Source organism: Cupressus sempervirens, chromosome 5 (assembly GCF_028749045.1).
Source record: "Cupressus sempervirens isolate cs-2001-9-10 chromosome 5, ASM2874904v1, whole genome shotgun sequence".
NCBI classification, from domain to species: Eukaryota; Viridiplantae; Streptophyta; class Pinopsida; order Cupressales; family Cupressaceae; genus Cupressus; species Cupressus sempervirens.
Window position 1 is genome coordinate 599,479,233 of NC_143122.1, and position 72,089 is coordinate 599,551,321.

Consider the following 72,089-nt stretch of genomic DNA (forward strand, 5'->3'; position numbering starts at 1 on the left):
TACTTTGCATCTTGCTTTACATTTCATCTTCACACGCACACGCACATGCACACGCACACGCACACGCACACGCACACGCACACACACACACACACACACACACACACACACACACACACACACACACACACACACACACACACACACACACACACACAGAATATAGTATACCATTAATAGTTGTGGTTTCCCTCAAAAAGGGAAGCGATAGAGCTTTAAACTATCACATTTCAAAATCATACACTTTCGATAGTATGTTTTAAAAAATAAATCGATGATTCCTCGTGTAACACTTCTTTTATCCTTCAAAACATCCCAAAACCTTTTAAGTTCTATATTTTTTGTCCCACCACATCTGTAATTTGATCTTCAAAATTAGTAGGGTCAAGACCCATTTCAACAAACATTGCTCAAAGGTCTTCCTTTTCCATCTCCTTTTCGAGCTCTTTGATGGTGTCCCCAGGATTAGCAGAGAAAACTTGTGAAACAACAATAAGCCCAGTAGAAAGATCACTTTATTCCCCATCCTCCTCCATAGACAAATCTAGGTTGACAACAGGGCTTGGATTTTCATTCGACAATCCCTTTTCCATAGGAAGACCCAATTTTGGCAACCAACTACTTTTTTGATAATGGAAACCACTGAGCAGGTTGTCCACAATTTAAAGAATGTTCTTCCAAACAGATTCCACCATGTCAATAATGCAATAGGACATTCCACATGCATGTCATCCATCCATATTTGCTAATACATTATATATGTTCTTTCAATAGAAAGGGAAAATTGCCTAATCAAATAAATATATTTTTCCAAGAAATGAGAAAAATCGCCTAATGTAATATATTTTTTCCAACAAATGAGAAAAATTGCCTAATGTAATATATATTTTTTTCTAGAATGAATGGGAAAAATTTCCATCTACAATATATAACCTTTGTATCAAAAGGGACAAAATTGCCTCGATTTTATGAAATTTTATAATGGACAAAGAAATTCACATCTAACATCAAACTTTTCATGAAATTAAAAAAAAATAGCCAACAAAAATTATATTTTCCCTCGAAAGTAATGCTAGATTTGCCACAAATTTATATATTTTCAAGGGAGGGGGTATCTTAAAGTTATCCTTGAAATACATATATATCCAAAGGAAACAATAACAATTGTGAGGGCTCAGAATAAATCTAGATGAATTTCATTGCACATTGCTTTCTTGTCGAGATCAGTCTCTAGATCTATTTTCACTCTTCTAAACTTGGGCCTTGTATAGGATGATATCCACTCTCAATACTCCAATAGGACATATGCAGACTCAAATTTCACTTATCTTGATTAATGTGTTAACCAATGCCCCTTTAGTACTCCCTGTCCCACATAATGAACCATTTTATTTTTATTCAATGTTATCACTTTTTATGAACTCATACATAGAGCAATACAACTCAAGAACCTTGTCTCTACTACATAGGATCCTCGAAGGACCACTTCTGGGTCCTTGCACCTATGGTGAGCCACTCACTTTAGACACCTGAGCCTACTCAAAATGTCCATATCGAAGTGATTGCTGAGGAAACATTTTCAAGTCTTATGTCTTTAGGATAGCCCAAAAATCTAACCCTAACATCTAACATTACCAAAACATATTTTTTTTTAAAAATCAACATAGCAAAAATATAGTAAAAACATATATGGTTTAACATGATTAAATAGTTTAACCTAGGTGCCTTTGGTGACCCTATAGGATGACTTTGTTTTGTGGTCAAAACTTAAATGAAAAAGAAATGTAATAGTTCAAATCAAAGTATTCACTTTATTAAATATTGAACACCAACAATAATTGAATGAAATTGTTAAAAATCAACAAAGTCAATCAACTTTTCAATGTTTAATATTAACCATTTATCTATTTATTTCTTTATATGTATTTATTTAGACCATAATAATAATTATGATTATTATTAGTATTTATTTAATTTACTAGTAAATAATTCATTTAATAAAATATTTTTAGGAAGGTTGGTTTCAATAGTTGGTCCTGATTTTAGGTTTCTAGTTTTGGGACCCTAGTTTGTAATGTCTATGTTGTAAAGGGTATGAATAGAGGTTTTGACCTTAAGCTTTTTGGCCATCTATGTTACTAACTATGTAATTTAATCTTCTAAATGTTAATAAAATAGTCTATTATTATTGACCAAAACCATATATATATATATATATATATATATATATATATATATATAAAATTTATAAGTGAAGATATTAATTATTAAATATTATATTTAAAATTTTAAAATATATTAAAACTTCTTTATTTCATTTTTCAAGCATTTGTTGGTCCCAAAGGCAACCATGCTAGCTGTGAGCAACATTCTCACCACACAATGACAATTTTCTTATTGAAAACACTGTAACTAGTCAATGGCATGACTGACATCAACCTCCCTTAATAAGGGAACAAGGGTAGGAACCCCACCATTAATCATTTATATTAATTTTTTAATACTTTTTAAAATTAAGTTTTAATTATTGATTAGCATCTATTATTGATACACTTTATTATCAATCCTTCACAATATGATTATATATTACTATATATTTAACAAGATCTTCCAATCAATTATATGTTGTGGGAAAATAAATTAAAGGGGAACAAATAATCACTGATGTTCTCATTGATATAGGTTTTAAATTACAAGCTATGCAAACAAACTTTTCTCCCTTGTTTTGAATGAATTTATTTGCTAAAAAATGTGAAAATAGAATAATGAAAGAGAATATCATCTTCTATATAATGTAGATTTACTTTAAATCTATTGCATTTAGGTTGTACAAATTTGAGAATTTTACAAGAATTTAGATGATACATTCTTAAGAGATCAACATACACCACAAAGTCATGGTAAAATATAATGTTAAAATGAAAAATTGAAGTATTTTACATTAAATTTCGTACCTAGTTTAGGAACTTTCATAATGCTTTTATATAGCTAAAGTAAAACATTTTATGCATGATTGGGTCTTTGTACTTGAGATTGTGGACAACATGATCCATTTTTTGATGTTAATGAAAGTTTTTCTAATGGGTGTATCTAAATCTGATTCTTTTTTTTTCATTCAAAATTGTATCCTTGATCAAATTCAAATAGATGCAGAATCAACCTAGCTACGTGTTGTAGTTTTTTTCTAGAATTGTGAGGTCATCCTTGCATGTATTATTTTTATTCACTAAATTACAAAATTAAAATTAAACACTTATAGAACTATTGCATATTAAAATTTAGCTGTAAGCCAACTTCGTGCAATCTTCATATTTTCCCTTATATTAGTGTATAAGAAGACATGCATTGCATTCTATCTAATCATTGAATAATGAAGGATGTCATTTCATATCAACTAGAAATACTTTCATTTACCCTCAAATTAAATAAAGATTGTAACATATTTGATCTTACACATATCTGATCTCAATCATTTTAGAATTTGTGAACATATTGAAAGCTTATTCTTTGTCAAAATATTTATAAATACAACTAGAATCTAAAGATAATTAGAAATTATGATAAAACAATACAAGAATTTTTTTAACTAATCATAAATTATTTTCCTAACAACAACATTTATCTAATTTAGATATTTTCATGTATATTCTTGTACATGACCATCTATAATATTATCAATAATAAGAAATAAATGAATATTATTGTCTTTATTAAATAACTACTATTCTTCACTTGCAAATAATCTCCCTTCCATATATTTTTATTTATAAAAATAAATATGATTTCTATATAATAGTCTTTAATCTAGTTTATTCTATTATATCTAATCAACAACTCACTTTCAATCTATAGATTAATGTGTAGTCAAAGAATATTTGTTACCCTAATTACCCTGATCTTCGTTACCGTTCTCAACTTGAAAGCAAATAGACGGGCCCCACTAACTTCCCTTTCGAGTCATGGTCAGTAAAGAATTATGCGAAACTTGAACTTGTCTGTCACGCCCTCGAACTTCCAGAAGTTACACCAAATTGGCGCTGTCCCGTGTGTAATAAAAAGGATTTCTGGTTTTAATTTTCTGTCAGTTGTGGAAGAAGAGAATGGCCAGTGTTTGCTACGCACCGTGTCTTTGGATGGGAAATGAGAATGAGCTTCCTCGGGAGGAGATTCTGCGCCTCAGGGGAATGGCAGAAACATCGAGCGCAACGAGCTTTAAGGATTTGATCTCTTACATTGAGGATGGTCTCAATGGTATAGTTATTCGCAATGTAAGTATCGACTCAACTACCGCTCAATGAAAGTAATTGTCTCTCTAAATGAATAATCATGTAAGCATGTATTTGGCAGCCTCAGCACAATGTATCTGGAACAGCGCCAGTCGATAGTTTAAATATCGTGAAATCTTGTACAGAATTTGGTCGCGATTTAGTACAGTACGTGTTGTTGAATGGGCGTTCCTGCAAGGTAATTCAATTCTTCTATAACATAGTTGTGAGTGCCTTCTGCGAGGTCACATGTTTAGTCTTTTGTGAAGTTCCATTAACGAATGAAGAAGAAAGAGTCCCCGCTAACATATTGAAATCTCTATTTTTCAGGCGTGCCCTTCTGAAAAATTGGGCTACGATGCGAGTAAAGTGTTAAGCGCTGTACTGAACGAAGCGCCTAATACCATGTGGGTAGTGGTAGGGTTGTGCGTGGTAGCGTATATGACGGATGAAATGAAGAAAGGCGCTGCGGAGAAGAGTGTATATGTACAGCATCTGCTCTACATGCTGGAACTGTTCAAGTACATAAGGCAACACAAAGTAATGCAGCCGAAGATATTGAAAGATGTACTCAACTTCATCGTATTGGGATCGCTCCCGTGCGGGTAAGTAGCCATATAATCCTCGATGTTTTGCTACACTTATGTCAGATTTTCTAGAGTTTGTCTAATTTGTAATGAATTTTTGTCTCTGATATTTTAGATTAGCTGATTTGAATCAAAATGTTTGTAGTTCCATTGAATTTTCGATGGGCATTAATTTCACCACCAACAATCACTGTGGATCGTAAGCAAATGCATTTAAGCAAGAAATTCCCTGCACCGTACATCCAGATTTCTTTCCTGCCGATCTCCATATTCTTCAGGTGATTTGTGACTCAGCAATATATCTGTTGTATTCTAAGATTTTCATTTCCCATATGTACTTTGATTGAGCCATATGACTAATATATACTCCAGAATGTTCTTAGACCTCTATAAATAAGATGCATTGTAGTAATCAAATTAAGCAAGGAATAAAAATTGTTTCTCTGTATTTCTGTTGTTCTGTTTTTCGATTTGGTATCAGAGCTCGTGGTAAAAGATCTTGAAGAATCTGAAGGAGTATGTGACTCAGAAATTTCCAATTTCCCTCTTCAAGAGACTGCAGAAGAAGAGCACAAAGAGGATCTCTGTTACGAGATTCTAAAGAGGAAGAATTGAAAAAAAGAAGAATCCAGCACAAGAAACTGCAGATGGCCTCAGTATTGCAATTCTGCAGATCTTGAGCAGATCTCTCGAAAATCACCAAAGAAGATTTAAGATTGCTGGCGCAGAAGTAGATGAGGGCCATCTAGATTGGTGTATGTGGCCAACGCAAGGATCGTAGAGTTTCTAATAAGTAGTGCCTAACAAGGTTATGTCGACTATGCCAATTTGCAAAGATTTTTGTGATTTGTATCACTTTGTTTTTGGTATCAAAAGTCAGATCATATCAAATGAAACATGATATTGAGCATTTGTAAGAGATTGCATCTGTTAAGTTCTCTTGAGCTGCGTTTGTCAGTTTGAAAGGGTAAAACTGTACGAGAAATAAAATATAGAGGAGTTAGTTTTGTTTGGACTATAGACATAGGTGCAGGAGATAACTTTGATTGTTCAGAATTATAGACATTAGTTTCTGGAGTTAACTTCGAGTATTGTTTAGAATTATGGAAATTTGTTTCTTTTTGGGTCAAAAGAAAGAATTGTCTAACAAATTCCAATAGAAGTTATAATTTTTGAAGGTTTGTAGAAAGTAAGGGAGAGCGTAGGTGAGTATTAATTTGACCACTAACCATCAACACTGTACATCATCACTTAATTCATTTAAGATAAAAAGTTCTTGTATCGACCACCTAGATTTCTCCTTTTACCTTTCTCATATATTTTGACGGATATAAATACGATGGATGGTTATAATCAATTTAAACAAGAAACGAAAGAGCGCTTCTTTATAATCGCCTTGCTTCGTATTTTGTGAATTAAAAAAACATTTAATCTCTTGTTGATCAAGATCAGCTGATCTGAATCAAAATGTTACGTAAAATTTCCATTGAATGAGTAAAGGGTTTTATCTGCTGTTGAGAAATTTTTGTCTTTTCAAATTCTTCACTTTACTCCTACTCCTACATATACTTAATCACGTTATGGGTGCATGTTCTGCTGCAGGTTTTATAGTTTCACAAAGAAGGGGCATATCGATAATCTGGAGTTCCGACTTGCCTGCGCTTATCCAGAGCTCGCAATGGGGAGACTGTTTGAAGATTTACCCAGTACTTTAGCTGGAAATGTCCTAGAAGATTCACCCAGTCCTGTACTGGAAAATGTCCTACAAGTACCTCGGTTAGAAGAACCACAGTATGTGAATGCAGATGCAGGTATCTCTTTGCGCGCTATTCCTTTCAGTTTACTTTCTCACTATGTGAAGTAGGGCTTTGTTTTATTCACTCGCTGTCTTTTATTTTTCATTTTCTCATCTGACAGTCGGTATAGAGAGAGCACGGGATGAAGTAATTGGTCTTTTAGGGGGGACAGGGGTGATTATTCACGGCCGAGATGGTATTGGGAAAACCACCATAGCTAATGCAGTCTTCAACCACCTCCAACAGAGCCTGTCAAACTACGAATTTTACAAAGTAGAAATAAAATCCCCAAGTTCCGACCACGATATTAAGATACTCCAGCAGCAGCTTCTGCGGGACTTTTCCGGCGAAAATATTGTACTGCGTGGTTGTGTGGAGGGTGCTACACGACTTTCAAATGCCTTCCGAATGGCGAGTAGGCCTGTCTTTATTTTCATTGACAATGTTCAAAGGAATAGTGATCTAGATAACCTTTCAATGGGTAGCAAAATCCTCATAACAAGTACACAGCCACTTGAGTTGGGCAACCTGTCTGACTATTCAATGAGGGGTCTTGAAAGCGTAGAAGGGAAGAATCTTCTGTTCACAAGAGTCTTAGGCAGTCCCGAGGCCGCGAGCTTGAGCCTAAAGGTATATCTCGAAAGCGTGACGACGATGTGTGAAGGCATCCCATATGCTCTTAGGCTAGCTGCCTCTTACATTCGCCAAAATGATGACCACCTCTCAGCTTCTGTACGTTTGCTTGAATATTTGCAAAAGCTCCCACCGGAAGAATTTGATGTTTGTGAAAGTATAGTTGATTTGATATATAACAGATTGAATGAGGCTTGTCGAGAGGCCTTCTTAGACATCGCTGTCTTCTTCAACAATTGGGAGCGCCGCACGGCTGTTTATACTTTCTCCGACGTTCAAATCAAGTTGCTAGAGGAAGCAGGGCTCATAATGGTCTCCCCTGAGGGCAAATTACTGGTCCACAATGTGATTAGAGAACGGGCAATAAGGATTTCAGGAGAAGCTAGAATAACTGATGCGCAACAACTTGAACATGCTCTCAAGGATAAATCGGTAATAGTTTTTTTATTTTGTGGACATGAATAAAAGGGTTATTTATTGGTCGTCAACAAATGAAATATGCTCGTAATTAGATTAGTCAAGATTTTTTTTTCCAATTATTTATTAAAGATTATTTGTCGCACTCTAATTTCTAAGTAGTGTACTTGCTAGAAATAGTACTACTAGTTATTCTTCTGTTGTAATTAGTGATTAACCATTTTCATTTCTAGTAATAAAAATTAATTTTTAAAAATAATTTATTATATAATTAATAGTTTTCATAATATAGATTATATTTGTTATTTTTTAAATTTAGAAAATAAATTTATTTGCAATTTTGATCTTATAGGAATTATGTCTCTCCAATTTCTTAGGGAACTTTTAAAGACACATTAGGCATCTATAATAGTATATTATATATTTCACTCGTTTTCATTTTTTCCAAATATATAGAAATGAAATTATATGTTAGATTATTTATTAAGTTAAAAAAAGATAATCTTTGTACATTTAATTTTACTAAGCTATTATGTGATACTTGTTTTAAGTGTAATTATAATACATATTTTCTTTTACATTTATTTTACAATTATCTTAGACTAATTTCTTTTGTTTCTTTACTATTGCATCACTTGAAGCTTATATATATATGTTACCTTGATGTTTTACCATACCCATAAAGTTGAATGATGGTTAATTCAGAAATGAGTTTTTTTTAAAATGCTAAAAGCTTCTCTCTCCCCAAACTAAAACCTTCTCTCTCCATCAATTCAAACTTTTCTCTCTCTACGAACTCCAACTTTTTACTCTCCACCAACCTTAACCTTTAGAAAGAAGTTGGAGTTAATGAGTTCGCTTCGCTCACTCTCTCTCCACGAACTCCAACTTTTTTTTGTCCATTAACCTAAACTTTTAGAAAGAAGTTGGAGTTTGACTTTAAACTTGGTTCAAATACCTACCCTAAGGCCCCGTTTGGTTGGGGAAGATGAATCTGTCTCATAACTAGGTTTTCGAAAACTTGGTTATGTGTTTTAGGAAGATAGTTGAACCATTTGGTTGACATGGAAAATGAATATACAAATCCATATTTTGCGTTTGGTTGCCAATTTAGAAATTGGAATTAGAACGGAATATGACTAGGAATATCATTTTCTTGCATTTGGTTGTTCATTTTCGAATTGGAATTGGAATTTGAAGTAAAAAAATTTAATCTTATTTTATTAGTGAAACACAAAGTATTATAATAAGTATTATAATGAGTGAAGCATTAATATTTAATTTAATATTTATGATTACTAATTTTTTTATAATTATGCTACATTATTATTATTTTTAATTCTTGCATATTCACAATTTTATTTTAATTCTATTTATTAGCAAAGAAAAGTAAAAAATGATCATACTTGCAATCATTTGTACAAAATTATAAGTTGTCCCATAGTTGGGAATTGTGATCATATATATTTATATATTTTTTAAAAATTATATAAGATGAATTTATCTTCAAACTTTTTTTCAATCTTTTCGCCTTATCGAACTTCATTCGAACTTCATAGTTGTCAAACTCGAACTCAAACTTTGTAACTGAGCCGTTAAATATGAGAACACTAGGAAATCCATGCTCTATACCATTATGCCCCACATTGCCAAGAAACCCTCCCATGCGACTCATTCTTCCCATTATTGTCTGTATTGTTAGATGGTCAATCCTACATATATAAACTATGTATAGATCAAACAAATACCAACATTCAAATAAAAATGTCATCAAAATATGTTCAAATTATGAATGTGATCCAAATTTTTTTAAATTAGGTATGTGATTGATAATTCAATGTTACATATGTAGTATAAGATAGAAGATAGAAAAACAATATCCATGATGTGAATGGTGGTGTGAAATCACACCGTTAAATACAAAAACATTGGGAAATCCACACTCTATACCCTTATGCCCCACATTCGGCGAGCAACCCTCTCATGCTACTCAATCTTCCCATTAATGTCTGCATTGTTAGATGGTCAATCAATCATATACAAACTAAACATGCTTGAAAAATCAAAACTTGATTATTTTTTAATGGAATAGACCAAGGAGTAGCATCAAAAATATTGATTTTTTACAAACATGCACAGTAAAAGATCATCAGATAGCTTATTTTTATTAGCATGTGTGGTCTTGCAATATCAGCAAATCAGGAGCAATAAAAAAAATACAAAAGAAAGACACTTTGTCAATACCATTGACAATCTTGTCAGGAAGCATATACATAGGAAAAAAAATTGTAGAAAAAAGACAAGAAATTAAAAATATATACAAGCAAATTAGGAATATACATATAACATGGGACAAAATCTTGAACTGTACAATCATCTACCAGAAATCCTCAATAATTTTAATAATCTTGTCAGCGAGAACATACATAGTAAATCAAATAGGGACAAAAAGAAAAGAAATAAAAACATATGCATGAAAATTAGGGCTATAGATATAACATAGGAAAGAATCATGAACTGTACAATCATCTACCGAATCACATTTCTATTAGCATATGCTCTCAAGTTCTATAATTGAGCATTCATCATTTGCCACTCCTCGTGTATTCCATGTATGTATGGTTCAATTATAGCTCTAATTAACAATGTAATGAACAATGATACCAAACATTTATGAGATCACAAACTATGTAAGGATCAAGTATGTATACATCAAATATGCTTAGCAAAATAGTAAAAATGTGCTCAGTAACGAGTTCTAGTATAGTGTTGTGAGAGATCAATGCAATACCATTAAACAAAGACAACTAACCATCTAGAATTACTTCACATGCCAATCGTGTGAATTCCAATCAAATCAACAACTAAACTACGTATTGGCCAATGCCAATCATGCCAATGAAATGGAAAACTAAACTATGCATAGATCAAGTATGTATACATTTGTACATACATGTGTGTACATACATACGCACATACATACATACATACATACACACACACACATACATACTTTCATGTGTTTACATACATACACACATATAGATATACAAGTGTTTACATACATACACACATACATACATACATACGCATATAGGGTAGAAGCAAGGAGTTGGATCACAGTTCAGCGAAAATCTATGGATTGAGATCGTGCTCTTCTAGAAACAAGTACCCATTTTTATAAAATAGGTACTTGTTTTAGGCTTGGGCACCCGATCCAAAATTTTAAAAATGGGCACTCATTTTTTTAAAAATTGGGTACTCATTTTTTAAAACATAAAAGATTTGTATTTTTTAGAAATGGGTACCCATATTTTTAAGAAACAGGTACCCATTTTTTACTTTTTAAAAATGGGTACTGTTTCTAAAAATTTAAAATTTTGTTTTTTGGGGGATTTTACATGCCAATTTGACTTTTTCAAAATGGGTTCAAATTTTTTGAATTTCAAATAATGGGTGCTTTTTTCTTACAACATTAGGCAGGATTTTTTTCTCCTACCTCAAATTTTGGTTTGGGATAGGCTTGGTGAGACCAAGCCTACACCTTGGCCTCTCAAGATTTGGCTAAGGCATCGAACTGACAAATTCACGTCTTGCCATAATTTTTAGAGGGTCTTCCTGATTTTTTTCTTTTGAAACAAAAACCCATTAGAGATCTCACTATCCTAATTTTAGAAATATAAATTTTATAGAGCTATGATTTTATTTACTATTTTTGCATTATTTTTTAATGAAAGGTGGTACCTAAATGTAAAATAGGGAAGTTCACTAAAACTTTAATAGCTTTTTTATTTTATACTTTTTCTTAAATTAATTTATATGTTATTAATCTACATACAATTTTTTTGAGGTTAAAAAATAAGAATTTTTGAAAAAAGTGAAATTTTGATCAAATTATGGTGTCTGTACATGAGAGGTTTTAAAATGTACCTTTACAGCCAATTAATAATTAATAATTGAAAAATTATTCAATAAAAAATTAAAGAAAAATATTGTCATCAATCTTAGGTGTATTAGGTAACTCCCTTTAAAAGGATTTACTAAAATTCAATTATTTGTGTCAAATTATGGTGTCTATACACGAGTGTGGTATGGGCTTGAAATAGACATTTTGGAAAAGTGGTTTTTAAAGATCCATACCAAAAATAAAATCTATCATATGGGTACACAAATAAATTACATATTCAAAAACTAGATTCCAAACACTAATTTTTTTTTTTTTTGAAGTTTTTTTAATATTTAATATCTAAATGCCTCAAATTTTGACATCAATTGACAAGACATTTCAAAAATAGGAAAAACATTTCCACTTTTTGCCCAAGAGTGAGACCCAACTTCTTGCACTTACCTCATACATACATAGATACATGCATACATGTTTGTGTACATATATACATCAATGGAATACTAATAAATAGATCCAAGTCAAAAACTAGAATTACTTCAGATGAAAATCACGCCAATACCACTGAAATGAATAACTAAACTATTTATTGACCAATACCAATCATGCCAATGAAATGGACAACTAAACTATGTATTGACCAATGCCAATCTTGCCAATGAAATGAAAAACTAAACAATGCATAGATCAAGTAATTAGTTCTAGTTTAGTGTTGTGAGAGATCAATGTAATACCATTAAATAGAGCCAAGTCATAAACTATGTATGGATCAACTATGCATAGATCAATGGCAATCATGGCTTTTATCTGTACATAGTCAATATGTGCTCAATATGTGCTTAATAATGAGTTCTAGTATGTGCTCATGTGACTACCTCTAATTATCTATATATATCATAGTGTCAATCATAACATAAAATTACTTCAAATGCCAATCATACCAATCATACCAAAGCCAACTCATAAAATAGAATTACTTCATATGCCAATCATAACAATGCAAATGAAATAGTCAAAATGTACTCAATAATAAGTTCCAGTATAGTGTAATGAGAGATCAATGCAATACCACTAAATAAAGCGAAGTGGTAAACTATGTATGGATCAAACATGTATAGAGAAATGCTAATCATGGATTTTATCTATACATAGTTGACCTATACATAGTTTATCATGGTTCTATTTCTATCTACTATCTGCTCTGCAAAACAATCAATATGTTGTAACTATTTGTTTTGAATCTATTTCGCTAAACAATCAATATATGTTGTAATAGTTTGTTTAGAATTTGTTTAGCAAAATAGTCAATATGTGCTCACTAATGAGTTCCAGCATAGTGATGTGAGAGATCAATGCAATACCATTAATCAAAGAGAACCATGTCAATGAAATGAACAACCAAACTATGGATACATGAAGTATGTATAGATCCATGCAAAACCATTCAACATAGGAAACTCATAAACTCAAATTATTTTAGATGTCAATCATAACAATTCCAATGAAATGAACAACTAAACTATGTAACAGTTTCTTGCTAGTTTTCTTAGAAAAATAGTCAAAATGTGCTCAACAATGAGTTCCAGTATAGTGTTGTGAGAGATCCAATGGCAATAAAATGAACAACTAAACTATGTATTGATCATTGCCAATCATGCCAATGAAATGAACATAAAAAATATGCAGTGGTCAATGCCAATCATGCCAATGAAATGAGCAACTAAGCTATGTATTGATCAATGCTAAACATTAAGCAAAGGCAACTCCTAAACTAATCCATGCAAAACAATTAAATAGAGGTAACTCATAAACTAGAATTACTTCAGATGCCAATCATACCAATGCCAATGAAATAGTCAAAATGTATTCAGTAATGAGTTCCAATATAGTTCTAGTTTAGCGTTATTAGAGATCAATGCAAAATCATTGAACAGAGCAATCATGCAGCATATGTCATTGCAATCTAGTCAATAGCTGAAATAGCTAAATCGTACCAAATGTCATTGCAATCTAGTCCACTCTCTCTACCTCATCCATCATCAAGAACCCTTTGGCTCTTTCATGTTGAAGCACAAATGTATTATGTGCTTTTAGGAAAATTGCTCGACTCAGTTTAGGGATAGATTTGAGAGGGGTATATGCAGAACTTAAAAGATTATCCTCTTTAGATTTATCCACTTTTACAATCTGAGGCTTACCAAGGCCATCATTTAGTTCCTTCATAGTTTTGCAAATCACATCCAATGATGTAGCCCAAGTTGTCTTCTACCTCTTTCCCCTCCTTCACGATGATGGTGGAGGAGTCCTTGTACCATTTACTCTTGGCTGATTGCAATTATATAACTCTTCATCAAAATCCAGTTGGTTTTCAAGAGGTGTACCACAATTGGTATTGTCCTCATCAAGCATGTGGAATGCATTGTTCATAGGATGCCCTTCTTTAGCATCAAGGGGTGTTGTAACTACAAACCTTTCAACAATGTCATTGCCAAAAATTATAGCCAACTAATTGAAATATTCGAAGGTGACCTCTTATACATTTTTTGAATTTTTTAATTCTCTCCTCTACATGTAAGCATTAATAGATGGATTAGGTTATTAGTTTTTCATTAGTAAAATAAGAAGGGAAAATTTCTTCAATCAAAAGAGTACAAAGATCATCCTACCTTCAAAAGCTCATCCCACACTGAATCCCTAGCATCCACAGTTTGAGTTTCTTCATTCCAAGCTGACCCTCTTGTATTTTTCAAGTCCTTCATTACTCTATATCCTACTCTCTATCCTCTCTATGGTAGTCCAGTTTTCTTTTTTAAAACAACCTTCACCTTTTCATCCAAGATGAACTTGTTGGAGGAGCAAGTCTATAAACTTGTGTTCCATTGGTTTTGTCCATATTTTCTTCTTTGAAGAAGAAGATTTGTTGCTCGTAGTTAGGGATCCATCTATATTACTCAATATAATGGGAGAACACATCTAGTTCACATGATTAGATCCATCCATTCTCATCATGAGGTCAATATATTCCATTGTGTACTCCTTCCTATATTTTATTTAAATTTGAAGGTGATAAACTTTAATTATCAATTTGTAATACATTGTTATGGAATGAGGCTAACATATTGAATAGGTAAACGTATTACAATTTAAAGTAATCATATGATTGAAATTGAAAGTTATTGCTCCTTAAATTTAAATGGAATGCAACAAGGAGTAACATTAGAAAAATAGAATTTTTAGTGAATTTGTTGTTCTCTTGTTACTAGTGGTCTTATGATCTTCATCATTTGATACCCCTTGCTATATTTTATTTAAAATTGAATATGATAAACTTTAAATAGCAATTTTTAATACATCCTAATGCAATGAGGCTAACATATTCAATAGGTATAAAAAAATATTACAATTTAAACTAAAGTATCTTGAATGCAGATTTAATGAGAACCCTACTACACCATGGTCAGCAATAATCACTTCTAGAGCTTGTTAAGGTGACCTAATTTACTATCTTTAAATTTATAGTTCACAGAAAGGGGCATCTTTATGTATGTGTTCACCTAGTAGAAAAAGTAAAGGTTGTAATGGAAGCCAATGTTGAGGCATGCTCAAAGCATTTAATTGAAGATGATAAACATTATTCAACTACAACATGTGATAGTTTGTGTGGTTTTGAGGGAGTGGATACAAGGAATAGTTGGGAGACATTTAAGCTACTCCTATCAGATGATACACATCATTAGCCCATTTTACCAGTCAATTCAAACTCTTCCAAATCATCAGATACTATAAATTTAATTGTAATTGTGGAGGAAACAAGGGTTGGAATTGCATTACATGCTCAAGAATGTATCTTTACACCATTTATGGAGATATTTGGTGGAGCTCATGAATGGTGTGATTAGTTTACTTAGTAAGTTTAGTTTAGATAATTGATGATAACACATCAGCATCAACAAAACTACCAGAAAGATAGAATGTTGATACCAATGGAAAGTAAATAGTCACGAGATCCATTATGAAGCTTCTTATTGTACTTTCTCAATGCAATGATGAATAATAATTATGCTTTCTTACATTTAAAACAATGTAATCTACATTTCAAGTTTGATTGTGTATAGTAGATATGATCAAGAGTTTTTGTACATAAAGTAGGTGTGAAATTGAAAGTTAATGCTCTTTTTATTTAATTGGAATGTAGCAAGGACTGACATTAGAATAAAAAAATCACACACCATCATTGTATATGCATACATCACTTTAATCATATAAAGCACATTGCCTTCTAATAAATCATTTATTCACGAGATCTATAATCTTCCCACATTTTACTTGCTATATCTTTTTGAAATTTGGCCCACTCATTTCTATCCTCCTGAGACAACCCATATGTCTCAAGTAGTGGTACCTCTATCCCATCACAATCATCTTCCTCTTCAATAGCTACTTTTGATGGAAGGCCATCCTCTATTGTAATAAAATTGTGAAGCATGCAACATGCTAAAATAATATAGGATTGTGTCATCATACCATAAGACCTTGCATGTCTTAAGATTGGAAAATGCTGCTTCAAAATACCAAATGTACATTCTACTACATTTCTAATAGAAGAGTGTCAATGGTTGAACAACTCATGTGTAGAGTTTATTGGGTTATCTCTTGATCACTCTTTGAAGTGGTAGCATGTACATCGATAAGGAACAAGAAATCTAGGTGCATTTGAATATCCAAAATCCACTAGAAAATATTTTCCTACATAAAGAATGTATATTGTCAATACTTTAAACATTTAGCATACCCTTGATTATATCAAAATATGATTTGGCTTACCAGGGGGAACTACAAGTGGATCTAATCTAGATAGGGTTGAGGCTAGAACATGACTATCTATAGCAAAGCCTTCCCAAGTAGCAAGGCAGTACTGAAACTTACAATCAAAGGAACATACACCCATAACATTTTGTGATAGGTTCCCTTTTCTATTATGATATTTACCCTATATGTTGACATCAACTCGCACTAGAATATGGGTTTTGTCGATAGTTCCAATGCAATCCTATGGAATATGATACACTGATCAAATGTATGCTCAAGCAATAATAAGATAGGACAAAAATCTAGATAATAAACTTGTAATAATGCACAATTTACCTTGAAGAACGTTTCAAAATTATCCTTCCCACAAATTTCAGGAGGAGTTCCTGGACTAGGTATCATGAAGTAATCCCTGTGAAAGGATAAGACACTCCTCAACACCTTGTGGAAGTACCGACTAACTGTCTCTCTTGAGTGCCCAAAGTTATGGGTAATCTTGCAGTTCCTTAGATTGTGTCCAAGGGTGTGGAGGAACATCACTATTTGTTCCTCTAACTTCAAGTGGATCATATCTCTCAAGCTTCCTTTTAGCCTGAGAATATGAGCTAGAGAAAAGAAGGCGGCCCTATTCATCTGAATCTAATCATGGCAATCCATCTCATTGGAATGAATAATGTCTTTGCAAAAGGAATTTCCTTTTCTTATTCATTTACCCATCAGACTGCCTTCTCAGGCTACCAATACTTTGGCTATGCCAACAAAAGAAAAAATAATTATGAGAATGTGGGTGTATGTGGTCTTCCTAGCTATGCATCCTTGAACCTCTATATTGTCCACAGGATCCATCAGTGGCCTAAAATGTGGACAATTTAAACACTATCAATTATGAGATATCAACTATCACCTATCAAGATACAACATGATTATTTTCTAGCCTCATTGCATTAAGAAGTCAATTATTTATTAAAATACAACAAGGAGTACCAACCAGTGAGGATCATAAGCCTATAATGAACAAATTACAATAATGTGTCATTCTACTCCATGTAATCTATCTATACCAGTGAAAGCATAATATTGATTATGTTTGTCTATATGTATACACACATGTATGTGTATGTATGTATGTATGTGCACACACATGTATGTATGCATGTATGTACACACACATGTATGTATGTATGTACATACACATACACATGTATGTATGTATGTACATACACACATGTATAAATGTATAAACACATATGTATATATGTACACACATACATGTATAAATGCACAGATGCATATGTATGTATGTATACATACACATGTACAAATTATAACCTAAATTTGGGTGTTTATGAATGTGTTTTAATAAACTATCGGGTCTGCCAAAACTGAGGGTCATCTTTTAGAAGATGAAAAGGAGCATTGTTGGCATGTGGGAATAGGGTTTCTTTCTGCATTGATCTATACATAGTTTATAACCTCATAAAGTATGTATTGTTGATGTATACATAGTTTAGTTGCTCATTTCATTAGCATGATTTGCATTGATCTCATTACTAAGCACATATTTATTGTTTTCCTAAATAGATTCAAAACAAACTATTACAACATATATTGATTATTTTGCTAAGTAGATTGCAGATACAAATAGAACCATTACAAACTATGTATATATAAAAGCTAAGATTTTCATTTATCTGCCATGTATATAGTATACTACATTAATATAGGAAAAATTTAGTATCCACCCTTTCCCAATGCAAAAAAGAAACAGTTGAATAGGGTCATAGGCATAAACACTTATAGTTAGGTACATCCATACATAGTTTATGATTGGGCTATGTTTAATGGATTTTTAATGATCTATACATAGTTTATGATTTGGCTATGTTTAATGGAATTGCAATGATCTATACATAGTTTATGACCTCATAAACTATGTGTGCATGAACTATGTATAGATTGGAGCCAAGATTGGCATTGATATATACATAGTTTATGGCATCATAAACTATGTATAGATAAAATCTCTAATTGCCATTGATCTATACATAGTTGATCCATATAGAGTTTATGACTTGACTCTATTTAATGGCATTGCATTGATCTCTCACAATACTATACTAGAACTCATTAGTGGCAAGAAACTATTACATAGTTTAGTTGTTCATTTCATTGGCATTGGCATGATTGACATCTGAAGTAATTCTAGTTTATGAGTTTCCTATTTTTAATAGTTTTGCATAGATATATACATACTTGATATATCCATAGTTTAGTTGTTCATTTTATTGGCATGATTTTCTTTGATTAATGGTATTGCATTGATCTCTCACAACACTATGCTAGAACTCATTAGTGAGAATATATTGACTATTTTGCTAAACAAATTCAAAACAAATAGTTATAATGTATATTAACTAATTTTCTAAGAAAATAGTAGATAGAAATAGAGCCATGATAAACTATGTATAGGTCAACTATGTATAGATAAAAGCTATTGATATACTTTTACATTTCATTGCTATTGATATGGATAATTAGAGCTTTAACTATGATATATATAGGTAATCAGAGGTAATGGCATGGGCACATACTGGAACTCATTATTGAGCATATATTAACTACTTTTCTAAGTAGACCTACAACAAACTGTTATCATTTTGAGCTGATATATGTCTTCAATGTAAAGGAAAAACCCAAAATGCATAGTCAACCTTAGATTGAATGAACTAAAAAAACCCAAAATGAAAATGTGGGTGGGAGAAGAGAACCATGCATGAAAAGATTGGTGGGAGAAGAGAGTTGTGTTCAAAGCTACCACCGTTGTCCAAAGTGGAGAAACCCTAGCCACAACCACAGCCACAAAAAACTTGCCACAAAAATAGCCGCAACAAACTCACGACAACAATAGCCACAACAAACTCACTAGAAACCCTCGTCTTTCCAAAAACTCACCACAAAAACAATAGCAGTGCCAAAAACCCTCATCTTCCCAAATGCATTTTTGATCTTCCAAAAAGCTAAGGTGGATTTCATGGACCTGATGATTTAATTAAAACCCATCCATAAAAATCCAAATTTGGGTTTTCATTTCAACTTCCACCTATTTATTAGAAGATGTTTCTTCCATTTTAGGAGAAAAATTGGAGGAAAAAACTAGAAACTAGGTTCTGCATTTGATGATCCAAATGCCCCTTTTTTCCTCCATAACCAGGTTTTGGCCCTTGAAACCCTATTCCACCATTCATCTTCCTACAACCAAATGGGGCCTAAACTTAACGAGTAACTTCCGATAACCCAAATCCCAACTGTGAATAACTATCATACGAAAAGATGCAAGCATGCCATGTTTGACAACCTATTGATATTTGAGAGGTGAGTTCTATGAATAAAGATTAAATTTGAAAATGTCAATTGTTTGGTGATACATGATATTAGAGACGAATGGAAATTACACCTGCAATACTCTCCTAACCTATGCCAAAATGAGAATGTTTGGTTAGAGCATAGACATCCATCAAAGTAGTAATAGGAGGGAGAATTTTGTTAGATGTTCTAGTCATTTATAGAGAATGTGAAGTAAGGAAGGCATAATATAGGGTCTAATAAAGGCCTAACTTGAAACACAATCGATGCCCATAATGTCTATCTTGTTGGGGAAGATAAGTAGAACTAACTGTATTACCACCTCGGCTATGGAGTTGTGTCTCGGTACCAACTAGGCATGTGATGTGTTTGTCATAATATATGTGAAAGGTTATCTCAATAGCTTTTGTTAAAAACCATCTTTGCTACCATGCTTGGGTAACATATATGGAAGATCTGCATTATACAAGATGCTCGATAGGAGCTGATCTCTTTCACGTTATGCATGAAGTTTGTAATGACAAGGAAGACATGCTGACTATTTTATAAATAGTCTCAATGAGATAATTGTGCCATCAAAACATTTCATACATGAGTAAATTACAATTGGAAAACAACTTAACATGGTACACTAAGTTTCATTCCTAAATTAAAAGTATTAAATATTCAAAATTAACAATATCACTAAAGCATACATGCTCTCTCTTTGACATTGTAGTTAGGAATCATCTAGCAGATATAGTTGCAGATCATGAATGTACAGGGATTTCAAAGACAAGTTTCTCAATGAAAATCATGGCAGAAAACATTTAGTATGGGATCATATATAATGCATCAATTTATTTGATTGAATGCCTAAAAGCGCTAGCCATCTCATGGGCATCGAGTATGGAGAAAAAGAGGACAATCATTCAACCAAACTAAAGCTAGGAAGTGTTGGTAAAGCATAATGCAAGTAAACTAATTGAAAAAAATGTCTGGGTATCAATTCGAAATTTGGAATCATCAACAAAATTAAATCTAAGATATTTGATAGTATTTCATGATGAGCAACTCATCTCAAGTAGTGAGTTGAATTAGTCACAAGTTGCGAATATAATCCTTGATCCATGAAAAGTATGAGCATTTTGCAAGAAAAAAATATGATGAGACATTTGAGAAGTTGTGGTAGATAGATGACAAAGAAGGGAGAGATATATTTCATAAAATGCCCAAACCAAAGCTTTGAAAATGTGGTTGGCAAGAGTATGTATAAATTTAGAAAAAAAATCTTGCCAACCTCTCCCAACCATGTTGTGGAACTGAAATTCCACCAAGGGAATCACAATATACAAATCAATTCTGGGTGTGCGATCAAATACTTTGAGGCTCAGAAATGCTAAAGCAAGGGATCAAAACTTAGGAAATCCCAATAGAAACCCAAGGAAGATAGGTCATGTTAATAAATGTCTTTATTTAATCATTGTTTCTTGATCACCAATTAATGATGTGATGATGATGAAATAGAAGGCCCACTATGAGGGCCCATTTGGTTGTGGGAATAGGAATAGGAGAATAGGAATAGCTATTTTGGAATAGAAAATGGGGGTACATATTCCTATTCTCTGTTTGGTTTAGCCAGAATTTGATGTGGAATTTGCAGACCCAAAAACTAATATTTCTTAAAATAAATAAAATTGGAATAGGAATACATATTCCAATTCCACCTAATTGGGTGGAATTGCAAAACCTCATTTTTAGGCCAAAATTGGAATACATATTCCTATTTTATTTCATATTCCAATTCTAATTTGGTGCATCCAAACAAAGAATTCAAAATTTTAAGAATTTACATATGCCTATTCTGCTTGTATTCCCATTGCCAAATGGGCCCTGAAAGTGCCAGTATTGATTATTTTGTTATTTATCAAAGATGAGTCATGGACTTATAGACACAATAAGTACAAAGAGTGCTACATTTGGTGATCTCAAATTATGTGTAGATAGAAATTTGAGACCTTTCAAGGATGTTGAGCTATGAATATGTGATGATACTATTTTACTTGTGAAGAAAATTCAATATTATTGGTGACTGGAGATAAGGGCAAAAGAAAAAGATGAAGATGGAAGGTTGCTTCAAGGAAATAAGAGTTTTGGTATTTTTATTCTGGTGGAAAGTGACATGTGTCACTTGTTGCAACTCATAAGTTTGGATTTGAATTTTATATTGTTAGAAGTTAAGGTTTTAAGTTTCAAATTTCATAGGCTAGAGTTAGTTATGAAATGTATATCAAATTTCTAAACACTAACTTTCTAGGTAGTTAGGAACTAAGAGTTAGTTATAGAAGATAAGCCTATAAATACAAGGCTTTGTCAATATAATATAAAGGATTTTTCACATTTATAGATAGGGGTGTTGGAATTATAGATGGAGTAACTAAAGGGGGGGGGAGGGGTGGTTGTGGGTGAATCAGTTACCACAAAAACAAATCCACATATCCCTTAGATGTCTTAAATAACTAGTTATTGTTGTCACTCGGTAGCCACATAGAGAAATGTTGAAACTTGATAAATTATCTTGTTACTAATCTTCAAGCATTCACAATTATTAACATGCATGCAAAAGTAAATAACATAAATACAAGAGACACCATATTTAACATGGAAATCCAATATGGGAAAAACCACCAAGTAACTAGCTACCAATTTCTACTCTTCTGAAGTGAGCCATGTTAGGGGCCAACCCTGTTAAAAGTTACAAAACACATTGTTATGTGTGACCCTGTTAGAGGATTTAATCGCCCTACTAAGGGTGGCCTTGCTAGAGGACTTTTAGAATAATTCAATAGAATTGTCCACCTTGTTAGAAGATTTACAAAATGGATGTTAAACCAATTCTGTTAAGAGATTTAGGAATTACTGTTACAATGGTAATAAAGTAACAATAAGTGACTTGAAATGAGATGTAACACACAATCGCTCAGACTTCCTCTTCACACAATCAACTCATTGCATACTTGTTCCTTACAATTAGAATCCACAACTTGACCTTTTATTTATACACTACAAATTGTCAAGTCAGCTCATTTACAAGTTACATTTACCAATAAACCATCCATTAGTCAGCTACAAATATTACATTAAACAAATAAACTTTATTTCCCAAAACAATGAAATCCTTCATTAGCTGACCCTGCTTGATAAAAACTACTCCAAAAATGATTTCCAGTGTTAACTAAGTGAAGCTCGGTAAACATTACAAACTCTAAAAAATCCTTTGGAGACCAAGTGAACTCGGTAAGAACTAACTTTGCTTCATTGACCTTGCTAGCTCGATAGAAACTGACAGAAGCCTTCAGCGCCTGAGTGAGCTTGATAAAGATTGTCTTCATAGTGTAACCTCCAGAAATGCTCGATAGACTCTATAATTTTCTTTGCTAACCTTTTGAGCTTAGTAGAATCTAATTGATAACTGATATGACATTTGTGTAACATCAAATATAACACACAATTGAACAATTGTATCCAACAATCTCCCTCTTTGGCATTGATGGCAACACAATATGTCATAGAAGAATTAAATTTGAAAACAAGTCTTTTTTTGATAGAATGCTTCTCCCTCTTACATTTCAATCCATAAACTCCTTAAATATAGTAATCTCCCTCTGTGAAGGAATTACATAGCTTCTAAATAAACATCAAACTTTTTAAAAATAGATTCAAATTTTAGGAAGATATGATAGTATACTCTCCCTCTTTGACAACACATGCCAAAGACAACACAAACCAAATTAATAGCAATGTACCTTATGTACTGATTCATATGCAATATTTTCATGATTATTCTACATCAACTGAAAAGATCTTCAACTTGATACCTATTAATGCATCACTAAAACTTCATTTTAGTGAGCTTCAAATAGGGGAATGACCCCTAACTTACCTCTTAGATACAAAAATGAATCCTTAGGTAAAGGCTTTGTAACTATGTCAGTAATTTGTTCTATTGTATAGACATATTCCAATCTGGTCTCCTTATCCTATACCAATTCTTTGACAAAGTGATACTTTATTGCAATGTGCTTAGTTTTTGAATGCATCACTAAATTTTTGGATATGTTAATTGCACTTGTATTGTCACAAAACATAACAATAGGTTCTTTAATTTCTTCCTTCATACCTTCCAATAACTGTTTGAACCAAACAATATTAGAATAGTTTACTACTACTACAATATACTCTGTTTTTGCTATTGATTGGGATGTACAATTTTTCTTTTTACTTGTCCAAGAAACCAACCTCTTTCCAAGAAAGAAAGCTCCTCTACTTGTACTTTTTTTTGTCATCAACATTTCCTGGCCAATCTACATTAGTAAACACTTTCAAATCCAAATTACCTCCAAATTTGTACCATAATCCATAATCTTTAGTTTCTTTCAAATATCTCATGATTCTTTTGATTTCCATCATGTGATTTTCTTTTGGTTTTTCTGAAAATCTTGCTACAATACTAACTGCAAGGGCAACATTAGGTCTTGTATGGACAACATACTGCAATTTTCCAATCATAGATCTATACAATGTCTAATCTACCTCCTTTGATTCATCATCCTTGGTAAGTTTCAATCCAGTACACATAGGAGTCCCAACTGGTTTGCAATCTTCCATACCAAACTTTTTCAGTATCTCCTTGATGTATTTAGATTGAGTGATGTAGCTGCCATTCTTACTCTATTGAACTTAAAGACCAACAAAGAATTTGATCTCACCAAACATTGACATTTCAAATTTCTTATTCATTTGTTTTGAAAATTCTTTGCAAAGATCATCATTTCCAATGAGCAAAGTATCATCTGCAAATATTTCTGCGAAAACAATCTTATTATGTGGTCCTTCCTTGATATACAAGCTATTATTACCATTAGTTCTTTGAAAACCAATCTGAATAAGATAGTTATGCAATCTTTCATACCATGCCTTGGGGTCTTATTTCAGACCATACAATGCTTTATGTAATTTGCAGACCATGTCCTTCTTATCTTGATCAACAAAATATTTAGGTTGCTCAATGTAAACTTCTTCATCTAGTATACCATTGAGAATTCTGACTTGACATCCATCTGATAAACGTTAAATCCTTTGTATGCAGCATATGCAAGTAGGGTCCTGACACCTTCCAATCTTGCAATAGAAGCAAAAGTCTCTCCATAGTCTATACCTTCTTCTTGAGAATATCCTTTGCATACTAGTCTAGCTTTGTTCCTTGACACCTTTCCATCTTCATTCAACTTATTTCTGAATACCTAGTTAGTTCCAATCACATTTTTGTCTTTAGGCCTAGGTACAAGAGTCCATGTTTTATTTTTCTCTATCCACTCTATCTCTTCATTCATAGCCTCAATCCAACTTTCATTTTCTAATGCATCTTTCACACTTCTAGGTTCAAAATCAACAAGTAAACAAGTACATTTCAACTTACTTTTTGTCATAGTTCCTTTAGATTTATCCCCAATGATGTAATCTGGTGCATGATGTCTCCTAACATACTTAGCTAATACAGGTTTTGTACCTTTTGAATGCTTTGCATTCTCATTCCCTTGCACTTCAACTTCAGGTTTTGGCTATTCTATCTGCTACTCAAGTCCTTTAGACTCGATAGGCATTGGCTTGGTAGCATCAAAATGTGACTCAGGTTCCTATAGCTCGGTTTGAACTTCCTATAGCTCAATTACTGAAGACTCGGGAGTAGAAGATTCCTGATTGACAGGTGTATCTGGCACTATATCAGGTTCAACAAAAACAAATCTCTTGTAGCCTTCTAGTCCCCTTTTTCTTTCTTCTTCAGTTCTTTCTGCAAACTCATTAACTTTCACATGTGCACTTTCTATGACTCTGTGAGTAGACAAATTCAAACGTCTATATACTTTACTAGATTGCAAGAATATCCCAAAAAAATTCCTTCATCACCCTTCACATCAACTTTACCTTTTCTAGATTCTTTCAAAATGTAACATTTTCTTCCAAATGCTTTTAGGTAACTTACATTAGGTTTATAGCCATACCATAACACATAGGGGGTTTTGAATGAGTCCTTCTCTAGCTGTACTCAGTTCAAGGTATGAACTGTAGTGCTAATAGCTTCCTTCCAGTATTTGATAGCAATGTTCTTTTCAATCATTAGGGTTCTTGCACAATCCATGATAGATTTGTACCTTCTTTTAGCTATTCCATTTTTCTCGGGAGTTCCAGGGGCTAATACTCGTCTTTTGATTCCTCTTTCAATGTAGAAGTTATTGAATTCATGGGAGATGAATTTACCATCTCTGTCTAATCTTAGACATTTCAATCTTTTGCCTGTTTCTTTCTCAACTCTGGCCAAATACCATTTCAACTTCTCAAATACTTCTAATTTTTCTCTCAAGTACATGACAGTCATCATTCTTAAATAATCATCAACAAAAAGAATGAAAAACTTTTCACCAGTATAGCTTTCAATTCTAATAGGTCTACACAAATTAGTGTGCACAATTTCTAAAACTTCTTCAGACTGATAGTTCTTACTTTTAAAGCTAGTCTTTCCCATCTTGCCAATTTGACAATTCTTGCATAGGCCAACCTCAGGTTTGTTTATGTTAGGAATGCCTCTTACATTTCTGAATTTACTTATTTTCACTAAGTTATCAAAGCTCACATGACACAACCTTCTATGCCATAACCATCTTTCTTCAACTTGAGCAATAAAGCATGAACATTCACCAAGTTCAAGATAAAACAAATTACCTTTCATTTGAGTGCCTGATCCAATCAGCTTTCCTTTGTCATCTAGTAGTCTTGCTTTTCCATGCATGAATTTCACTTTGAATCCATTATTGAGTAGTTGTGCCAAACTCAATAGTTTGTGTTTTAGTCCTTCTACCCAATATGCATTATCACAGACAAGCTCTTTGGTTAGTGATATTCTTCCTCTTCCTTTTATGCAACAAGGTTCATTATTGCCAAACCTCACATTGCCACCATCACAGTCTTCAAAATGTTCAAACTTAGTTTTATCACCAGTCATATGATGAGAACAACCACTACCTATGATCCATGTATCATTTTTTCTCACATGAGAAATAAGTGTCATTTCCTCATCATTATTAGACTCATCTTTCACAGCAATGTAAACAATTTCATCATCTTCTTCATCATCAGAATCATTAGAACTCTTAGCCATAAAACATGTTTTCTTACCTTTGTCCTTGAATAATTTGAAGTCTTTCTTGCCATTGCACTTGTGACCTTTCTTCTCATCCTTGTTTTTCTTATTTGGGCACCTAGCAACAATATGTCCAATTTCTTCACAAGAAAAATAGATTAGAGGAACCTTACCTTTGTATTTCTCTTTGACTCTTGAATATTTCCTTGCTAGCAGAGCTTCAACCACCTCAAGATCATTGTCTGAACTCTATTCAAATTCTTCTTCACTTTCTAACTAAGAATCCTTTATCTTCTTGCCTTTCTCCTCGAGTGAAATCTTGGCTTCAAATGCTGATTCAATGTTCTTAGTAGCTAGAACATAGTTATCATAGTTATCTCGCTCAAATGCAGTCAATCTTCCAACTATGGCCTCTATGTTTATCTTATGATTTGCTTCACATCTTCTTTCTTGAATTACACAAACTTGGATTGCATAAATGGGAAGTAATGTTCTAAGAACTTTACTTATAATTTTTTCTTCCTTGATATCTCCTCTAGAAGCTTTGATTGCACTTACACTTGCTTTGATTCTTTCAACATATTTTGCTATGTTTTCATCCTCTCTCATCCTCATCTAATCAAATTGACCTCTCAAACTTTCTTCTTTGGCTCTTCTCACATTATCATCACCTCCATAGATATCTTTAAGCTTACTCCACATTTCAAAAGTAGTTTTGTAATCCTTGATATCATCAAATTCTTCATAGCTTAGGGCAGATGCAATATCTATCATGATGATGTTGTGAGTCTTCTTTTGAGCAATGTCATTTGCAGATAAAATACCAGAAGGAGTTACATATGCTTCATCCAGATATTTCAATCCTGTATCTCCAATTGAAGCCAAATGGAGTCTCATGAGACCTTGCCATGCTGAAAAGTTATCCCTATTGAGCCTTGGAATTTCCCTCTTGTAAGACATCCTGATCTTTAGCATAGATCCTTGAAATCTTTCCTAAAAGAACCAAAATCTTTGATACTAATAGTTGAAATTATAGATGGAGTAACTGAGAGGGGGGGTGAATTAGTTACCACAAAAACAAATCCATAGATCCCTTAGATGTCTTAAATAACTAGTTACTGCTGTCACTCAGTAGCCACATAGAGAAATGTTGAAAGTTGGTAAATTATCTTGTTACTAATCTTTAAGCATTCACAATTATTAACATGCATGTAAAAGTAAATAACGTGAACACAAGAGACACCGGATTTAACATGGAAACCCAATATGGAAAAAACCACCAAGTAACTAGCTACCAATTTTCACTCTTCTGAAGTGAGCCCTGTTAGAAGCAAACCCTATTAAAGGTTACAAAACACACTGTTAGGTGTGACTCTATTAGAGGATTTAATCACCTTGCTAGGAGTGGCCTTGCTAGAGGAATTTTAGAATAATTCAATAGAATTGTCCACCTTGTTAAAGGATTTACAGAATGGCTATTAAACCAACTCTATTAAGAGATTTAGGAATTACTGTTACAATGGTGAGAAAGTAACAATAAGTGACCTGAAATGAGATGCAACTGAACTTTGTTGATACAGATCTCTACTCTACTTCAATAGATCCTCATTGATCAAATAAAACTCTATTTCTCCTCAAGGATATCTGACCCTTCTTCAAAATTAACTCACGCTTCCTCTTCACACAATCAACTCATTCCATACTCGTTCCTTACAATTAGAATCCACAACTTGACCTTTTATTTATACACTACGAATTGTCAAGTCGACTCATTTACAAGTTACATTTACCAATAAACCATACATCAGTCAGCTACAAATATTACATTAAATAAATAAACTTTATTTTTCAAAACAATGAAATCCTTCATTGGCCAACCCTGCTTGGTAAACACTACTCCAAAAATGATTTCCAATGTTAACCAAGTGAAGCTCAATAAACACTGCAAACTCTGTAAAATCCTTTGGAGACTGAGTGAACTCAATAAGAACTAAATTTCCTTTGCTGACCTTGCTAGCTTTGTAGAAACTAATCTCTACCACAGAAGCGTTCAGCACTCGAGTGAGCTCGGTAGAGACTGTCTTCATAGTGTAACCTCTAGAAATGCTCTCTAGACTTTGTAATTTTCTTTGCTAACCTTCTTAGCTCGGTAGACTCTAATTGATAACTGATATGACATTTGTGTAACATCAAAGACAACACACAATTGAATAACTATATCCAACAAGGGGACACTTATGTTTTAATAGAAAGGCATTTTTTGGAAAGTGCCTACATCTATTGCTTTTATAATCAACAATTTTCTTATGTTCTTGGTGTTAATAAATAAAAGGAAGTACATTTTACATTCTCTTTTGTACAAAATTTCAATTGTTTGGATGTTGATCTTTTTTGTAATAAAATTTTCATGGTATTGTGTAAATGTTAGTGAATCGGCAAATCACCATTGAGCTAATGTTAGCCATCAAGCGTAATTCTTGATCATTCTTGTTAGCAATTGAAGTTGGTTTTATGAGGTTTGAAAGTCATTTGGTGCATTTTTTTTCATAACTTTCTTCATTTCAAAGTTTGAATACATCTTTATTCTAAAATCCAAATTATATCTTACAAGAGAGCTACCCCTCAAAATGTAGAGGAAGGTCATATATCAAAGGCCTATCCAACTATTGGAGAAGTTGATTGTCTGCACACATTTCTATTGGGATAAATCATACTTTTCATAGTGACATATCTATTTGCCAACAAATTTTTGGTGACTTTGTTGGGGAACCAAACAAGAAAGATTAACAATCGCCTATGATGAAGCAAGATAGTGCTACCACATGAGAACATGTTTCTAGTTGTCCAACCAAATCTTCAATTTCAAGACACCTACGAAGACATTATTTTAGATATGAACACTTTAGTGTGAAGGTGTAGATGAAGTACTCTGGAATATCATTAGGTGAATTGTGTTCTAGAAGAAGAAGAAGAATTTGGGGAAATCTTGTGAAGAGCTCCTAATGGTAAAAATGTTGTGGTCATTGAGAGAATAGTTTTTATTCCAAGAAGGAACAGGAAAAATCTTGGTCACATTCAAGATCAAGAAAATAATAATTAGTAAGATGGTTGATAAAAGGTACCTTCCTTGGAATGAAGGTTGGTGACTCTATTTTAAAGATTGAATATTGGCAACTCTAGCTGAAAGAGTGAATTTAAAGTCATGGTTTGGTACAAAGGAAAACTTGAAAATGATAGCGATACTAATAGTGATGATGACTATTTTGCTAATCCAAAGAGGTAGACTCTTGATGAACCCATACATATTTACTTCAAACTCTACAAAAGATAGATGAAGAAGGTAAAGATAATCAATTTTTCTCTCACAAACCAATGTCATTTTCAAAAAGAAGCTCTACATATGAGCATATTGAAGACTTCATTGAAATGTATGATTCATGTGAATCATAGTTGAATGTTGTTGATCATGAAAGTAGTTCAATGCTTCCACTAGTTTCTTAATAAAATCATACTTCTAGTGATTCTGATCAAATTTAGCTTTTGAAAAGATTCTATAGTAATCAAAGTTTTGATGGTACCAAACTACACCCTTCATTTCTTTAAAAATTATAGGAAATTGAACAAGAAGATGAAGGGAAAATTTATTTTCTTGCTAATGGAATACCTTGTGAGAAGAATATTGAAAGAGATTTATCAGAAGATGCATGCCTAGAAGAGGATCAAGAAAAGGTAAGTGAAAATGGAAAATAAATGTGTATCGAGCCTTGTGATAGACATTAAAAATATCTTGAGGAGGTAATAGAAGTCATTCATGAATCTAAAAATAGGGATCCCCATGAAGAGGCATCAAAATCTTTACATACATGCTTGCATCTAGAGTTTGAAAAGAATGATAAAGAAAGAGTGTCAAAAGATGAATCATATGTGATCACTATTACAAAAAGGTGTCTTGATGCTTCAGATGATGACTTCCTTTGTGAAGAAGATCTTCCCAATCCTCTATCACTAGTTGTCAATGAGGAGACAAATGTTGAAAAAATTCAAGGTATGAACTCATGTATTTATTCTTCTAACATGTTGCTAAGCAATTGAACTCATGATAATCTTGTCAAAGTCAAGAAAAATAATCTTCCATTACTGCTGCTTCAAATTATAGATCTTGGCATTGAGCATTAATCTCTAGATATGAGCAATACCAATATCAAGAATAAGCCAATCTTGGAAAGGATCCATTCTATGTCTATGAGTACAGATATTGAAGATCATCTCAAGAAATGTGATCAGGAAAGTGTAAGTGTTGATGAACTTGAGGAGGTTTAGGATAATGCCAAAGCTATTTGAGATTCTATCTTGATCAAGGTCCTAATGCTTTGGGAAGTGACTCCCTTTTGTAAGCCCTCTCAAGTTGTTGATCATGATTATGATTCATCATTTATAGAGGTACATACATCCAAAGAGGCATTCATTCCTCAGGGTACTATACAAATTGAAAAGGATCATGTTGTAGATAATGGCACAAAGACCTTAGATCAATTGGCAAAGGGATTAAAAGTTCATGTGTTATGTTCAAATCAAGAAATCCTACTCAACCAACAATCAAAGTGCAAAGAGGGGGATCTCATCCTAGGTTCACATTATCATGAATTGTGAATAACACAAGTTAAATAAAAGAAAGACGTAACTTCAAATCTAGAGCATTGCTCAAGATTTTCAATAAGGACCATGGTAATTGTAGAAGAAAACCTTTATATATTAGAGAAGAGCCAAGGGCTTCATGATGGTCGATCATGAGACATCAAAGCTGAGGGCTTTCTAGATGGAGAAAAATACTAGAATTGCATTGAAAAGCTTCATAATCTAATACTCTTTCAAATGAAATCACTAATGACATGTGACAAGAAGAAAATTTGATTCTAAAGTTAGAGATTTTTGATGAGGAATAGTTATTTGGATATACTATACCACATCCAAGGAAATGGAGCATGTTAGGAATCTAAAATTTGGAAACCAATGGAGAAAGCCTACATTTGACTTTACTAAAACTTGAGAGTTGTCACCTATTAGCTCACCATTCCATTTACTTTTCTCACATAGTCAACGGTATTGCATGAATCATTTGGAGCTAGAGCTATTAGAGGTAGGGGTTTCGTACCATGTACATATGTTAGTTAGAAGTATTTGTTGTGAGTTCTATTTTTGGTTTGTCTCCAATTTCTATTGCCATTTCCTTTGGTGTCCTCTAATCGACTATATAGCCCTTGTGATAAATCATTGCTCCTTCTTAATTCTGCATTCATTCAACTTCCTACACAATCATTCTCCCCATATAGAGCCAATTGTTACTTTGATGTTTTACCATACCCATAAAGTTAAATGAAGGTTAATTCGAAAACAAGTCTTGTTCTAAAATGCTAAAACCATTTCTCTCCCTAAACTAAAACTTTCTCTCTCAATCAACTCAAACTTTTCTCTCTCTACGAACTCAAACTTTTCTCTCTCCACCAATCTGAACCTTTAGAATGAAGTTGAAATAAACAAGTTCACTTTTCTCACACTCTCTCCATGAACTCTGACTTTCTCTCTCCATTAACCTTAACTTTTAGAAAGAATTTGGAGTTTGAATTTTAACTTGGTTCAAATGCTTAGCCTAACCTTAATTGTTTTCTCTAATCTTAACCCATACCTTCCAAGAATCCAAATCCCAACTTTGAATAACTATCATGTGAAAAGTGTAGGCATGGCATGTTTGACAACCTGTTCATATCTGAGAGGTGAATGCCATGAATAAATATTAAATTTGAAAATACTGATTTTTTGGTGATGATGCATGATATTGTAGAAGAATGGAAAGTACACCCACAATAATCTCCTCACCTACTTCAAAATGAAATGTTTTGATTAGAGCATAGAAATCCATCAAAGTAGTAATAGGAGGGAGAATTTTTTATATGTTCTAGTCATATACAAAGAATAAGAAAGTAAGGAAGGAATATAAGAGGGTCCGATAAAGGCCTGACTTGAACTACAATCGATGCGCATAATGTATATCTTGTTGGGAGAGATGAATAGAACTATCTATATTACCACCTGGGCTATGGAGTTGTGTCTTTCTACTAAGTATGTGATGTTTTTGTCATAGTATTTGTGAAAGGTTGTCTCAATAGTATTTCTTAAAACCATCCTTTCTACCGTGCTTGATAATATACACAAAATATCTACATCATATAAGTTGCTCAATAGGAGATGATCTCTTTCAAAATATGCATGGATTGTGTAACTACAATGAAGACATGCTAATTATATCAAAAATTACCTCAATGAGACAATTGGGCCAAAAAAATCATCATACATGCATAGATTACAATTGGATGTTTTGAACATTCAAATTTCAAGGATGATAGTACGAAAGCATACATGCTCTCTCTCTGGCATTGTGGTTAGGAATCATCTATAAGATATAGTTGTAGATCATTAATGTATAAGGTCTACAAAGAAAAATACCTCGATGAAAATCATGGCACAAAACATTTAGTATGGGATCCTATATGATGCATCATTTTGTTTGATCAAATGCCTCAAAGAACTGGCCATCTCATGGGCATTAAGTATGGAGAACATGAGGACAATCATTTGACCAAAGTGAAGATAGAAAGTGTTGGTAAAGCATAATGCAAGTAAACTAATTAAAAAGGTGTCTGTGGGTTTCAATTTGAAATTTGGAATCATCAACAAAAACAATCTAAGCTATTCGATAGTATTCCATGATGAGCAACTCATCTCAAGAAGTGAGTTGAATTAATTACTAGTTGCACATATAATCCTTTATCCATGAAGAATAAGGGCATTTCAAGAAAAATTTATGATGGGACATTTTAGAAGCTACAGTATATAGACAATATAGAAGGAATTGATATGTTTAATAAATCGCCCAAACCAAAGTTTTGAAAATGTGGATAGTGAGAGTATGTATAAATTTCAAAAAAAATCTTACTAACCTCTCCTAACCATGCTGTGGAATTGAAATACCGCTAAGGGCCCATTTGGTTGCTAGAATATTTAGGAATTGGGATCTAAAATCCCTTATTTGGGATTCTAGAACTTGAAATCCATATTATGGTTTCTAGGATTTATTTAGGGACTATTGGATTGAAACCCAAAAATTATTTGATATTCATAATATATAAAAGTTACAGTGAGAAAGGGGATTTACATCTCCAATTTGTTCAAGGTCATGTTCATGATGATTCCAACTCCACACATGATGAAAATGTCAATGCTAAGTTCAAAACAAAAATTCAAGAAAAAGTTAAAAGAAATATGAAACAAATTAGATATGTGTGATACTAGTTGTTCTATTAATCCAAACATATGAGTAGGTGTATCAATAGCCAAAAATTTCATTTAATCTAATGTTCAGTCAGAAGCTCTAGGGGAGAATGAAGAGAGATAAAATGTTCACCATTCCCATTCAAAGAAGAATGATAGTAAGGAGAGACTGGAGAAGGACACTGGTAAGGAAAATGAGGGTAAAGATCTTGTTGCTAAGGACAATAGCCTGAGTAAAGAGGAAAAAGAGGAGGATGGAGAAGCGGGATATTAACACTAATATCTAGATCAATACAATTAACATTGCTATTGATCCTGATATTAGTGCTAATGATGAAGGTAGGAAAGTGTCTCACGAAGGGAAATTATCCTTCCTTCATACTGTTAAGCTTAAAGTTGAGGCTTCCCTTCAAGGCGATTCTTAGCTTTACAATGAGATCATTGTACTCAAGAAAAAAGTGGGGATTATGCAGAAAGAGCTGGACTATGAACATTCCATGAGAGCTCAGTTGGAAATACAAATTGGAAACATCCTTGAAAAGCTCAAGTAATATGAGAAGGAGCCCCATTACTTAATAAAGGAAAGTGGGCAAAGAATGGAACAAGTTACATCCAATTTATGTGTAGCGGTGACCAATCTAGGCAAGAAGAGAGACGAGGAGATAATGTATCTAGATAATGTTGGGATGGGGATTCTAGGAGGACCTAAGTAAGAAATCTAGGTAGACCATGAGAAAAAAGGTCACTTAGGCTCTTGAGGCTCCTACATTATCTTCGGCTGAAATTATCCAGAGTACGATAGAAGCAGGCAAAGTGGTGGGGAATATCATCAAAGAATTGTTGTAGGTGCTGGTTGTGGGTGTTGGTTTCTATTCTATGTGGTTTATCAAATTTTTCTTTTTGTTTTCCAACTTGTTTAACACTCTAGGTTCCAGGTCCTTGTAAAAACTGGTTGCTTTTATTTGGTTTAAACTTGTGGTTTCAGGTCCCTGTAAAACTTGATTTTTTGTGTTGGTTTTATCTTTTCTTTAGGTTTCAGATCCTTGTAAAACCTAGTGGTGGTTAATGTTTATCTCTAGTTTCTTTAAAGGCTTTCAGGTCCCTTCAAAACTTGTTTTTATCGTAATCCAAAGCAATAACCAATTTTTTAGTTATAATCGTTGGAGGACTCTAAATCAATGGCCTAAATTCTTTTTCAGGCCAAACTTTTAAAAGGATGCCAAGTTTTAAAGAAAATTCAAAAAGTAAACACACATGTTCCCAATCAAATGTATTGTGGGCCTAAGCGAGAAAGGATAAGAAGTTTTGTGGAAAGTCGCTGGAATAGAGATGCATTTCGAATATACATACTTTACGTGTAACCTAACTTAATTTTTTACCAAATATTGGCTATTATGACATTGATCAATATAAGAATTAGAAATTATAAGTGAATATATATGATTTACTGCATGGAAAAATATATTGCACTAATGAAATCATCACTAATTTATGCTTCTCTATTATTATTGGGGATTGGCCTAAGCATGAGACCCAATTTTTGTAAAGTGTAGGTGACATGGCCACCCAAAAGTGAAAAATAATTATCTAGTTGGAAAATATTAGTCATTAAGGTTATCCTTGCAGACGATATAACTAAATCATACATGCTGACTCTTTGGCATTGTGGTTAGGAATCATCTAGTAGATATAGTTGCAGATCATGAATGTACAGGGCCTCCAAAGGCAAATTTCTCTATGAAAATCATGGCATAAAACATTTAGTATGGGATTGTATATAATGCATCAATTTTTTTGACCTAATGCCTCAAGGCATTCACCATCTCATCGGCATCAAGTATCAAGAACATGAGGACAATCATTCAACCAAACTAAAGCTAGGAAGTGTTCATAAAGCATAATGGAAGTAAATTAATTTACAAAATGTCTATGGGTTTCAATTTGAAATTTGGAATCATGGAAAAAAAAATTTAAGCTATTTGATAGTATTACATGATGAGTGACTCATCTCAAGTAGTGAGTTGAATTAATCACAAGTTGTGGATATAATCCTTGATCTGTGAAGAGTATGGGCATTTTCAAAGAAAAATATATGATGAGACATTTTAGAAGCTACGGTATATAGATAGCAGACAAGGCATCAATATGTTTGATAAAATGCCCAAATCCAAGCTTTGAAAATGTGGCTAGCAAGTGTATGTACAAATTCAAAAAAAATAGGCTTGCTAACCTCTTCCAACCATGTTGTGGAACTCAAATGTCACTAAGGGAATCACAATATACAAATCAATTTTGGGTGTGTAGTCAAATAAGTTTGAAGTGCACTAAGTCTAAAGCAATGGATCAAAACTTATGAAATCCTAACAACGACCCAAGGAAGGTAGGTAATGTTAATAAATGTCTTTATTTAATCATTGATGCTCGATCATCAATTAATGATGTGATGATGATGAAATAGAAGGCCCATTACAAATGTGCGAACATTGATTATTTTAGCATTCCTTGTGACAGAAGGACACCACTAAATATTTCCTTATCAAAGATAAGTCATGCACTTATAGACACAATCCATCAAGTACAAAGGATGCTACATATGGTGATCTCAAATTGTGTGTGGATGGAAATTTGAGACCTTTCAAGGATGTTGAGCTATGAATATGTTATGATGCCATTCCACTTGTGAAGACACTTCAATATTATTGGTGAATGAAGACAAGGGCAATAGAAAAATAATAAGATGGAAAGCTGCTTCAAGGAAATCATTATTTTCGTCTTTTCATTGTGGTGGAAATTGACATGTGTCACTTATTGTAACTCATAAGTTAGGATTTGACTTTTATCTTGCTATAAGTTAAGGTTTTAACTTTCAATTTTTATAGGTTAGAGTTAGTGTGAAATGTATATCGAATTTCCAAACACAAACTTTTTGGGTAGTTAGGAACCGAGAGTTAGTTACAAAAGATAAGCCTATAAATATAAGACTTTGTCAATGTAATAAAGGACTTTTTAGATTTGGACATAGGGGACACTTATGTTTTGACAAAAAGGCATTTTTTGCAAAGTGCGTAGATCTATTGTTTTTGTAATCAGCAATTTTCTTATGTTCTTGGTGCTAAGAAATAAAATGAAGTACATTTTGGGTTCTCTTTTCTATAAAATTTGAACATTTTTAGTGTTGATTCTTGTTGTAATTAATGTTTTCATGCTATTGTACAAATGTTTTAGATTACGGTAAAAGTAGGTTTTGTAGGGACCCCGAAACGCTTTAACAAAAAGCAGAAAGATAAAGCATTACAACCCAAATAGGAAAAAGAAACCTACAACAAACTATAGAACAGTTTCAAAATCAAGTTTTACAGGGACCTAAAACCACTAGAAAAGTCCAAAAAAAAACTAACCCAGGTTTTACAGGGACCTAGAACCACAAATAGTCAAAACGATAAAAACCAAAAACCAAGACCAGATACCCCAACCAGAAACCAAACCAGACAGGAACTAAACTAGGGAACCCGACCCAGAGCCACTGTTGCAGCTCCAAGATCATTTTAGCAGCTTCCTTACCAATTGTTGTAGTCTCTTGAATGGTATTAGCAGCCGAAGTAGCAGCAACTTTCATTGCACTCTTCCTCAAGCTCTGCCTTGTTCTTTTGCTAGGACCCTCAGCCACAACTCCAAGATCATTTTAGCAGCTTCCTTACCAATTGTTGCAGTCTCTTGAATGGTATCAGCAGCCAAAGCAGCAGCAACTTTCATTGCACTCTTCCTCGAGCTCTGCCGTGTTCTTTTGCTATTGTACAAATGTTAGTGAACCATCAAATCACCATTGAGCTAATGCTAGCCTTCAACCATAGTTCTTGATGGTTCTTGTTAGCAATAGAAGTTGGTTTCAGGAGGCTTGAAAGTCATTTGATCCATTCAATTTCATAACTTTCTTCATATCTCTCAAAGTTTAAATACATCTTTATTTTAAAATCCAAACTATATCTTACGAGAGAGATGCCCCTCAAAAGGCAAAAAGATGTCATATATCAAAGGCCTATCCAACTATTGCAAAAGCCGATTTGCCGGACACAATTCCATTGGGAGAAATCATACTTTTGATAATGACAACGTTATTTACTAACTACATAATAATATAATGAATTAGCATTCTTATATTTATCCTTGTTTTTTTTAATGAATATATAATTTATCCCTCTAATTTAATTCTTTAAAATTGATTCTAGAATTAATTTTGAAAAATATATTATAATTTAAAAATGTTAAAAATATCTAAATTTATAAAATATTTCACTTATTCAATCATTGATAAATTAAAATTGTTTTTAGTCAATTGAATATTGATCTAATGTCTAAGTTCAAATATTCTATGTCCGAAGAAATCAAATCTTGATAAGTTTAAGGCTCCCACATTAAAATAAAAAAATTTAAAAAATGAAATGATCGTACTCTACCTGAATTTAACAAAATGGATACCAAAAAAATAGATTATATGAGTTTTTCTAACTACCAAATCATATATCAAAAATAGGGTTGCCGATAGTTTTGTAGGCACTTCAAATTTTCACCGCTTTCTTGTCGTCCGTTTTAAATTTTTTTTCCCTGCCTAATGAAAATTTCATATTTGCTAATATGTAACATCATAACATAATCATTGTTTGCTAAGAATTTGCGAGGACAACGGATTTAACAATTACGTTGACCTTTTACTCTTGTGAAATAATAAATACACGACTTGGCTCCAAGCTGCTGGTGTTTCAGTTGTACTGAAAATTCAAACACTAAGGCCTTGTATCGAGACGTCATAGTGAAATACAATGGAATTTTCATTGTAGGATTGTATGAAAAGCACAGAGTTTTTAAAATTACGACAAACCTCATTATAGGATTATATATATGAAAAGGAGAATTTTTTTAAAATTACAATCCGTTTTTTGGTAATTCGATATATCTTAGGTATTGCTAATTGAATTTCTGAATACATTTTATATGTGGACACAGAATATATCTAAAATCAAAGGGATTTGGCTCTCAGAAGGCGAATCTGAAATTCAACTGGAAGCAGACGATTTGGACTTAATGGACAAATCGTTAAGAGTTTTATATCTAGGAAGATCGGTCACAGTCAATGGAAAATGCATCTCATCGTTTGAAGAAGTAAGATTCTTCCACATGCACGGTTTTCCAGTAAATCTCTCCAATTTCATGCGAATAGCCTTTCTCCACGTCAGCTTAGATAAAAGAACTGATTTTTACAACGTAAGTCTATTATTATATCTCTTTGAATTTCTTTGTGAAAAGGACAAACTATATATTTCTACTTATCAAAATTGCTCTACAATGCCTCTTTTATTTACATGTAATTGATTAAAAAATCGAATGGTGCGCGCAGTTGTTAGAGTATTTTGACTTTCTGCAGCTCATCCCTCCAGTGAGACTAGAGCCAACAGAGTCTTTGCGTGTTCTAGAGCTGTGTGACTGTCCGAGTCTTAAAAGGTTGCCTGAAGAATTTGCCTTCCTGTCTTTCTTGGAAGAACTAGACGTAAGCAACTGTGTCAACTTGAGGGACCTCCCTGACGAGTTAGGCCATTGTAAGTACTTGTGCAAGCTGAAATTGACAGCCTGCTCAAGCATCAAAACACTACCGGAAACAATGGGTTATCTATCTTCTCTGGAAGAGGTGGATTGTTCAGATTGTTCTGATTTAGTGGGCCTTCCAGCCAGCTTCGGCCAACTCCGGTCTCTCTATTATCTGCAGTTAAGAGGATGCTCTCAGTTGGCTTCATTGCCTGAAAGCTTCGGGGACCTGTCTTGCTTGGAGGAGTTGGATCTAAGGTCTTGTAAAAAGCTGGAAAGCCTTCCAGATAGCTTCTACAAACTTCCTTCTCTATCTCACCTGCAATTGCGAAATTGTTCAGAGCTGAAAGCAAACATTTCATTGGTAGGAAACATTGGCAATGTATCTTCCATGGAAGAACTCGATCTGAGTGGGTGTGAGAATTTGAGCATTCTCCCAGATACCTTTAGCCAGCTGAAGTCCTTACGTATTCTGAAGCTGTGCTGCTCAAACCTCACGGAACTACCCGTAAGTATGGGCAACATGTCTTCACTGCAGCAGCTCTCTCTAATAAATTGTGAAAGATTAGCCAGCCTTCCCAACTCATTAAGTCAACTGAAGTCCTTGTACCGAATGCACTTGGAAGGTTGTTCCGAGATCACTGAAATTCCCCTGCCTTCATTAGAAGAGCTGGAAATGACGGGCTGTAGTAAATTGATAAAGCTTCCAGAGAACATTGAACAGCATCAGGGTTCCTTGCGTGTGCTCAAATTACACGGTTGCTCAACGCTGTATGAATTACCCCCAATGTTTGGCAAACTGCCTTCTCTGGAAGTTGTGGTTTTGAACGATTGTGAAAGTTTAAAAGCACTGCCACCCAGTTTTAGCCAACTTAAGTCTCTCCGTCATCTACGTTTGAGGGGTGCTTCGAAACTCACTTCCGAGAGCGTGGCAGCATTTCCCACATCACTGGAAACTCTAGATTTAAGTCAATGTTCAAGCTTAGAGAGACTTCCGGAAGGTTTTGCAAATTGTAAAAACATGACATTGCTGCTCCTGGACGGTTGTTCCAAACTGTCTGCTCTGCCTGATGACTTTCATAAGCTGAATTCGCTGAGATATCTGAGTATAGCAGGTTGCACACAACTTCAGGAACTTCCTCATCATTTCGATGAGTCGACATCCCTAGAAGCAATCAACGCATCGGGTTGCAGCGCATTGCGTGGTGAGGAAATGATTGCGCTTGCTCGAATGAAGCGGTTGATGTTCGCGGATATCAGGGAAAACCCAAAGCTGACTAAGCAGTGGAGATCAATTTACCTAGACGACTTGCTTGTAATGTGGTCGAAAACTGAACCAGAATCAACCATGTACGCAAATATGCTGTGGAGATTTCTAGGATATTATAGTGGAGTTGTATGGCTGACAATGTGTGATCCTGGTCCAGATGAGCACACTCCGGAGATACGGAGGAAAATATCTGAACTTCGCCAAGAAATGGAGAACATGGATTCCATTCGGATAGAATTAAGGCAGCCAGATGCCATCGCGGTGGACATGGATAACGAGGAAACTCTGCATAATCCAAATTTCACCTTAGCAGCTGCTCGTGCAATATTGGGGTTGTGGAAGTTGAGGGATCCTGAATTATTCAACACATTTGAAACGTTGCGGACTTTACTTGTACGGATTAACACTCCTGAAGAGGGCAAAATCGAGATGGAGGCCATACTACCTGCATTTATAACAAATGACCGGCGGTACGAAGATGATGACGACGTAGAGAGTTGGATAGATCCCAAGGGCGGCTTCACAAGAGTAGTCTCCCCTGTCCTCCATTTCGTGTCGGAAAGCCTTCGAAAAGGCACAGAAGGGAGCCACCAGTCCGCCAATTGACTTTCTTCTTCAAGAAAGGTATAAGATTTCCCCTCGGTAGAATTACAAGAAAATCCATTAGCTTTTAAACCTCTAATGCCCTCGTAAATTTAACCTTTTACATTTCTATTCTATAACTATAATCGTTTGTTTTTAGTGGACATAGATATAAGCATCTTAGATTCCAATATATTCATTAAACGTACAATAGATATAAGCATCTTAGATTCCAATATATTCATTGAACGTACATAGATATACTCGAATTCCTTCCACTTAAATAGTGATAAATTCATTTCTAGTTTGGGACAACTAAAGGCTCGCATTTTGGAATGCCTACTACCCAAACATTTTAAGTGGACTATTAAAAGCTTTTCCTTTCTAAAAATAAAATACAAGTTATTACAAGTGTCATGTAATAGCTTAGTATTTGTCTTGAATTAGCTTATTTTTATATAAATTTAATGATAATTTTATTGTATATTACTATAAGTATTAAATATATTATTTGTATATAATTAAAAATTAATAATCATACTCTAATTATAATCTGAAATATGAATTATTAATTATATTCTAATTTTAAATAAATATATTTCAATTGATAATAAATCTACTTAAATATTCATATGATATTTTTAAATAATTATAATTGTAATAATGATAGATATTTATCAAAAGTTATAAACAATTTAAATATAATAAAATAAAGGTTTTTTTTGTTCATAGTTAATTTAATATTTTTAATGTAATAAGTTAGAAATAGAAATAGGATGGGAAAATGAGAATAATAAAATTAAAATATGAAAAAATGACAAATTATTTTTATTTTAATAAGTAAATGTATTTCACATAGGAGCATGAAAAATGCAATTTGATTATTATATAATAATAATAACAAAGTAGATAAAATATTATGGCACTATGCATAAATGTCAGTCATATCCTTTAAAAATATCTTACATTCTAAAGAGGTGTGGGGAATCTATGTATAGGACCCCAGTGTTGTTAACCAATGAAATCACTCTAAATTATATTTCTTATTTTATAAATGTAGGAAATGTGCATGTATACTTTAAGAAATATTAATTGTATAACCATCTTTAAAAAATTGATTGTTATTGGTAGAAATAAGAAATAATAATCATTAGTTACAAAAAATTGATTAGCCTCATGGTAAGTACTAATAAAGATAGTCTTTTCATAGATTTTGAAGAAGAGATATAATTCTATTTCTTTGTTTTTTGAGGAGTTAATATTTTAATTTAATTGAAATTAAAATAATAAAAATTTATAGATGTAAAATATAATGTTTTCAATTTACCTTATTATTTTATATTATTAGTGTTTTGAGTGTATCATTATAGTTATGATTTTTTTTTAATTTGACAGAAGAATCAAGCTATGCAATCAGAAAGAAGAAGCTTACAAAAGATTTTTTTCATCACCTATATGGAAAATAACTTGCAATTATTTATTTTTCACTACAACTATTGCACATGCATTATATGTATATCATAATTGTGTTGTACTAATGTACATGCATTATATGTATATCATAATTGTGTTGTACTAATGTATTTGATAATTTTGATTAATATCCAAACTCCTACTTTCTTTTAAATTTGGATTGATATGTTGCATTTTGTAACTTATCATCAGTATGGAAGAAACAAACTGGATATATAGTTAATTGCACATACTTTATTATCTACTTTTGTAATGATGTTAATGTATAAGAAGATTTAAAGGTATCATTATTATTTAATAATGTTTTTATATATCTAAAAGTGATATAATTTTAAGTTGAAATAATCATTATTTATAGTTTAGTAAGCTCTGTCAAATGGTTTTTTACTTATTTGAATTTTAAATTTGAAATCTTATGATTTATATGCATGGATAATATGATATATATAATGAGATGTTATAAAATAATTTAGTTGAATAATCGATGGATGAATGAAAATTTATTTGTTTAAGTAAATTTTTAATCTAATATTTTTATCTTACATTATTCTAATTTATTTTTGATTTTATTTGATAGATCAAGATGATACAAAATCTTAGGGAAGAATAATTTATAATCTAATTTTCATGTTTCATTAATAATAATAATTAATAGATGAAATAATTTAAATCAAATTTATCCTTTTTTTAAGGTTAACAAACTGATTCCATAACTATTGTGTTGAACCATTTTAAGGGTATATATAGGCTGATCTCCATGATCAACCATGTCTTTGAACCTCCTCTAAGGTCTAGCTAGTCATTAAGTGTCTTCTGGAGGTCAATATACAAATACTTTGAAGATGATGATGTAAAACTTTTCTATAGAAATACTATGATTGCTACCCCATTGTCTCTTCATATACCATTTTTTTTTCTCCCTTTTGTCTTGGTTGTTCTATATTTTGGTACTTCAAATTTTGAAATTGTATCTTTTCCTATATTAAACTAGCTTTCAGAGCCTTATATAGAATGTTTCTATGTTGTAAACTCAAAATATTGGGACATGATCTCTTTTCAATTTTAGCTTCAGATAGTTTGTGAAAGGCTGGCTCTTTTTTAGTTTGTCACTATTTTTAGCTTCTTTATATGATTTCTTAAATTTTAATATGATTTTATGGTGTAATTAAATATTCTTAATTACACTTTACTTACAATTAGTTAAGATAATGCATTGCATTGTCGTTTTCATATGAGGCAACTATATTTGCACATGGTGTAGGCAAAAATTCTACTTTAGGTTGTGATAGTTATTATCACATTCCACTATACATATGATATCCAACTTCACTACACTTATCACATTATCATCCTCCACATGTTTTGCATACTTCATTTCATGATTAAGGATGATCTACCTTTGGTTGACATGTAATTCCACCTTCTATCTAGGTGATAATTTATCTACTCCTTGTCATATTCTCTTATTATCTTTCTTATATACATTTTCTTTATGTCTATTATCAATAATATTATTATAGCTTAAGTAAGTTGGGTTTTCATTATCTTGTTGAAGTTACTTTTGGTTATTTTTTCCCTAATTTAGCCCATCATTGATAAAGGATTTGAGACATCTTGAATGAGATGGATTATTTTGTGGGTTAATAGGTTAGTTGGGGGTTAAATTTTCATGTATTTTATGGAGTTTTCTTTGGTTGATTGCCTTGATCTATTCTTCTATCAAGTAGCTTGGCTACTTGTTTAGTCTCTTCTTTGGCTAAGTGACCTAGTGTATTCTTTTACAAACTTTCACATTATCCCATCATTGTGTTTTGTAAAGTTGACTTTTAGCAACCAGAAAAATAATGAAATCATTTGTTGTTTCTTCCATGATGCATTGGGAAATGTTCCATACATTAGATTAAAAGGTTTCTTCATCAACAATTGTCTGTTAATCATTCATTAAGAGATTTTTGTAGCATAATTATCTTCCATTTCAATTGGAAATATGTACATCAATGGTCCACCACTTTTTGGTGTAGAAATGATATTTTTCATGTGGGTCAACTCTACAGGTGTATGGAGGTGGGTTAATTGTACGTGTTATCCCTTCCCATATTTTTTTGACAATGACACGATTTGATTTCTTGTGTCCAATACACATCTCCAAGGCTAGTTCTTTAATGATGAGCACATTTTTGGCCTTGTTTTATGGTTCTAAATTATTCCCATTCCTCTTTATTGTTTGTATGGATATGACATTTTAGATTTGATCTTTTCTTGGTTGGGTGCATTTCTTTTGGGCTTTTCCTATCACTTCAAAGGAGCAATTCCATTCATGATTAGATTTCTTTCTAATTTTTATTTATTGCTCCTCCATAATCTAACTCCATTGTGGTTGGAGTTTAAAATTCATGTATAAACAAGAGGTATGCCTAATCTATAAAGGCCAAATTGTAAATATTTTTAACAACTCTTTTCTATTTACACTTTGCAATAGTAGTATGCTCTGCAAGTTTAATCCTTTTTCCTTCCATTAATGAAATTTATCATTTTCTTACCTATTCACGCCATTCTTCTCTCTAGGGAGTTCTTTTGTGCCTTGTAGTGAATGCTTCTTTTCTATTTTTCCTAATTTGTGTTTTATGCTTGAGCTATTAGTAGGTGTTGTATAGTGAAAATCTATTTTCTTTCAACATCTGACTAGTTCCTAACTTGCATATATGTTCTTGGTGTTGGAAATAATCAAGACTAGCTAGGTTTCTGAGAGGAGAGGGGTGAATCAATAACCTCAAAAAATTATAAATCAGTTCAGTACATAACCATATAAATCATTCACCATTCATTTATCTAGTCTACTACGTGCATGAGAAAAGACAAACATTCATAACACATGAACATAGTATTTTGGTGACCCAAAAACCTTCCAAATAGAAAGTAAAACTGGGGTGGGGATGATACCCACAAAACTTCACTACTATAGTATAAAGTTAGCCTATTAGGGCTTACATTGACCACTTCTAATGATCTACCCTGTTAAGAGCAATTTGGACTACTAGATCCACCTTGTTAAAGGTTTTACAAACATACAATGAAGTATGCACTCTGTTGGGAGATTTATACAAAGACTATTAAGTCTACCCTATTAAAGGATTATAAAACTAATTCACTTGTCAGGATGAAACAATAAATCTAACTTACAACTTGATTATTGAATAGATCTTGAAGTACAGATCACCTCTTGTGTCTAACATGTCTTTGCTGCTCCTTAATGACCCTGTTTAAAACTCAGCTTTGCTATTGATTTGCATTCACTCTTCTTAAAACATTACATGTCCATTCCTTAACATACTCATGATAATACTTATTTGAAAATGATACAATACATTACATATATACCATTCCAATAATTACAATGGCAAGGTCAGCTAAAACACAATTAAATAAAACATTACTAAGTCGGCCAAATAGTAGAAAACTCAGGCTCTCAAGCTAACTTGGTGACCTTCTGATACAAAACATCACTGCATTACTTGGCATTATCATGCACTCAATAGAAGTAGAAGCTCAGTCCATACTAATCACACAACGTAGCTTGGAACTTGCTAACCATTGGAGACTTGGTAGATATAGTGTCACTTAGTAAATACTAAATACTTCGTTTACCTTGTTGTCACTCAATGAACACTACACATCTATCACTCGGTAGAAACTGGTTTCATATCACACAAACTAATGACTTGGTAGATACTGTGAAGCTCGGTGACCATTATCTGTTTGATGAACGTTGTAAGCTTGATAAATATTGTTGAACTGCACATACATTCACTAGCTTTAGGAATACTCAGTGTGAATTGCTTAACTATTAAACTTACAAGGTAACCATTGAATGCTCGGTATAAACTATGGACTGAGTGATGAGCTTGATAGCCATTCAAAATCAAATAAGTGTTGTTACTAATAACAAATACAACATAATGCCAAGAATCTCCCCCTTTGGCATTAGTGACAAAAACACTTATGAGCCAAAACTTATGTACACTGACATTCTGATTTTTCATTTTTCAAAATTGATCTTTGTAAAGCTATTGTATATACATATGTTACATATTTCTTGCATACATATGGCATAATATATACAAAGCTTTTATTTTTACATATATCAATCTATTTTCAGGTAAAAGCATAGATCTGTGTCACCATTTGTGATGCAAAAACCTGTTTTGGTCAAATCTCATTTCTCTATCAAAACTCAATTTTAAGAAAAAACTAAAAACACCCTTTTATAGATTTCAGATTCAAACAATGTGTCAAAAGTATGGCTGATCCAGATGAGATGGCAAAGAAATTCTTCCAAGACATCCAAAATACTCAAAAGCAAACAATGGATAGTTTGGTAGAAACTAGAGAGGCTTTGTGAATATTGATAGAAAAATTGCAAGGAGTTGCATCTATTAATGAGAAAGGGAGCACTTTAGAGGAGCCAAGAAATCTGAAACCCACACCCTCTAAATCAATAAAAACTATTTTTCTGCATGCAAATGAGCCACCAGTGCCAAATCCAGCCCTTAATCCCATGGAAGAGGTTATAGGTAACTTGATTGCATTAAGAGCTACTTACAATAGTTTAGATGATGACTTTCACAGTTCGGTTCCTTTTAGAGAATATGTGGATATGATGAACACTTTGATGCCCAAGAAAGAGTACAGGAGGGAGCATGACATAAGTGGAAGAGAGCTCAAAAATAAAATAAGAAAGTTTATAGCACCTACCTTTCATGGAACAAATAAAATTTCAGCTAGAGCATGGCTATAAAAATTACAGACCTTCTTCACACTTAACCCCATGAAGGAGAGTGATGCTGTTCAATTTTCAAGTCTACAGTTGGAAGATGCAGCCTATGATTGGTGGTATCATGGAATGACTACTCAACGTCATGATCAGGTAACTACATTTGATGATTTCAGTCAAAGAGTGATAGATAGATTTGACCTCAAGGATGATGATTATGAGGATGTTGTTGTGCATGATGATGAGATACCTGGTAGAGATGAGCAGACATTGAGCATTCATGACTTTGTTGAGAGAGAGTACCAGGCACAATTAGATGCTTCGTCACATGAGGTTGAGGCTAGTAGTACTTCACATGATTTATCTAGCCAGCTGAAGGTGAGTGAATACAATATTTTCACTACATTATCTCATCATGACAGGTATGTGGAATTAGTTGGCATTGGTAATATTACTCAGGTGAGGAGTTTGCTTAAGTTACTAGCTGATTCTAGTTTACGGATATGGACTCAGGTTTGTTATATTGGCATTTGGGATTCAGTTGACTGGAAATCTTTAACACTTTTTGGTAGCAGTAATTGTTTGGGTGCTATGATGGATTTGATCAGCAGATTGCATGATGTTTGTTTTTTCTTGTTCCAGGAGCTTATCCAATGTTGGTATTAGTTTTTATACACTGGTGTTGGGCTTTGTTCATATATCCAGTCGACCATTTTTGCTAGAATGTGTTGATGATATTTCATATTTGGTAGTGTGTATAGATGAGTCCCAAGATCATATTGGCATTGATGACATCCAGGAGGATGCAGTGGGCAGTTTTGAAGACCTAGTTTCCTTGGCAATTTCTTTTGGTACAGAGGAGTTGGATAGTAGTGCTACAATTTTTGATACTCTGTATGTTGATATGAGCTTTGGAGTTGATTCGCAAGATATGGATGGTAATACTCTAGAGACTAGTAACCTTGAGGATACTCCTTTAGAAAGTGCGTCAGAGGAGTTTTGTAGGATACAATCTAGCCAGTGCCATCATGTGTCTAGTCAGTTGAGAGTTAGTGAGTGAGACATTGCTATTGCTTGCCAGCATTTCAATGTTGCTCATCAATTGTTAGCAGTTTATGGATGGGGTTCTCCTACTAGTGATGAGCAGGGAGGAAATTATCTTTCCTTGACAGAGTTTCACTCTTTATGGGAGGTTATTCGGATTCTAAGATAGGATTATATGCAGTTGGTAGATGATAAAGATTATCTTATGGAGTGGGGGAGTACAGCATATGTTGCATTATTGGCCAAGGAAGATGAGGTGAGTGAGATTACTCAGTAGCTTGAGGTGACTTCTGAGATTCTTAAGATTACACAATTGGCTTTCAAGGAGTCACAATTTCATTTGGCTAAGGTGACCATGGAGTTAGAGCAACTACACTCTTTACTAGATTTTGTACAATCACAAGCTATGGTGTTTGGTGATCCGAGGATGTCCATGGTCAAGATTGTCAAAGACAGTGGAGATGGGGATGCATCCATCCTTGATACTAACATTGGCATATTGAGTTTGTCCCCACTAGAGTCAGGTTCAGTTGAGTTGGGTGCTATAGTAGATTGTTGTGGTATGCCTGACATGATGGTGGCCTTTAGTACTGGTGGCACGAAGACTAGATATGTTGTATCAAAGATCATGTGTGATGTTGGCGAGCTGATAGTTGGCATGGTTCTTGCTAGTAATACTACTCCCTTGGCGATTTCTTCAGAGGTAGTAGTCAGTTCCAACTTGGTTAGTGATCGATTGCAGTTAGTTACATCTAGATTGCAGTCTAAGCCACTAACTAAGATTGGCGCATTCTATCAGCATTACACTATGACGTATGCTCATCAATTTACCTTTGATGGCCATGTTGATGAGATGATGATACAGGGATGTACTTTGGTTGCTAGTGCTTGTCATCAGTTATGGGATAGTTTGACACCTCGGGATGAGAGTTGTGATGGGCATGACATGGTGATAGGTTCTGCAGTTGACAACTTGATAATACATGACTTAGATTAGGAGTTTGGGAGTGATGCTTTAGCGGTTGTTGTTATTGATTCTACTCCTTTGGCTATGACATCTCTTGACTTAGTTGGTGATCAGTCACAATGGGTTGTATCACTTGTTCATGGTGAGCTGTTCACTAAGGTTGGTTTTTTTTATCAACATTATACTGCAGGGTATGTACATCAGTAAGCATTTGATCCTTGTTTTGAGGAGTTGATGGTAGGTAAATTTGGTTTGGGTTCCATTTCTTGTTGTTTATCTTATGATGGCTTTTCACCATTAGTGGTGCATGGGAGTTATGGTTATGAGATAGTGGCTAATGATCTGCAGAGTTGTGTTGACTATAGGAGTTGTACAGTGTGTGGATTCTCCATACTTGGTATAGTTTCATTCAAGAGCATTCACCATTGTTACAGAGTTGGATTGTACATTCCGTATAGGCCAGGGGGATACGTTGATGGTATTTACTGTGTTTACAGTTTGATTTGTCCACTTTACTTGCGTTTTGATGTTCTAAGAGTTTGTGTCTCATGCATTCCTGACTGTGGTAGTTGCGATTTTGGAATTTGGTTGAGCTCTAATTGTCAGTTTGATTATGGATTCCTCTTGGTTATATTGCAGAGGATATTGCAGGAGCCTGTGTTAATTGATAGTAGTATAGTTCATGACTACATTTGGGATCCAGGTAGATTGATTGGTTTATTGTTCAGCCATTGCTTGAGGACAAGCAATATTTGGAAGGGGAGGACTTTTCATGTCCCCTTTTCAAATAATTAAAAATAATAATCTTTGCTAAGGCAGGCAGGCCCAAAAAGGTGAAGTTTCAGCAAAAGGGGATAATATTTGGAAGCAAATGGACTAATAAATAAAAATTATTATTAAAATATGTTTTATTAACCCCTCTTGGACGTGAATTAGGGTTATGCCCTCTTTTAAGGGGGTTTGGAGGCATTTTGGGCTCATTTTAAAACTTGATTTTTGCGCATTGCTTTATTTTTCTTTAGAGGCTGCCAAACCTGTGGAGAAGGAGACCCAAGAATGGAAGTTTGCAGGTTTTTAGGAAGGCTAAGTATGGGAGATTAAAGCCATTCCATGTGCATGCTCATGCAGAGTTTTCCTTTGTGCTGAACAGTGTAGATTTGTGGGTTTTCGGGAGTGTTTTTGTAAGAGTTTGGTGTTTCCAGTTGAGTATTTCATATCAGTTTGGGTTGCTGCTGTATATCAGACATTTAGATGTTAAAATAGATCTAAATATATGTATTTGGTCATGATTATACTTCTGAGATAGTTTATCAATGCTTTTGTGGTGTTTCCGACTATTTTGTGTTGTTTTGGGGAGCCCGATGAGCATTGTTTGTTGTGCTCTGTTTGGGAGCTATTGTTTAAATGTTATACAGATCTATAAATGTCATTTTGGATGCTTTTATACTGCTGAAATTTTTATAAAAAATTTCCACTTTCAGATTTATTAATAATATGTGAAGTTGTGAAGTTTTTGGCACTATTTTCGGCATACCCGATTTGGGGTTTATTGAGAAATTGGTGGATCTTTGAAATATTGGTTGTTTGATCTTAAATATCTGATTAGAGGCTTTAAATATCATATAAAACCAGAGAAAGGGACATTTCACTTTCCTTCTCTGCTTACTTCCTTGGACTTAGAAATGGAAACAATAGTTGAAGTAGTTAGACTAGCAGTGAAAACTTGAATTGGTGCAACTAGAGGAAAACCAAGAGAAGTACCAACTGTATCCAAAATTGATGTGGTTCCCAAAAATGATGTACCAATAGGTAATGTACAAATTGGAATATTTACAATTGAAGAGCTAATTGGAATAAAAACTGGTGCAGTTAAAGCTATAGTAGATGAAATTGTAGAATACATTGGCAAACTTACTGAACATGCTGCAGTAGAAGTTGACATAATTGGAGAACTATTAGTTGTGCACACTACTAAGGTAGATTGCTCGAGTGCTGATGAAGAGGGTTGTAGGTCAATAGATGAAGTGACTGACACTTCCATTGAAGATACCTAGAGCTATGAGGTAGCAGGTGTAGATGATATTTCTGATGTAGTTGCAATTATTCCTACTAAAGCTAACTCCAACCCTAATGAAGTTACTGGTTTAGGTGGAGAATGAGGAAGGGAAGCAATGAATTTTGTTGCAATTTTCATTGGATCATCTTCTTCATCTTCCTCCTTGTCTTCCTCTTTAGCTTCTTCCACTTTCTCTTCATCATCAACCCTTAGTGCCTAATAGTCTTTGACATCAACAGTAGCACATGGAGTGTTATCATCTTCTTCAGCATCACTGTCACCATCATCATTCTGGATCTCAACTAGATCATCACTAGGCTTATGCAGATGATAGATATTCTTTCACATGTTTGTTGCATCTCTCACAACATGCTCAATATCCTTAATTAAAATCAAATATGTGTGGAATCTGATCATCATCTTACCTTCATTATTTTTCATGGCTACCTTTACTTCTACATTAGTAAGATTTGGCAATAATTTCCTCTAAGAATGTTCATGAATATCCTTAGCTATCTATGTAGCTGATTCTCACCTTGGCTACAATGTCATTAACAATTCTTTTGAGATTTGGGGAGCAATCTGGTCAAGGGAATACTTCCATTTCCCCATTTGTGTGAGTATTAGCTCCTCAATCTGCATCTTCTTGGCATCAGTTCTTGTTTCAAATTTTAAAGTCTTGAAGTTTGTAATGCTAGCTCCTTATTCCATCTGTTTTAGTCTTTCCTAGAAGGTAAGTGGGGGCTTTCTTAGCACAACTTCACCTTTACCTTTGCCTCTCCTAGTGAAAATAGCTCTCGAGGCCTTTGGTGGCTTTGTAATAATTACCTTGCCCTTCTTCTTTGTTGGCTCTACCTCCTTCTCATCTTCTTTCTCTTCTCCTTCTTCTTCTTCTTCTTCTTTGTCCTCTCCTTTTCCCTTGGTAAGCATTAGAGGGCTAGTGGCAATTTTCATCTTTGTTGTCTTCCTCTTGCCTTTCCTAATTGCTTGAGGTAGCTTGATTTTCAGTTCAATTTTAGCTTTTGCCTCATCATATGTGCCAAAAACTAGTTGCTTACGGTCTATAGGCTCATTTACCAATGCTTCAATAATGTCCTTAGTTTTGTCAATATTGACCTCATAAGGGAGAGGTTTCACCCATGCAACTTGAGGCCTAACTGCCTAAATGTATACTCTATCATAGTCAACCATGAAACACACATCATCTTTATAATCCTCAACAAGTTTAGGAGGAATCCTGAACCTATTGTTCATCCTTTCCTTAAAATCTTCAAAATAATTATCCATAATACTATCAAAAATTTTACCCATTTTTGCAGTAAACTTATTTATCTAATATAAAATGGGAACATCCTTTCTCCACACAACATAACATTTGGATGGAAATAATTTTTGTACATAAAAGAAAAGACACGTCAACAAATAACCAAATTTACAAGGATTGTTCTTTGATGTTTTGATGCTGTCCATATTCTTGTTTAATTGCTTCAATAGTAATTCTGACAAGTCAAATTCCTTGTTTTTCTTCACAACTTTAAATGCTAAGTCCACTGCCTCACATGACACATTGTTTAAATGACTAGAGCTATAAATCTTGTGGGCAATTACATGAATACCAAATCTTAACTCCACATCAAAAATAGTGCTGATTTTCAAACCTCTACCATCCCATTCGGCTAGGGTTTTCTTCTAGAGTTCATCTTGACCTAAGGTTTTGGTAGATTTTTCTTTGTTGAGCATGGGAAGGCTAGTAATCTTGTGAATCATCTTTTGGTTATCAACACGTGCTGCTCTAACCATAACTAACCATTGTGTATGTGACTAAGAATATACCTAATCCATTTTATCTAAAAACTCCTTGGTAGATGTGTGATATGTGTCAACCCTTTTATTTCAAGATGCTTATGTTTAGGATTTAATGAGCTATCAACATGCATTTCCCCTAAAGCACTATCCATTTCTAGGGTTCCTATATCCTGAATAGAACACTTAAAATGAGTGCAGATGTCATTAATTAATAGTACCTTTGGTGGTATTTGGGATTACACACCATTAGGGTCAAGTACCTCTGCAACTGCCCGAACTAGTTTGAAATTTAGTGCTTTCTATTCCACACCCTTGACCAACATTTATGAACCTCTTTTTGCCTTTCTACTACTGGTGCTTGTGGATGCCATTGTTGCTTAGTAGACGATGGAATTTTTGGAACAAATTCTCTGCTGAAAATTCACTCGAGATTGCTTGGAATTGCTTGTGTGCACTTGGAAATCTGTTAGCTCTGTGAATGTTGAAGACACGATGAAAAATGAAGTTGAAATTTTCTATTTTTGATGAAAATTCACCATTAATGCTAGGTACCATACTAACATAGTTTGTGATACACTATCATCCACTCACTAGCTTGGTAGAAACTTGTGACTCAGTGATCAAACAAAACTTTCATGACTCCCAACCTAGCTCGGTTGAGTCTGTGACTAACTTTGCTCAGTATGAACTAAACTCATGTGATCCTTTTGTATCTAAAATATTGATTTGGATCTTCTACTTTCTTCCATTTGGAACTACTCGAGATTTAGCTTTAAGATGTAGTTCTAGTCCCTCCTTTGAAGATTCTAATTGGAGATGGTGGAGTCACCCACTTCTTGAGTGACATTGCTATCATTTGAACTGTTCTGCTTAGTAAATTTAGGAATCCATTGTTGTCTCATCTACTTCCTGATGTTATCAACTTTATCTTTCTTTTCATCTTCAACACTTCCTATGTTCATGCAATTTTTAGCTATATGACCAATTTTAGTGCATGTATAACATCTTACTATTGAATCTCTCTTTCTCAAGTGATGCCTTGTACAGTCTATGCCAATGTGTCCATATTCTCCACAATAGTGACATCTGCACCAAGTGTTGTAGCTTTATGACCATGTTTACTCCAACATTTGTTTGATGTATGACCTAACTTACCATACTGATTGGAAGTAGATCTTTGATTCCTTTGGGCACCTTGTTTGGAAGATTCACCTTCTTCTTTGTAACCAAGTCCTGCTTTACCTTTTTGCCTATAGAGATTCTGCTCACTTTGTTGATTCAATTGATCCATATTTGCTTGTGATTTCATAATCCTTTCATTGAGTTTCTTTTTAGAAATTAGATCAGCTTTCAATCTTTCATTGATCTGTCCTTCAATGATTAAATCATTCCTTAAGTTTTCATTTTCAGATCTCAGATTCATGATTTCTTCATTTGCATTGGAGAGTTGATTAATAAGACTTTCTTGCTAAAGGGATTGATTTTGATTTACATTATTCCTTGCCTCCAAGTATTCACTTACCTTATTCCTTTGTTCCAATATTTCACACATTCTTATTGACTAAACTTCTTATTCTCTTTTCAATTTTCTTACCTCTTCTTGCAGAGAGCCATTCTTTGCTAGGAGTTCCTTGATTGCCTCATTTTCTTCATCTGAGCTGCTTGATGGGAAAAAGTCTTCAATATTTTCTTCAACATACTGATGGTCATTCATTTGTCTTGCAAGTTCCTTCCTTCTTTTTAGGGATTGGGAAAGATGCTCTTTTGCTTCCTTGAGTTGAGCTATGGCCATTTCTAGATCTAGCTTCTCATTCTCAATAGCTCTGTCAAGTTTGAATATCTTCATTGTCCTTGATCTTTACTCAAGCTATCAAACTTTATCTTGAGAACCACAAAGCTCTGATACCAATTGTTGGAAATAATCAAGACTAGCTAGGTTACTAAGAGGGGAGGGGTAAATCGGTAACCTCAAAAAAATCTAAATCAATTCAGCACTTAACCATATAAATCATTTACCATTAATTTATCTAGTCTACTGCATGCATGAGAAAAGATAAACATTCATAACACATGAACACAATATCTTGGTGACCCAAAAACCTTCCAAATAGAAAGTAAAACTAGGGTGGGGATGATACCCACAAAACTTCGCTACTATAGTATAAAGTTGGCCTATTAGGGCTTATATTGACCACTTCTGATGATCTTCCCTCTTAAGACCAATTTGGACTGCTAGATCCACCTTGTTACAGGTTTTACAAACATATAATGAAGTATGCACTTTGTTAGGAGATTTATACAAAGATTGTTAAGACTACCCTATTAAAGGATTTAGAAAATTGATTCACTTGTCAAGATGAAATAGTAGATTTGACTTACAACTTGATTGTTGAATAGATCTTGAAGGATAGATTACCTCTTGTGACTGATATGTCTTTGCTACTCCTTAATGACCTTGCTAAAAACTCTGTTTTGTTGCTGATTTACATTCACTCTTCTCAAAACATTACATGTCCATTCCTTAACATACTCATGATAATACTTATTTGTAAATGATACAATACATTACATATATACCATTCCAATAATTACAATTGCAAGGTTGGCTAAAACACAATTAAACAAAACATTACTAAGTTAGCCAAACAATAGAAAACTCGAGCTCTCAAGCTGACTTGGTGACCTTATGATACACAACATTCACTACATTACTCGGCATCATCATGCACTCAATAGAAGTAGAAGCTCAGTCCATACTAATCACACAACATAGCTTAGAACTTGGTAACCATTGGAGACTCAGTAGATACAGTGTCACTTGGTAAATACTAAATCCTTCATTTACCTTGCTATTTCTTGATAAACACTACACATCCATCACTTGGTAGAAATTGGCTTCATATCACACAAAATAATGACTTGGTAAATATTGTGAAACTCGGTGACCATTATATATTCGGTGAACACTATAAGCTCAGTAAACACTGTTGAACTGCACATACGCTTGGTAGCTTTAGGAATACTCAGTGTAAATTTCTTAACTATTGAACTTACAAGGTAACCACTAAATGCTCGATATAAATTTAGGACTGAGTGATCAGCTCAGTATCCATTCAAAATCAAATGTGTTGTCACTAATGAAAAATACAACATAATGCCAACACTTGGAAGGTAACTTAGAGTTAAGAACAATGTATTTAGGTGTTCCATTGATGTTTAATACATATATAGGTAGAGGTAGTAACTATGTTTAAGTGTAGAAGTTGTGAAAACCAACTTCACACATATCCAAGAACATTGCATGCAAATAACCTATGCTAAAGAGAAACTAGAGAAGGATAAAACAAAGCTTGGAAAATCTCAATGGTTTTAGAGTGAAAATGTATTCCAAGTTATGAAAATGAAAAGTATAAAAGTTTCAACCTTAAAGGTGAATAAAACCCTAAAGGGAAATGAAACTAGGCTTGCACATTATAATTAGTATAAAATATTAATTATATGCACCTAAGAGATAACCTAAGTAACTAGAGTAATAAATGACTTAATTAATTAAATTGACATGATCTAATTAATAAGCATAACAAATAATTACTTTAACACCCCCCTTAAGTGAAGCTCAGGAGGAAAGCTAACCTAGCAAAGCTATGAAAGAAGGAAAATTGTTCCCAACAAGAAGGCCTGATTAGATACACAAAACAAGGAAATCTCCATAAATTGAAGATAAAGGAGAAAACCCAGTGGGAAAAACTTCTCTCCAAAAGGAGATGGAAAAAAAACCAAAGGAAATGGCTCAAGAGACTCTCTCAAGACCGTAAGTACAACCAGCCCCCCCATGAGAGAGAGAGAGAGAGAGAGAGAGAGAGAGAGAGAGAGAGAGAGAGACTAAAGCCCCCCTAGAATGTGGAGCCTCTATAGAAATGACTGAACCAATGGAACTCCAATGTAGAAGAAACAAGGGCATAGAATGAGGAAACCCTTGAAAGGTTGGAAGACCTAACTAATGCTCAAAGGAGAAACCATGAGGATCCTAAAAGGGAATCCCTAATGCAAGTGTGTTGACACTATCATGAAGGAGGAAATAAATTTCCTCGATAGAATCCTTAAGAAGTGCACCTGAAGGCTTGAGGAATGGAACTAGAGGGTCAGGTAGAGGGGAAGAAGAATCTTGCTTAAGAGACAAGGCCTCAACTAGATGTGGTGTGGTAGTCAAAACAATGATCTCGAGAACAATACAAAGGTTCAAGTGTCCTAACTACACCATATGATGCTCTCGTGAAAGAGAAGAGTTGTGATCTAATAGTGGAGATGGTGGACCAAATTGTGAAAAAGTGTAGAGATGTGTGGTATGATCTATTGTCCCTACAACAATACGGCCTTCTATTGTACTATCTTGAATGAAGACTAAATCTGTAGTGAACTCAACTTTCTTCCCTGATCCACTGTGTGTAATCTAATAAATTGAGAGAAGGTTTGTAGACAGAGATGGAACATATAATACATCATTGAATGTGCGACTGTAAGTGCCAACTGAATCTTTCCTATAGACTAGTAGGGTAGTATTATTCCCCATGAGAATATGAGGAATGGGAGAAGACTCAATAGTGGAGAAGACCCCTTGAGAAGATACCATATGGTGAGAAGCACCTGAATCTAGTATCCAAGGGACCTAGGAAGGGGATGCAATGGATGCCCATAATGCATCACCCTATCCAAAATCTAGTGTAGATATCAAAGATATGGAAGAAGACTGAAAGGTAGACCCATGTGAGGTAGAAGAGGATAGAGATGAAATAGTACTCTTCTGAAGAAGAGCTTGCAAATCTACAATTTGTTTCTCATAGCCATCAAATCTCTTCTGAAAATAATGTGACTCATCATTAGGTCCCTTCTGACAATAGGAATAGGTAGGAGTCGCAGTCTTCTTTTTCTCATTCTTAGAAGAAGATGATGAACTAGTAGAGTGATAAAAAGAGAAATCTAATATTTGCTTTGGCTTCTATATATCTTGAGGTGACTTGGAAAGTAATGCCTCTTATTGTGAACCTATAAGTGAATCCATCTAAGTGAGCTTGGACTACTCATGAGTTAACCTATCACAAAATGTCTCAAAAGAGGGCATACCATGTTGTGCACCTAGAACATCCATAGCAAAGTAGAAGGTAGAAGTGAAATTCTGATAAGGACCTCAAAGCTTTGAGAGTATCATAAAGATACACTCATCATCTGACATTATCTTTCTAGGAACCTATAAAATAAATTGAAGAGACTTGAATTTCATCAAGATGTCCTCAATGTTGGTGAATGATTCAGGAACCAAGGAGGTGAACTCTACATCTATTTGTAGAACCCTGAACTAATTTATTATGCCAAACAAGGTGGAAAACTTGTCCCACATAGCCTTGGGTGTATTCAAACCATCTAGGTGAAATAGTAACCCATCTAAAATATTCATTACAATGAGGCCCATTGCCTCATCCATCTTATTACATTACATAAGAACCTCATTAGGCCTATGTAGAATAGGCTAAGTTGCATTGAGGCATGATTGTAACCCCTTTACCATAAGCAATTTGAGCATCTATCTTTTCTAAGTATGGTAGTTGTGAGGTGTAAGGTAGGCAACATAAGAGTCCACCATTGAGAGAAGAAGATAAAAGTAGGAGGGTCAATTCTAAAGTAAATTATAGAAAAGAAAATGCTTGCCCCCATAATGTATAAATATATCTCTCAAAAACCAAAGAAATAGCTACTAAAAACACAAAAATTGAGAAGAAAACTTGGATGCTAGTTGCAAGGAAGGAGGAAACAAAATCCTTAAATTTAATGCAAAAAATTGGGGCTGAAATGGCCTCATAAAAAAATGAAACCTACATCATCATCTTTGGCACAAAACCAACTTTTTGGCACTTCTTTTAGATTAAAAAAAGACCTCTATATGCTCAAGTTATGTCCACAAAATGAACTATTCCAAAATTAAACTCGCTAGAAAAATACAGTCAAAATTGATGACCGTATGGCCATCTACTGTACATCATTGGAAAAAAATCTGGCTGCCAAAAAATGATGTCAGCAGTACGAAAAGTGATGTTAGATGCCAAAAATGGACATCAATGGGGGGCAAAAATCAATGGCTAGAATGATGATGTCAGCCTACCTAAAAGTGATGTCACTATAAAAAATGTGACATCAACTTCCCTAAGATTTGTGTTAGCACACCGGTGATATGTGTCAGTCATTGGGTGGGGGTAGCTAGGTGACAGATGTTGGAATTTACAAATGGGATATGTACTTTGGCGGGGGAGGGGTTGAATCAGAAGTTCTAAACTTTAATCATAAAAACTTTTAGTATCAATCAATACATGCATGAAACATATTGAGATAGCATGGAAAGCAAAAGCATGCATGCAAACACTTGACACTAGACATGATCACCCAAAAACCCTCCAAAATGAAAAGCTAAAATTGGGGTGGGGATGACACCCACAACTTTTGCTATGGTAGTAATAATGTAACTAGTTAAGGTTACAACATTTGACCATGAGCTATGGTTTTCCCTGTGAAAGGCTTACAAGGGACTGTTAAATCCTACCCTATTAAACGATTTCACACCTTTTTAGAAGTGTACCTATTTAAAGGATTTTTAGAACATTTACATGGAATGTCACCCTATTAAAGGATTTCTCAATGGTTGTTAAACCAACCTAAGTTAGACCCTGTTAGAGAGTACAATAGAATGTTTGATCCAACTACTTACAATCTGGTATTGTTGAATTTAGACCCCTATATTGTCTGATCTGATCCTTTCTAATTTGATATGTAACTATTGTAACATTGATCCTTTGTTTTGCTAATTGGTTCTACAATTTTTTCCTTCCTCTAAGTTACCTTGAATGTTCTTTGATAGATTTACCCCTTTTCTCCTTCTATACTTCGCTCACATGCATCTCATTCACTCTCTCTAAATTATGGGGCTTCAAATTTCTTATAAAGATTTCATAACTTAGGGTTCGATATGAATCTATGACTGAGATTTAACCTTTTTTCCTCTTTATCATTCCATTTTTCTAATTGGTTTTATGTTGATTGCATAGGGAATCAAATAGATTTGATCTTATCTCTAAGCTTTGAGATCTATCCATTAGCTCACATGCAAATGGTTTACATATTTATTTGTACCTTCACAAACTTCTATGTCAATTCTATGTTGCTCAAAACTTGGTAATACTAGTGCTTGACACTTACTATAATTCTATATGGATTGGCACCTAAACTTGCTCAGCATCTATTATTCACTTGGCACTTAAACTTGACTAGCATTGTTTATTTTCTTGGCACTTGAGTGACTCAACACTTGCTTTATTTCTATCTGGCTTAGCACGAACTTAGTAAATAACTTAAATGTGTTGACACTCAATTGTCAAAACCATTCTTAGACTAAAAATCTCCCCCTTTGACATGAGTGTCAAAAAAACTTAACTATAGATGATGAATCTAATATTCTTGAGTATAATGTATTTACAGTTTGGTATATACAAAGCTTCAAAAAATGTTCAAAATTTTGTAATAGACTATATACCTCAAACTTTTATAAGTCCCTCTAAGTTGATGTGCCTTTTGTATTAAAAATATCTACACCATTGAGTAGATTTGCCACTTGCTAATACTCTTTGTCCTCAATCTGATACTCTTTATCTGATATGTTTTATTTTTGCTCTTTATGTTGTTTTCTCCCCCTTTGTTTGTTATTCTCTTTGTTTACTTTATCTCCCCCTTTCCCATGTCTTCCCCTTTCATAATTGTCTCCCCTTGGAATTTTATCTTTATCTCCTCCTTTTTGACACTTATGTGAAAGTGTTTACACATTGATTGTGTATTTAGCCAAAAAATTCTGATTGACTTCCATTACAATCTTCAAAGAAGCATCCCAATTTTCTATAGCAACATCTAGGGATTTGATTTGAATAGGTCTCTCTATTGCAAGGTGAACTAAGCCATCTATAATTGAAATATTGGGATCTTTCTTCAATATAGTTTTGGCATAGGCTAGTTCTTTCTATAGTATTTCCATGTAAGGGGTTAGAGAGGCTTGAATTTGTACTAACTTGGCTCTTGTTTTAGCCTCTTTTGTTGTTAATAAAACTATTTCCTTTTGTGTGTGAAGCATAGTATTGAAGTGATTTTCACTCTAAGATGAATTTTGTGGCAATTGCATGCCAGATATTCTCAAATTTCCTTCTAGACTTAGTATTTGTTGGCTTCTTTCTTGTGTGAATATTGTGGGATTACACAATTTAGTGTACATTGAGAATATATTCTCAAGTATTTTCTTCATTTTTTCAATTTTATTGGCTAGCTCCACTTGTGATAGTGCTATTTCATTCGATATCTTCTCATTTACCTTGTCTTAAAACTTTTTCATAGACCATTCTATGATTTTCACTTTGGCATCCTAGTCTTTGTTTGTCACCTAGTCCATAATTTTTGATAATTGTTCCAATATAGCCTTTGATTCATCAAGTGTTTGCAAGCTGAAGGTATCTAAAAAGATGTATTTAATCTCATGAATTCTTTTTCTTATACTCATTTCTAAGTATCTCTTTCCTCTTTATTTCTAATGCCTCTTGCATTATGTTGATTTGTTCAAGTGTTATGGTGGCATAGTCATATTTTGGTATAATTATCTCTTTGTCTAGTGTAGAGTCTCCATAGTGAAGTACCCTTGCAACCTTAGTTGCGCTCGAGCTAGGTGTAGAAATTTGGAGTGGCACATCATCAATGCTCAACTTTTGTAGGACTTTTGTAGGAGTTCCAGTTGTTGGTAGATTTACCAAAGTTTGTATAGCTTCCTGCTCCTTTTCCTTTGGAATGTCCTTGTCTTCTTCTGTCTTGCCTTGATCAATCTCAATCACTTGTGTTTCACCTTGAGCTTGTGTGTTAGGCACAAATACCTCTGTCTATCTTGCGCCTTGACCATTTGTAAGCTCACTTTCCTCAATAGATTGGGTTTGTTGTTCAATCATAATAACCTTGATTGTGGTGTCAACCTTTGCAGATGTCTCAATTGTTGTTTGCACTTGAGGTTTTCCACTTATAGCTATAGGTATGATAGAAGGTGGTTCTTGTGTATTCATCTTATCCCTAGTTATATTAGCTACTACCTTTTGTAACTCATCCACACTAGCCAATACTGGGTTATCACATAATTGGGCTTGTAGTGTTGATTGGTTAAGGATCTTCTTTAGATCCTCTGCAGTAAGTGGGGTGATGGTTTGAGCTGAGCTATTAGAGACATCCTTCACTATTATGATCTTTGTAGGTATGTTAGTGTCATATGGAGGCCTCAATGGTGGCAATTGTGTGTCTTGCACACTTTCTTCAACTATCTACTCATTAGCTTTTGTCACTACATCCTTTTTTTTTGTTGTCCCACCTCTACTATAGTAGCTTCCTTTTCTTTCTCAATTTCCTCTTTCTTGTCATTCTCTTCTTCTTCTCCATTATTTCTTCCCTCAAAGGGATCTTGTTCTCCTTTCTTGACAGTAGTCAAGCCATAAATCAACTTCCACATTTTAGTGGACTTATTGACAACATCCTTAATATTATTCTATAAGATGTTGAATGCCCTATACTTTGGTGCCAATTTGCTATCATGTTTCTTATTTGCTTTAGTTATTTTCTCCCTTGACAATTCTAGCATTACTTGAGCTAATGTTTTTTCTCTAATTTGTTTTTCAACATTTAGGCAATGATGCCATTTGGTTTCAACAATTGCATATAAATCCTTGGGCATTGTGTTATCTAATTCAAAAGGGTTATTCTTGGATTTTTCTATCATAGCATATACTGACTCTTCAAGCATATTTTTTTCTTCTCTACTTAATTTACCAAAACAAATGTTTTTTAGTATAGTTAAGTTTGCATTATCTTTAACATTATCATAGATATTTTCTAGATTAGACTTGGGAGTGTGACTTACCACTCTAAACTGGTTGGTGTCCTCTGAATTAGTCCTTTCATTGTTAATCTTTGGTTGTGTAATATATTTTCTTCTAGGTTACTTCTACACAGGACCTTGTTGTTCAATAGTCTTCTTCTTATCTTTGGTTTTCTCCTTAGCCTTTTGTGTGGTGGCCCTTATGCTAGCTCTTGTAGCTAGAGTTGTAGGCTTTGTAGGGCTTGGTTTTGCAGCTTTCTCTCCCTTTGGCTGGGCTATAGCTATGTTTTAGCCTTCCTCTTTTTAGTTTCATGTTTAGCTAGCTTAGCTTGTTCCTCCTTGACACCTTCTTGCTCTACATCTGCACCCAAATCTTGTGTTATGGAAAGAGGTCCTTGACCTTGTTCTTCTTCTTCTTTATCTTCTTCATCATCTTCCTCATCATCATTCCAACACCTTCTCCAAATTTGGTTTTCAGCTTCCTTGCCAATTTATCTTTCTTCTTTATATTTGATGTTGTCTTCAACTCCATCTCAACCTTTGATTCAACAACTTCATAATTTGCATATATTTTTGTTGCCTTGTCAACTTATTTTGCAAGCAGTGTAGTGATAGCTACTAATGCTTCATCAATATTTATTTCATAACCTAATGGCTTTAGCCATTTGACTCTCGGTATTGTAGCTTGGATATATGTATAGTCAATTTCAACTAAGAATAAAATGTCATTATAATACTATTCTACCAATGAAATAAGAATTCTCAATCACTACTTCATGGACTTCTCAAAGTCCTCAAAATAACTAGTCATAACTGACTCAAAATTATCACCCATTTGATCAATGTACTCATTGATCTACATAGCTATTGACCTATTGACCTTCCATCCTATCTTGCCAAAAGATGAGAATTCATTCTATACATAAAAGAATATACATACCAAAATTGAGCCAAATTTTCATTGAGCACTCTTTGATTTTCTTATTGCACCTAGGTTTTCCATGATTTGCTACATTTGGAGTTTAGCCAGATCATAGGTATGATCTTTCTTCACAGTCTTGTATCCTACATCAACTGCTATATAGAGGACACTATTTAATCAACTTAATTGGTAGAACTTGTGGGAAATGACCCTAATTGTAAATTCAAGAAGAGGATCTATGATTTTATCAATAGTTATTCCTCTCTTATTTCATTTTGCTACAATATTCTTTTCAATCACTTCTTTAGAGTCACTCCTTAAGGTCTTTTTCTGATCTAGGGTTGGGTAACCTATAACCTTATGTGAAATTTTCTTGGTTATTTTGATGGGTCCACCCTATTTCCATAGGCAACCATCATTAATTCTACTCAGAACAATTTTTATCCATTCAATTTTGACGATGGTGGGAAATTCTAGGGCACAGGTCAAGCCCTTTCTTTCTACAATCTTGAACTCTTCCTTTAGTACTCCATTTTCACATAGTTTTTCATATGCCTAGTGGATTTCCATATCATTTATTCCTCCAACCTTGTAGTTGCAACATTTTCTATTGTCTTGCACCATTACGACCTTGGCTGGAATCACAGACAAGGCTCCTGAAGGTTTGTTCTTATATACAATCTTAGGTATAGCCTTGAAATTAGGTTGTTTAACTTCATTTCTGACCAACTAAACCTCAAAAGTATCCTTGTCTGTAACATTTTTTGAATTGGAAGCCATATTGTGAGCTATGGTTTTAATAAATTTAAAATAGTGTAACTCGGCACGTGAAGAATACCTAAGATCGATGAAATGTCATTGAATCATTGCTAGAATTTGTGTGAATTTTTTGCTCTAGTTCATAGACAACTTCTTTAGTCTTGTTTGCTCTTGCTCTAGATTTGAAATGATGAGAAATGGTCAAAATTTGGCCTTATACCCTTCAAAGTATTGCATTTAATGTGTAGTGCATATATAGTTGTAAGCTCAACCTTTATGCGATTTCTACTTTACTTGACTTCTATAGGAATTTCCCTTAATCAACAGCTACTATCATTACCTTTACCTGGAAACCACTACTTACTCAGCTTCAACTAGCTTTTGCTATCAACTTGGCACATTTTTTCATTCACTTAGCATCTGAAGAGGACATGTCACACTTGGTAGTAGTGTGTAAAACTTGAAGATTTAACATTGATTTTTCTTTATTTCCTTGCATCTCTATTCATGTTAATTTATCTTTTTTAGCACTAACCTATCTTTGGAATTTATGTATGATAAAGCATTTAAATATTAGTTCAACATACCTCTCTTTTCTTAGTTTGACGAGTTGTGACCACTTGACCTTTTAGGTGGAGTGATCCCTCCATTTGATGTGCTACTTCCATCTCTTCTTTTCCATGTCTTATTCATCTCTCCTCTAATGTGTTCAACATCTAATTTTCCTTTTCCTTTGTTGAACTTAGAATTAGGTGCCTTTGACCTTGTTGGGTTGTGCTTGCTAATATGACCATTCTTTAAATAGCTAAAGCATGTGGTTTGACTTAACCATCTACTATAGTTACCATTGAAATGTGTTCTTATGTAGTTCTCAGGGATGTGTCCATACTCTTGAAAATAGTGATAGCTCTTCCTAGTATTGTAGTCCCTATTGTAGAAGTGTTCATGACATCTTGCATTTGTTGGTTGGTTTGGTCACCACATAGGCTTAGATTTGCATTCAAGGTCCTATGTCCATACTTCTTGTAATTGTAGCAATGACCTTCAAATCTTGGTGCATGCATGGTTCTTATCTTGCATTGATGTGCCCGATGACATTTCTTGTTACACTTGTGATAGTGACCCATGCTTTTATGTTTGTCATGCTAATTTTCATTCTTTCTCTTACACACATTAGCAGTATGTCCTTTTTTACCAAAAAATTGACAAGTAGGTTTGGAGTTCTTATGTTTATCATTCATTTCTTCAGCAATATTGGATGATTCTCCTTCTTCAATTCTGGTATAGCCTAGTCTTTATGTGTCATTGCTAGATGTAGGATTTCAATAGTTGCTCAAAGTATTTGATAGCTTTATTTGGTTTGTCAAAACTTTAAGCTCTCTCTCTCTCTCTCTCTCAACTGTATGTCAAAAATTCTTGCAAGCTTAGTTGACTTATCTTCCAATATTTGGCTCATGTTCTCTTGTCATCTTCTATCATGACCTTGTTTTCAATGGCTCTCTTCTTTTGTTCAATCACCTCACATAGTAGCATGGCTTGTGATTCTTGCTCAATCTTGAGATTCCTGATCTCTTCTACTTAAGCTCTATTCTTCTCCATTAGGTCTACTATTACTGCATCAAAATCATTTGAGTCTCCATTAGCAAAGAACTTGGCGGTGTCAATCTCTTTGTATTGAGTGTTATTTTCTGCAATGAGAATGTCTTTCCTTCTCTTTAAGAATTTCCTCAACTCTTCTCTAGCTTCTTCCAATGAATGTAGAATGAACTAGATCTCAATTCCTTGGTTCTCTATAATCTTTCCTAGTTTGTAGACCTCCATCTCTAGATCTTTTGTCCAAGCTATAAGGCTTCTCTCAATGACAACTTAGCTCTGATACCAATTGTTGGAATTTACAAATAGGTAATGTACTTCTGGGGGGGGGTTGAATCAAAAGTTCTAAACTTTAATCATAATAACTTTTAATATCAATTAGTACAAGCATAAAACATATTGAAATAACATGTAATGTAAAAGCATGCATGCAAACACTTAACACTAGATATGATCACCTAGAAACCCTTCAAAATGAGAAGGTAAAACTGGGGTGGGAATGACACCCACAACTTTTACTACTACTACAACAATAATGTAACTGGTTAAGGTCACAACATTTGACCATGAGCCATAGTCTGCCCTGTGAAAGGCCTACCTTATTAAAGGCTTACAAAGGATTATTAAATCCTACCTTGTTAAAGGATTTTACACCCTACTAGAAGTGTACCTATTTAAAGGATTTTTAAAACATTCACTTGGATTGTCACCATGTTAAAGGATTTCTCAATGGCTTTTAAACCAACCTAATTCCATAGGATTTCATTCTTCTGATATAATTGTTAGAGAGTATAGTTTAATGTTTGATCTGACTACTTACAATTTGGTATTGCTGAATTTAGATCCTTGATCTATCCGATTTCATCCTTTTTGATCTAATATGTAACTGCTATAACATTGATCCTTTGTTTTGCTAATTATTTTCTATAATTTTGTCCTTCCTCTAAGTCACCTTGAATTTTCTTTGATCGATTTACCCCTTCTCTCCTTTTATACTTTTCTCACATGCATCTCATTCACTCTCTCTAAATTATGGGGCTTCAACTTTCTCATAAATATTTCATAACTTAGGGTCAGGTATGAATGTATGACTAAGATTCAACCTTTTTGCCTCTTTATTAGTCAATTTTTCTAATTGGTTGCATGTTGATTGCATAGGGAATCAAAGAGATTTGATCTTATCTCTAAGCTTTGAGATCTATACATTAGCTAGAATGCAAATGGTCTACATATTTATTTGTGCCTTCACAAACTTCAATGTCAATTCTATGTTGCTTGATACTTGCTAATACTTGTACTTGACATTTGACTGTAATTCTATCTAGCTTGGCACCTAAATTTTCTCAACATCTACTATTCACTTGACACTTAAACTTGTTCGATACTATCTATTTTCTTGGAACTTGAGTGACTTGGTACTTGCTTTATTTCTATCTGGCTCAGCATAAACTTGATAAATAACTTACGTGTGTTGACACTCAATTGTCAAAACCATTCTGAGACCAACACTGATGATAATCATTGGGTGGAGCTGCACCAACAGCAATGGTCGCTAGGTAGCATTGCACCACTAGTGGTGGCTAGAGGGTAGCCTGCCAATGGTAGCAGGGCATAGGGTGGGCCATTAGTGGTGTGCCAATAGTGATGGAGCATAGGCCAAGCATGAGTAATGCTCTGATGGTAGTGCCTAGGTAGCCACTAGGTGAAGCGGTTAAAAATGAAATTTTTTTATTTTTAATTTTTTTCTCATTTTCTATGTCTATACAACCTGTTGTAGGCTAAAAAAATTTCCTAGAGGCTACAATAACCAAAAATCACAAATATGTTGGGCCTTTAGAGCATGATGGCAATGTTCATTTTTGACCAAAGTGCACCAAAGTGCACCAAAAATGTTCTATCTCCAAATTATGGCTTGAAAATCTCAAAACCAAGAAGTAGTAGGGTGGCTCTGATACCATGTAGAAGTTGTGAAAACCAACTTCATAGATTGTCAAGAATACTAGCATGCAAATAACTTGTGCTAAAGAGAAAGCAAAGAAGGAAAAAGTAGAGCTTGGAAAATCTCAATAGTGTGAGAACAAAAATGTATTCCAAGTTATGAAAATAAAAAGTACAAAAGTTCAACCTTAAAGGTGAATGAAACCCTAAAGGGAAATAAAACTAGGTTTTGCACATTATAATTAATATAAAATATTAATTATATGCACCTAAGAGATAGCTTAAGTAACTAGAGTAATAAACAACTTGATTAATTAAATCAACATGATCTAATTAATAAATGTAACAAATAATTACTCTAACATGAATATGGTGCATCACCACATTTCCCTTTCTTCATTTATTTTATGCATTTCTTCTCCCTTTTTCCCCAAAGTGGTAGCTTAAAGGTATCCTCATTGTAAGGAAGTTGGCCTTCTCTAGAGATTCAAGCTCAAACCACAAGTCCCACACTTGGAGGTGGTTTTTGTGTTACATGAGGTTTTTTTAGGGTCATACCTCAAACAAGAGTGGAAACTTTTGTTTCAACAATTTTTTGTACACTTGGTGGGCCAAATAGTTTCAGCTACACAAGTTTATTGTAAGCCAATCCAATCTATGCACTAAGAATTTGGGTTTTCTTCTTTATGCCATCAACCTTTGGAGACATTCCATCAAACATGACAGTGACTCTAGTGTAAATATACTAGTTTCAAGAAAAAATAGTACTGGTATGTAAAGATCATCTTTGTTCTTTTGTGATTTTCAAATTTTCTACAAATTTATACCTTTTATGAAGTTCTAACCATGGACTCATTTCATAGAAAAAACTACTATTCCCCCCATGCCATGAAATTTTTATTCCCCAACCCTCATACTAGTAATTCCAAACTAAACCTCAAGCTTGTTATAGCTAGTATGCTCAAAACTCTTACTAATATCCAACCTCTACTACACTAGTCCCAACATCCCCTTATAAAAAGCTTGAAGATATGATGTTGGAGTTCCAAAATTAGTGTGACTAGAAATTTCATGAAAAAAATGAGAGTATACACATGATATTCATGGACAAGGTAGGAAAGTGGACACATGATTCCATGAGCAAAATGAGCAATTGTTGGCTTGCGATAGGTAGCTTGATGAAATTTGAAGGCAAAAAAAAATAGACTAACAAAAGGAGGATATGATATACTAGGCCTATCTCCAAAAACAAGAGGAAGAGAGGGAGACAAAACATAGCTATCTTGAGGAGATACTTGCTAGGCAAGTTGCTACAAGAAATGAGGAGGGAATGAGGCTTAGGTTGTCTCATTTTCAGCCTAAGGAATAAGTAGAGGTAGCCCCTTCTCCAAGATATGTCATTTAAAGCTTCAAGATGCCCCCTCCATTACAAGAGCCTTCTACTATAATTTATTGACTCCCTATGCAAAGAAGATGGTCTTATTAACCTTCCATACATATTACCATTTTACTCTTTGAGGTGGACCAATTGTATAGACTCTTGATGTTCCAAACATGTGATTTTGGGAGAGTGCAATAAAGCCAACAAAGCTTCCATAGGAGGAGCTGCAACCTATCAAGGAGGTGGTTCATGACACTAGTACATTTTGGTAAATACGTGAGTACATGACTACAAGTTTTAGTCACACCACTAAAACAATTAGTCACATGAAACCAATCACATTCTATTATTTCTTTGTAATTTATAATTATAGGTGACTAAACAAGTGACAAATTTATTCATCAAGTAAAATCACAAGATACACCAAATAAAAGTGACTAAATAGATGATTGAAAAATTAGTCACTAATAATTAGTCACCTAAAGAAAAACTACTAAATAGTTAGTCACTAATAATCAGCCACTCAAACAAAAATGAGTGAATAAATTTTGTTACCCATTCGTAATAATATTTGATAAAACAATCATAGACTAATATAAATTTGAAGCTTCATTTCACTAGAAATGGTTATTCGCTAGTAGGATTATTGTATAAGAAATCCACCTACACTTGACTAGTTCTAGAAATTTGGATTTTATGTGATTTTAAATTAAATATCGATAAACATCGATAAACACCATCTCTCTCTCTCTCTCTCTCTCTCTCTCTCTCTCTCTCTCTCTCTCTCCCCTAATTTTACATAACTCATATGGGTTATGGAAGAGTAGGACCAAAACTAATAGTTTTACATAACTCATATGGGTTATGTGACAATGTTTCAATGAGTTTTTAGAAAAACTTGTGGTTGTTCGAAATGCAATTGTGTTATGGAGAAATTTTTGGTTCTTCAATATTTTGAAGAGTCACAAGTTTTTATTATTACTTTTTAGGCTTGACAAAGGCTTGACTTTGCTAAACCTATATTTTTTGAATTGTAAATAACTTGATAACATTATGCAAAGTTTAATATATTTCTTGGATGTCGCCAATATTTTGACCAAAAAATTCATGCACTTACCCAAAAATTAGATTTAATTTATATAGCTTGAAGAAATGTAACATTTGTAAAAATATAGTTTTATATGCTTCTAATGGTCATTTGTCTTTAACATATTCTACTTATTAATTAAAAATGGCTACTAGGACTCAAAAATATCAAGATATTTTTGTTAAAAATATGAAAATCAACTACTACCTTCTAAGTTGTATTCAAACATTCTTAAGTATTTATAAATTTTACCTCTATTTTTCTCAACTCACAATGAACTAACATAAATGTCCATTATCTTGACAAAACTAAAAATCCTTCATTTGTATTAATTCTCCAAATTCTAAATAATTTTATTTTCAAAATATAAAATATTTTAATCATAGATCAGTAATTGCTAAAACATATATACTTAATTTTAAATATTTGAATATCTAAATCAAAACAAAGAATATACTTAAAGAATAAATGTACAATTCTATGAATTAATAAGATTTCTTCCATATCACAAAGAAACTTAAATAACTAGTTGTAAATACTTCCAAATATCAAATAAAATGAAAATTTTTAATTTGGAATATCTTAAATAAATTTATCTAAAGAAATGCCAATATATATCCACTACAAAATAATTATAATTTAATTTACTACA

The 72,089-nt window shown here is 33.6% G+C and overlaps 1 protein-coding gene across 1 annotated transcript; it reads left to right on the top strand.

Moving 5' to 3' along the window:
• The first annotated feature begins 3,927 nt into the window (after positions 1–3,927).
• LOC149557345 (uncharacterized) lies at positions 3,928–43,220 on the top strand. Its single transcript, XM_089830214.1, has 8 exons — positions 3,928–4,268; positions 4,348–4,464; positions 4,596–4,870; positions 6,455–6,663; positions 6,770–7,713; positions 39,279–39,536; positions 39,670–41,748; positions 43,102–43,220. Exons 1-7 carry the CDS (start codon positions 4,101–4,103, stop codon positions 41,728–41,730), a joined length of 4,032 nt encoding a protein of 1,343 aa, XP_089686340.1. The 5' UTR covers positions 3,928–4,100; the 3' UTR covers positions 41,731–41,748; positions 43,102–43,220.
• The last annotated feature ends 28,869 nt before the right edge of the window (positions 43,221–72,089 follow it).

Bases quoted from the DNA above. Each gene is read 5' to 3' on its own strand.
- LOC149557345 (XM_089830214.1), top strand. From the start codon at position 4,101: ATGGCCAGTGTTTGCTACGCACCGTGTCTTTGGATGGGAAATGAGAAT. The intron at 4,465-4,595 runs GTAATTCAATTC...TCTATTTTTCAG, and splicing joins TGAATGGGCGTTCCTGCAAG to GCGTGCCCTTCTGAAAAATT. The intron at 39,537-39,669 runs GTAAGTCTATTA...TGGTGCGCGCAG, and splicing joins AAAGAACTGATTTTTACAAC to TTGTTAGAGTATTTTGACTT.